The sequence below is a fragment of the Schistosoma mansoni genome, chromosome 3 (genome assembly GCF_000237925.1).
Source record: "Schistosoma mansoni strain Puerto Rico chromosome 3, complete genome".
Classification (NCBI taxonomy): Eukaryota; Metazoa; Platyhelminthes; class Trematoda; order Strigeidida; family Schistosomatidae; genus Schistosoma; species Schistosoma mansoni.
In genome coordinates, this window is record NC_031497.1 from 6,075,056 (window position 1) to 6,147,144 (window position 72,089).

General features: G+C 34.4%; 3 protein-coding genes and 1 non-coding gene across 4 annotated transcripts; all 4 read right to left on the minus strand.

The window, feature by feature from the left end:
• Nucleotides 1-3,182: 3,182 nt before the first annotated feature.
• On the minus strand, nt 3,183-27,601 carry Smp_169230 (tyrosine kinase; the record flags this gene model as incomplete). Its single annotated transcript, XM_018799022.1, has 14 exons — nt 3,183-3,191; nt 4,034-5,051; nt 6,629-7,179; nt 8,087-8,286; nt 9,805-10,220; nt 13,686-13,732; nt 14,160-14,635; nt 18,825-18,914; nt 20,144-20,310; nt 21,688-21,861; nt 23,224-23,401; nt 24,541-24,628; nt 27,241-27,317; nt 27,508-27,601. 14 exons carry the CDS (start codon nt 27,599-27,601, stop codon nt 3,183-3,185), a joined length of 3,585 nt encoding a protein of 1,194 aa, XP_018650853.1.
• Nucleotides 27,602-29,533: 1,932 nt separating this feature from the next.
• On the minus strand, nt 29,534-29,845 carry Smp_186990 (hypothetical protein; the record flags this gene model as incomplete). Its single annotated transcript, XM_018799023.1, has 1 exon — nt 29,534-29,845. One exon carries the CDS (start codon nt 29,843-29,845, stop codon nt 29,534-29,536), a length of 312 nt encoding a protein of 103 aa, XP_018650854.1.
• Nucleotides 29,846-30,284: 439 nt separating this feature from the next.
• Nucleotides 30,285-43,150, minus strand: Smp_169240 (putative proto-oncogene tyrosine-protein kinase abl1; the record flags this gene model as incomplete). The annotated part of the gene is made up of 4 exons (XM_018799024.1): nt 43,042-43,150; nt 42,868-43,008; nt 37,440-38,122; nt 30,285-30,365 (listed from the first exon to the last, which is right to left on the minus strand). The coding sequence occupies exons 1-4, from the start codon at nt 43,106-43,108 to the stop codon at nt 30,285-30,287; spliced, it is 972 nt and encodes a 323-aa protein (XP_018650855.1). The 5' UTR covers nt 43,109-43,150.
• A 15,532-nt stretch (nt 43,151-58,682) lies between these two features.
• Smp_tRNA_01913_Pseudo_TTG.1.1 lies at nt 58,683-58,753 on the minus strand. Its single transcript has one exon. It is a non-coding gene (tRNA).
• Nucleotides 58,754-72,089: the final 13,336 nt, after the last annotated feature.

Below are 72,089 nucleotides of genomic sequence, written 5' to 3' on the forward strand. Positions count from 1 at the left end.
GATAGTGTCTAAATCAAACTTAGCTTTTTGTCAGACTATTGCTCCGACTTGAGTACTGATATACCCTGCTTCCAGTTAAGAGAAGGAAGTGACTTCACTAGTCCTAAATCTATGTTTTACCTAGTAATCTTTGATTCATTTAATCTAAAATCAACCCTAAATCGATATCATGCATGCGGCTAATAATATTATGCGAACAAAGACGATAAAAACAAGAAATCCTACTTTTAGATTGGTCAATCCAGGCACGGTTTTTTCGATTCTAACGTTATGTTTAAGTAGTTGACGTGTTCTAACTGGAATAAAACCCATATACCTTTGAGTCATTACAGAATAAAAATAAATCAATCCCACATAGCTTAATCAGTAAATTCTTACTGTCAACAGTTTCTTGGCCTAAATCTTACTATTGAAGATACAAAGAGCAGAGCCTACTACAAATAATTTGCACATGCCTAAACTCAGTAATAACTTTCTATAATGATTAGGATGAGGCTTATGATGATACCATGGTCGTTGCAAAATCTAAAAGTTCAGGCGTAAAATCCTCTTGGTTGGTCACTTAAGATGTGAAAATAAAACAAAACAGCTGGCTGATTGTCTTATTAGGTCATTTCTTGATATCACTTTGAAGAAAAATAACCTAATCGTTCAACTAGGTTTTAATGTACAATTTAAACTGTGTTCAATACATTTCAAAACACGTCAAAAAGGGATACAGAAAACGGATCAGCATATTATAAAAATGGTTCCTATTACGAGTTGGGAAGAAAGACTGACTGTTTTCCAATCTCTACCTATGTGGTAAATAATTTATTAAGTAATATCCACATTGTCAATTGGTTATGGATCCTATTCTCTGAAGTTAATTCAGTTGGAATTTAGTGTAAAGGAAAATTATGAGCTAGTTACATCTCAATTCTATCTGTGATTATTCGACCTTACAAGGACTTTAGCCCAGGTTTGGACGAATAGATTCACATTAATTAGGTGTTGGGTGGAGAAAAGACATTAATAATCAAAATTATATTTGTAAAATCCATATAGATCCTAAATGTGGCCATATATATATATATATAAAATGCCGATCCACACTACGATGATTGTTGTATCCCGATTGAAACATACTCCGTCCGGAGCCTCATTACAGTTGATGTTGGTCCCAACACCGAATAAAGGAGGGTTGTGGATAAAATTAACAACCTCATCTCGTAAAAACGAAGACCATTGAGAAGGCTTAATGATACCTGACCAACGAAATTCCAGCCATAAAATCTTCAAGCATAATAATAATAATTGAGAACGTCGTTGTGTGTTTCTTCAATAAAAACCACCGATGATAGATAAATTACAGCGACTAGTTTTAGAAGTTAGCTTGAACACTCGTTACAATATATGTGAACAGCTATAAAAACCTACATTTCAGTGAATACTCTCTATACGAATATCTCCCACATATGCAAAATATTTTAGATAACTATGTAACAAAACACACAATCTAAAGTTATTTATGTATATGTAGCTACTAACGGTACTACTAATATATTCCAGTCAGTCACAACGTAAAACTTCGTACGTACGTACATCAGTTCGATTCGCCATACCACATTAGCACAGAGATCCAGTTGTTGATTCAAATCCCATAGCGGTAAAAGTAGTAAGAGTATAACCAGTAGTCGGAAGGATTAGGGTTTGAAGATGTTATTCAAGGAGTATAATCCAGTGAAATAAATTTGGAAAGAGAAAAAAGATAGAGACATGAAGAATTCAGAAGATTAGAATTTGGGAGAACACAAAGAGTGGATGCACCTTCGCCATTGCAAACGATTTTCAGCCACATCATTCAAGGTCTCTAACCATCGATTGCTATCATCTCGTGGATCCCAACCAGGAAGTCTACACCTACCAACATGGCTCAGTCCACTTGTCAGTCACTTCATGGATTTGTGCCACGTTTTGGTCTGGCCGCCCCCAGCTACCTTCCAACCTACTCCTACACTATAAAACATTGCACGTCGAGGCAGTCGGTGGTTGGACATACGTAACACGTGTCCCATTCATCTCAACTGATGAAGTTTCACTACTTCATCAATCGATTTGCCATCCTTACCTAGTACCCGTTTCCTAACAACTGCATTACTTACCCGGTGGTCCCATGATATACGAGCAATGCTTCGAAGACACCTATGATCGAATACTAGCAGCCTACGAATATCTTTTACTCTTATCGGCCATGTTTCACAGACATAAAGTAGTAGTGTTATCATAATCAACTGTACTGAACAAGTACTGGAAACAAATATTGAATGTACACATTTTAAAGATGTAGAAAATTAGAAAGAAATATCGAAACGTATAGACATTTACTTTTCACATCTATGAATGATATAAAAAAGACTAGGAATTACTAAAGATTTTATTTACTAACAGTATACGATACACACTTATCACTCGGTAATAATTGAAGACGTAAAAAAAAAACGTATTTCCCACTATCTAACAATACTCCTTCAATGACATTCTTCAATTCATCCAACAATCAATACATCGGTTATTAGTTCTATCTCAATATATGAAAGGAGAAAAAACTATTGATAAATACAATGGCAATAGGAAGAAAAATGTTTTAAATACTTCAAGTAAGAACTCAAAAAGAAAAAATAATAATTTTATCATTATTACTATCATCAGTTACCAATGGCAATCGATATTATGTCTGTTCATTATGTATATATAATGATATACATGGGGAACTTTGGAAAAAAAAAACTTTTATTTACTTGTCATTATTGTGTCAAAATTGTTGTTTACGAGTAAAATTTAAAACAAACACTTTTTTGTTGTTATTTAAATGAATGTTATTTTGACAGAAAAAAATAAATTAAATTTTATTTTTAGAATGCAAAAACGTAACACAGAACTCATTATCACACTAAATAGGTCACCCATCAGAATGCACAATTAATTCGTGTGTATACAAGTCAAAAAATTATCATTGTTTTATTAGTATTTATGTATACAAAGGTAAACAAGAGAATGTCAAAAGCAAGATTCAACAATCACTATTATTATTATTATTATTACACATAAAGTGGGAAGAATACAGACTATGTGTCTCCTTGTTTGTGTGTATGTATACTCAATATATACTCACCATAGAAATTGGTTGCCTGACTTAGTTTTTAATAATTCTGATGAAACAACAAACAGAAAAAAATTGGTTGATAAAAAGCAGTTGTGGTAGTATTATTTTTATGGATAATTAAGATAGTGTAAATCACATATTCCAATGGAAAATAAAAGGCGAGAAATCGCCAGAGAGAAATCGAACAGAGAGGAAAACACGAAATGTGTAAAAGGATTTAAATTTAAAACTGAAAAAAAAACATCAACATGCAAAATGGATTTTATACAGATATGATAACATTATATGACTTGTACAGTAGTAAACAATAGGGTAAATAGAGATGGTTGAAATTATGTAAAATTAGTTTCTGTCATGAGACGACCAGATCAATCGATCGCCTAATCATATATATATATATAGTTGTTATAAGCAACCATGAAAATGACAGAAAAGTGAACATTCGAAAGACATTGGTGTAATTTGAATGAGGTGAAAATTTAAAATATGCTAACGTCTCAGTTGAACAAAACAACAAGTATATGTGTAAATGATGTGATGGCTATTTCTGAATCTCAGTCATTTTACTTATTAATGTTGATCAATTTAGAAAGAAATCAAAACAATGAACTTTTAAACAATAAGAATCTTGTAAACCATTATTAATAATATCAATAATTGCAACAGAATGAAACATATACAAAAAGATGTGCGCATACGCAGTGAGTCAAGAAAAGAGAGAAACAAACATAAAATAGTCGAATTCAAAGGTTAAACTTTGCCAAATACATGAGTGGTAGTAGTAGTAGTAGTAGTATTATCAGTAGTACTAAACGATCGATCATTATGTAAATGAGTTTGATTAGTAACAGATGTTGTAGAACCAGTGGTGAGGGTGATAGTACTTACTGCATTGGTTACTTTTGACTTATTTAAAAGTTGTACGATATGTTCATGGATTTCTTTTAAACACGAATGACAAGAATTACAATGTACACTAAAGGCAGGTTTATCAACTTCCATAGTCTTTAAATGCAAAGATAAATTTGTAGTTTGCTTACCTAAATTATCACATAAAATTAGGATAGTTTTAGTAAGATCTGGATTAATACTTATATGTTCCACAATATAGGCTTCTAATTCAATACGAAAAGAATCTAAACAGTTCGATAGTTCAATGAACGATGCATTCGGGATCTCATATTCCATTTCACAATAACTACATAGATCTTTAGTCCAATTGACTAATTCAATAGTTCGTTCAAGAAGATTTGTAATTGATTCCTGTGAAGTAGAATTGGGTTGTAAATTTTGTGAATTCGAATTATTAATATTTGGTAAATAGTAAGAGTCTGGCGCCTGGTAAACATCATCTCCTTCACCACCACCTGACAGGTCTGCATCGGGTTTAATTGACATTGAATTATCTTGAGAATTGTTCGGAGAGTCAGACGCGATGGATAAAGTCTCATCCTCCAATGACCTTGGCACCTCTTCCGTATTCGATTCCTCTTCTGATCGATCATCCAGTGGTAAATGACGTCGCCCTACTCCTGGATAGTCCAGGTGTCCAGCATTACCACTAACAGCACGTTCTGTATCTACTTTAATACGTCGGCGTGGCTGAGAAATCTTTGAATAAGAGGTATTAGAATGCAGATCTTTAATATCACTATTATTGCTATTACTGTTATTATGATTCAAAGAAGATTCATCAACAGCTATGTTATTCTGTTCAGATGAAGCTTTCAATTGAGATAAATTTTGATTGTTAGATGAAAAACAGTTGGTTGGTTGGTCCATATTTGTTCCAGTTTCACTATCTGTTATTGCTTTTGAATGGAAGTATTGCTTACTACGTAGTACAGGAGAAATCGGCTGAGAAATATTTGACTTTGAAATTTCCCCAGTTGAAGTTACATCCGAACTACAAAAATAAACAGAATGAAATCAAAGAAATAAGAAATTCGCGAGGAATTCATCAATTAAGATAAAACTCTAAGACATTAATTAACGATTATTCATTGAGAAAAAAAACTACCGTTTTAGGTGAAGGGAGTTGTTCCACAGCAGAAAATTTCGAGCAATTTTTTTAAACGTAACTGATTTACCGAATACAGGTTTATGTGTTCGGTTATGAAACATACTATTCATAGGCGGCCAGTGATTCCCAAGCCGTAGTAAATATAGCAGGGTTCAGACATGCAACCAATGGATGGAAAACTGAATGTGTTAACTGATAACACCAACCGCTCTATTTCGATAGATACTATCAATGGATCTAATAGAGTTGACTCTAACCCCGCTTAAACGACAAACTCAATACAAATTTGAGCTGTCTTCAAAGTTAGTTACGACTAGAAAGTACATTATCCTAATATATATTAATGTTAGAACCATTAGGTTGAACAATCGATAAACTGAACACACCATTCAGCATACGTCAACTTTCAAATGGTACAGAGTGTTTTGGTACATTGACAAAATATTCCTTCCACTATATAAAAATTAAGAGTGTTAAATCAATCAAATAAACGCTATTAATTTAAAACAACCTGTCACAGTCTAAAGTACAAAATAATAAGACTATGAACATCTTGCCAATTGAAATTATTCGACAGGGAAAGAAAAGTGTTTTGGCCAGGTGGACAGCAAAAAACCAAATATTACACAATATTACCATAGAAAAATTATAAAAACAATCAGTTTACTGATCAAGCACAAACAAATAAAAAGCAACCAATAACCAGTACTTCCAGCATAATGTCATACATAGTTTATCAGTATTGTTCAACGACTATATAAACAACAAGAAAATAGTATTGAACCTATTACATTAAGATACCTAGAAAATAGTCCGAAAAAACTTAATTCTTCATAGTTGGTACAGCGCCGGAAGTTTTAAATTAAAACTATCTAATCTGGAAGTAGTTCTTAATAGTGAATACAACAAAACGCAGTTGACTAGCACTGAATATATATATATATATATATATATATGCTGGTAACCAGCCTATTCAAGCATGATTGTAAAATCATGAGCAAGATAAAGAAATTTAAGGCTACTCAATAATAAAATTATCACAAATTTACTTTACACTAGAAGTGAATGGATATGTAAAATGGTAACGAAAGAATTTGAGAGAGAAAAATACCCTACTTAGCAGTGGATAATTAAATGACAACAAAGTAATATGAAAGTAGGCAAGTGAAAATATTACTCAATTTTTTCTTATTATAAAAAATCTATCAAATCTGTTGTCAAGTGTCACAAATATAAAAATCAAAGTCATGAGTAGTATATGATCATCAATTTTTGTTCGTGTGTATGTATGTATGTATATATGTGTAAATCAAATTCACCATAAACTTGAACACATGTTATAACAACAAGAATATTTTAGAATTTCAAATAAATATCACATGACTAAATACAAAAGATAAATTCCCTGCCTATAGAAGAATAGAATACATGAAACTTACTTATAATTTAAAATAGCTTACCTTAATTGAATTGAAGCATTATTGGTAGTAGAGGTAGGAGGTAACGACGGTGGATTGCAGCATTCCATTATTGATGAATGAGGTGGGGGAGGCACCGGTGGTGGTGGTGGGGGATAATGTAAAACGTTTGATGGATGATTAAATGTTTTATCATTTACATCAAGTATATCAGTTGGTAAATGTAATTCATTTGGTTGTGATTGGTGATAAGTAAATGTTGGTGGTTCGTTACAACGATGATGACGACCACAACCGGTATCTAATTCACCCAAACTTTTTAAATAACTTCCAATCCTATCATGAGGTGGTATTGTAGAGAATTGTTCCATTAGTGGATTAACATTAAATTGAGTAGATGAGGCAGAAGAAATATGAGTAGTTGTGGTATTGATAGTAGTAGTTGTTATTCTTGTTGTAGAAGTATTAGTAGTTTGAAATAAGTATGGATAGGAATGTGGATGGTGAATAACAGAATTTGAAGTAGGAGTTATTATTTGTGCATGGTGGAAATGTTGAGAATGATCATCAATTGGCATGGACACTTCAAACGGCTGAAGTAATAAAAGAGAGGAATAAGAAATAACAAAATATAACAGTAAGTATACATCATATCTATACAAGTAAGAGTATAGAGCATAACAATGACCTGGAAAGAGGGAGTTTTGGAGTACAGTAGCGCGACACGCATGCACGTATTCAAAGAAACTTGTGAATGTAAATGTTACACATAAAAAGAAAAAATCTCAGATTCATAATTTTCGAATAGTACCTCCAAATGAGTAAAGTAGATTGATTTTTATCTACTTGAAGTAATTTTCAATAAAGAGTAGATTGAATATATGTGAAAAATGAAGTAAATATTAACATATCATTAGGTTTATTGATGAATATATAATTTAATTATTTTAAAAGTTAGCTAGAAACTAAACACTTTGAGACTTATGATCTGGTTCCTGTAATTCATCACCTGCTTCGGTTTAGGCACCCGGGCAGTATCCCATCCCTTACACAAATCAAATAATTTGTGAGGCGTATATATATATTTGGTGCTTCCTTCTACTAATGTTTAGGTGTTTAGATGGAAATCAATCGGTCACCCGAAGATGTATGAAAACCAGGATCAAATGCATGAAACTCTCACGACTAGGCAGACAATTCGACTAAAAAACCTAGATCCTACGAAGAGATAAGAATTATTTAATTTTTTTTTAGAATATTGTAAAATATTAAACAAAAATCTTAACAAACAGAACTTTTCGTGTGTGCACTTGTTTGAACTAAAGCAAAGGCAAGCTTTCATAGGATACTAGATAAGAAAATAAGGTGATACATTTTATTTCAACTCAAAGTTAACATGATGTTTATAAACTAATGTTTGCTTTGTTGTTTATTTTTGATTGCGTTGAGATGTATTGACAAAAAGAAAATGAGAAACTAAAACAAAGAAATATTACTCACCACATTAAAATGCCAATCAACTTGACTAGGTGCACTTGATAATATCGAATTCATAGTAGCAATTACACCAACACCGGCAGCATTACTCATTATCCCACCACCGCATGCTCGACTTTCTGCAGGTGATTCATTTGAAATAATCGACTCACCAACGCCGCTTTCATCTGGTGTATCAGTGTCTTGACTACGTGTTGTACCATCTACGTAAAATGGTGAAAAAATTAGTAGATTATTAAATTCATTTAACAACAACACGGTACTCATTATATGGTGAGAAATTATGGATATAATCTACTTATTAAACATAGATCTCTATGATCAGTTTTCTCTACTATACATTGTATGTATATAAAAATAAAAACACCAAAATCAGAGCGGGCAGAATGGAGTTAGAACCTGTAACCACGAGACCACTGCTCTGACATATGAAGATAAAACTAATGACAACGTATATAGTAGCCATTATATGTATATATATATATATGATTTCAACACAAATAAAAATCCTTTTCTATTTTCTATTTAAGTGGGACTTTTTAAAGAAAATTACCGATATGAAAAAATTAATTTAATCAAATGTATGTTAATACACTTTATTGAGATATTATTATTGCTTAAATAAACTGATATGCTCATTTCATTAATGTATAACTGCTGTTAATTACATCTAATGCTCTAAATGTAACTGCGACGATAATAATAATAAGTCAACGAATCAAAATGAATTTAACTTGATATCTACTAGCATTACTTAATAAACGATCAGATTATAAATAAAGGTGATATGTAGTTTTGTTTAACTTTCACTAAGTTAATGGTATGATAATAATGTCGATTAAAATGTAAAAAGAATTTGTTAAAATAAATCAAATAACAGAACCAGTTGAGAAATTCTTCCGTCTTTAACCATATAGTTTGTGGGCTTAATTTTATGAGCACTTTGAATATAGTTGCTACCTTCAACCTATAAGCTGACATGTCTATCAGCCAAACTAAGTAGAACTATAATAGGTGAAGCATAAGTCAATTGATGTTCTGTTGTGTTAGACAGGTAAGTTGTATTACGGCAAGGTCAAAAGTTGCCAGATTTAGGTCCAATGGTGAAGTTATGAAGTCGAGTGTATTGATAGATCGTGTGACCATCAAGCGGCATCTACAGCTATGATGACTTTATGTACATGAAAGGAGGGGTCAGAAAAATATAGCCTTCTAACACCGATAAGATTTGAAAAGTATGGAGATAACATTTCAAAAAAAGCTACTCACAAACATCTTAATAAGACTATTATACTTGTAGGAAATCTTTGACAGGTCCTTCAAAAAGAAGAAACATCTTTTCAGGATGTAGACAAACGAGAATATGCTCAGTAAAACAAGGTGAAGGAGTAAAAACCACATCATAGTTTAGCGATCAATATATAATTTTCAAGATTACAGGCATACTCAATCAGAGGAACAAGTTACTATTTTCGAATTAGAGCAAATAAAATAAAACAGCTTGGAAACTGTATAATCTACATATTAGTGTGTAATTTTATGCAAAAAAACAAAGACAGGAGAGTTGAACGATGAAGTACGTATACATATAAAATAAACAAGACCAATAAATTGCAAAAGTGTGAATAACAGAATCAAATTCAACATACAATAAAGTATACAAAAACACTAAGTTGGTGTTTTTTACACTGTAAATGAAAAAGGTTTGAAATAACACTTACTTTGTTGCGAACTAGTTTGAGTATTACAGCCAGAAGTAACATTACGATGAATAGAACGATTCGTCCGAATAGCCGATCGATCATTCACTACTTTTGTTGAATTAGCAACATTTAAGTTAGGAATTTTAGAAACTATGGAAGCTGGATTATTATTGGAAAATTGAGAAAGATTTGAAATACCACAATTTTGAGTAATATTTGATGACGTAATGTGTGAATTCGGTTGATAAGATGGATTATTACTCATCGGGATAAAGTAACATAATTTTTCACCGAAAGGTAAAAATCCATTATCAGATAACGAAGCCGGTGAATACTGGGTTTGTGTTAAATAATTTGATGAAAATGGTGTTCGACATTGAATCAAATTAGAAAATCCATTCTGACTAGATTCATGTATGGATGTCATTTGTGGGCTGCATGATGAAATGACAGAATTTGGTAAAAATTTAATCTGACCCAAACTGCTGGTGGGTAACAGCATGTGATCTGTATTTGTTAGATAGAAAATGTTAAAAAGATTTTTTTTAAAAAAGGAACTTCTTTTAGTTATCAAACGGAGATTAACTTACATGATTAGAGAAACATTTCAAAATGAGATAATAATGAATAATTGCACTTCCAGAAAAAATAAAACAAAACAATGACTAATAGCGATGAAATAGTGGAAATTAAGCAATTGATTGTGGAGAGAAGGCTGTAAAATATATAAATGTAAACAACTAGAATTTATATGGATTTCCTATCAAAGTGACACGGAAATTTCTTACTGATCACATGACAAAAAGATCATATCATATTAGAGAAAAGATTAAATTATCAGAAGGGGTTTTTTGTGGAGATTTAGTATTTTCATAGTTGAAAGCGTGAGTCAATTGAAGCTAGATCACCAGGGAAAACCTGGAAGCACTGGACGGCCAGCTCAGTGGTCTATCGGTTAAGTGCTCTGGCGCGAGACTGGTAGGTCCTGGGTTCGAATCTCGCGAGGAGAGGTCGTGGATGCGCACTGCTGATGAGTCCCACTACAGGACGAATATAGACCATTGAGTTCTGATTTAGTGATCGAAATTAATTGTGCTTCCCAAGAAACCTCAAGACTCTGGATCAATTTTTTGACAGAACGATATGCGCATACAGCTGGAAAATGTCAAAACTGAAGTGAAAATAAATCCAGTACTATCTGTTTTTCAATGGTTGATCCATTAGGAAAATGTTTATTAAATAAAATGATTTTGCGCAAACTACTTATGCAAATAATACTCATTTGATTGTTCATTCAATTAACGAAAGAAGACCAAAGAATTACGATACACAAGTATGAGTCACCATATTTAAGTGACCAATAGACCATGTGTTCAATATATATATATATATATATATATATATATATATAAATGATCAGCCAATTTGTACGTACAATTCACCATGAAAGTATTATTGTACTAGTCCCGCTAACATGACTCACTTTACCTGTACTTAATACTTGGAAATGCTATTGTACACAACGTGAAATATATACAATATTCACTACTTTGATGGATGTACAAAATACAGAAACACAGATTCATACAATATAATATAACTTTCTTACAGACTTAGAAACCAGAAAAACGATGGAATAAATACACAAATGTGAGTATGTGTCCATGTGAATGACTCCAAGGAGACAGAAGAGAAACTGTGACTGGTAAGTGAATGACAAAGTAGTTTGTGAAGAATGGTAACTAAAAACTGAATAAACTCAGCAAAGATATATATACACACACATTAACAGCCATTAATTACTTCAAGACAATGGACGTAAAAATAACTACTGTTGAAGGAAAAAGTGCAAGCATTTTTAAACAGTCGAAGTAATACCGAGTTGATTTACATTATATATATATGAGATTACGAGGAAAACCAAAAGAATAAAAAAGATAATGACAGATGAAAGAAACAAAAGGTGTAGAAAATAAATAAAAGAAGTGAAAGGAATCACATAACAGTAGCCGCGGGAATAAATAAGGCTAAAGACTTTTAGAATTACACAGAATGAATAAATTCGAACCAGTGTTACAAGATTGTGTCATACTACGATATAAAGTCCTATATTTGTTCTGACAAGGCTCAAACGAACAAAAAGTAATTCTATTATACTACTAAAAATCACGTAATTCATTGATCAAAGACAAGGTATTAAGCAACAGTTTTATGGTATGAAGGCTAATGATAATGTCTGGTTGCATAGGCGGAAGTAGTCGGGGCAGAATTCAAAAATACAGCATACTAGTTGTAAAAAAGTGCTTTAACTACTAGTGAGCCACAGAGTTCAATGAATGGTATGGATGATCACACCCTACAAAAGATCAAACTAATAACCTTTAAGCTTTAGAATGACCTCGTTAAAAATCGCAATTATTCATTCACCACTTGTAAATGTTGTTTGACTATGTTGAATTAGTATACAGTGGTACATTAACCGAGAGATGTGATTATCTCAAGTTTCATTTAAACTAGCTGTAGTCAACTGATTCGAATTCCGCATCTACACAAATCAGAAAAATGTTTGGGAGTCAAACATATCCTCCTTTGATGGTAATGTCGTTCCGAAGAAAAAAGGTGCCATCAATGAACTAAAACTTCGCCTTGTTTTTCTAACTTCAAGTGAATAAACACTATTTGACCGAAGGATTCCTAATGGCTTTTGTAGAAAAAAAGAGACATCTGTCATCAATTTTTCTCTGTTTGCAATCATCAGGTGGCAAACGGCGTAAATTATTTAATATCGCAAACTAAATTCAAGTATAAAGTCATTGCAGAAAAAACCCCTGCTAAATACAAGTTACTTTACACCAAGTTACTGTCAATGATTACTATTACAATATACATACAAACTACTACAAATCAACTGAATTAATTGTAAGTGTATTTATACTGTCGTATAGTTGATATTTGATCAATTTCTGTTATTCTAGTGTATTAGGGAATATGTCATTTAAAACGACGGATAAGAGGTTTGTGTAGCAGAGTGAAAATCAACACTAGAATATCGGTATACATAGATAACGAATCTGGAATAATAAGAGATGTCTCTCTGGGATCTAAATGCTACCCATAAACAAACGATACCAGAAATTTTAGTGTTTTTATTTCACTGCATATACACCTTTTTCTAACTAAATATGATTGAAATATATAATGAACTAGAAAACTACACCTAGATGGTAGTTTATTGTTGCGTATTCCAATCATGTAAGTTGTCGAACGAACTCAAATATGATGTCAGCAGAATTTCTGATAGAAATTAACGAGATGAGATTATATGCCATGATATGGTAGATAAGAATGTCATCAGCTGAGGAAACATACTGAAGGATGACATGCAGTAACCACATACAACCCATGTTGATTAGCAGGTTCTGTTTCCTATATCAGAATTGTCTATATACCACATCAGTTATATACATTGTTTACACTTACGCTCGTTAACAACTAGGAGTTGGACGCTAAACTGTTCAAACTATTACTATTATTATTATTGTCAGTAGAACGTTGAACTCGCTAGTTTAATAGTAATTAATGCCGAAGTAGTGTAAAGTAAAACTTTTAGGGTTAGGGGTAGCTTGTGATGAGAAAATTATTGCTCTGATCACAGAGTGTATTTGTTATTCTGAGAATGTACAGGATATCGCACAGATTCCATAGAACAACTGACACAATTAACAGAAGATAAAGTGAAGTAAGGAAGATAAAATAAAGATATTACAAAGTACCAAGAATTTAATTCATAAATTACCTGGCTAAAATAATGTTGATATATTAAAAATATGTTTTATGAGTAACATAAATAAGTGTGAATAAAGCCATTTTCATTGAATACGTTATCATAGTAAACGCACTCTAAACTAATAACAGGTTTTCGAAGACGATAATTCTCTTGTTTAAACTTAAGGTAGTCAAAACGGTAAAAAAAATAATTTATCGTTCACTACCATCTTTGGAGTGAATAGCATAATTAATAATTAACTTGGTGGGTTCTCCATGCCCAACTCTTAATTCATATTTCTGGCAACTAGATCAGTTGACAAAAAAGACAACACTCAAGCAACACTACTAGAAGAGATGACTTTTTATTACAATCATTAATATTAAAATATAGAAATGAATAGAAAACAAAAATTGAATCAAAATAATAGACACTTACCTGGATTTGTCTCCGAATTACTTTCATATTGAACTGCATGATTATTTGAACTAGCCGGGCGTTTATTTTCATCATCATCATCACTATTATCAATATCATCATTGTTATTGTCAAGCGAAACAGCAGCTAAATTATCAGTAATAAGGTCAAAACGATCACTGCCACCAACCCCACCGCCAGACGATGAAGGATAAGGAAGAACTGAATGTTTATCTTTGGACAAACGATTCTGATCAATAAATATAGTCTTTTCTTTTTTCATACAATTATGAATATTGTTATTAAGTGAAGCAATATTATTTTCAACATGATGATGTATTGAGTGATTAGCAACAGAATTCATTATAACATAAGAAGATACTGGATTCGGTCGACTTGATTCAGTTGCATTACAGGTGAAATCTATATTCGAAGTGGAATGAATAGCATTATTATGTCTAGAAATGATGTGATCCGAATTCACAATTTCTGTTGGTATAACACTACTTGGTAAAGACTCCTTGAAGACCATATTAAATTGATTTACTGAATTGCCTTGTAAATCATGTGGTTGTATTTCTGTGAATCTGTTTGAACTGACAAGTGGTTGTTGTTGTTGTTGTGGGATAAAATTAGCAGGTTGTTTTCCCAATTCCAAAGCAACTTCTATTAGGGGAGTAAAATTTGAACAATTAGTGATTTGATAATTAAAAATTGCATATATATACATATGTATATACCTAGGAACAAAACATTAATTTACGTTGACAAATAGCATGTGCATAAGTTAGGTTAATAATAACAATAATAATTATCATTATCATTACATACGGTTAAGTTACTGATAATAAGAGAGATTAGTAGTAAATAAGGTGATGTGTGTAAATATCGTCAAGTATGGAGTAACACAAATAAACACATACTAAACGATATTATTCTATTATATGCCTATACAAGATTGAACGGAGAAATTTTCTTCTTATTAAAAAAGAAAACTATCAAACTTTGTAGTTTTGTAACTATCAGATATAATCAACAACAGATGACAATAAATGAAGAGCCACAAGCATTTGGTTTTTAGAACACAGCTCAACAATGTTATATCAAATGGTTAAATAAAATTAAATAGATAACATCATGAACTCGGAGTCGAGTTTGTAACATATACGTAAGAAGTATTGCCGGAAAGAACCACATGGGTTGAAGCAAATCAATAATCATGTAAAGTACATGAGATGTCATACAATCTGGTTGATTAAGGGTATACTGATGAAGAACAGAGAATAAAACTTGAAAGCTACTGTTTATTTCGGAACACATCATAAAACAACATCAAATATTACAGTATACTAGTCACATGAAAAGCTGTTAGCAGTGATGGATATACATGAGAATATATGTATGAATAAAATTTATTGAAATATTTCGAAATCTAACTAGTGGTCTATATCATTTATCCTATGAAAAATTAAACTTTTTAAAACATAAAATCAAATTTAACTCTCCACATACGTGAAATAGCCAAGGAGTAGAATAATATGACAAATGGATTAGTAAAACTAGTAATCTTCCATAGACGGAGAGAATGGAACAACTTATAAGAATATGTACAATAACTTAGATATTTAAATTTAGATATTGAAAATTCAGTTTGAACGAAGAAATAGTTCTTTCCAATTAAACTCTCATCAAGCCTCAATACAAATTAATTGGTTGTGAGTAAATTAACATAGTAATGATAATAATACTCAGGAAATAGAATTCAAATGGATTGGTCATTAAGACTGATTACACAACAATAAAGATGTAAACAATGTAATTCATTACTCGGATTGATTACATAAGGACGGAGAAAAATGACAGAATAGCTAATGTAAACATGTATTTAGAATTGTATGGTGTGTTGATTCTTGAGAATAATTGTTTATCAATAATAATGAAAAATGTGAGAGATATATTTCAAATCAGTTTGGTGGTGAGCACAAGGAGAGATAGGCTGTACACACACTTTTTCTTGATGGAAAGATTAGGTTTATTAAGGTGGATTCCTATGGTTTACGCTGTGTCGGAAACCGAGATGAAATTGCAACAGCAGAACAAAAGCGTTTGTTCTTAAAACGACATTTCAAAGATATGCCAGTAAAAAAGAACAGTTAATGTATTAGATTAATTTCTTCTTTCTATATGGGATCAACATTAATTTTATGGAATAAGGTTAAAGCGATGGTTTCCACCTTTTTTGTTATAACGAGACGATTATTATAAAAATTATAACTGATGTAACTTCTTTTCAAATTATTGTTATTTTATACATTCTTATTGTATGATTATTATGTAACTATATTACTATATTGATATATTCTATTTAATGTAAGCTTCCATTGAACCTATTAACTACTACTGTACTGCTTATTAGTCCTATTCTGTTGCCGATCAATTATTCACAGCTGGCCCGATACACAGTCACTATTTGTTTGTGCATTTTTAATTGTTATTTTTCATTTTATGGTCCGATTCAGCCCAGTATCTTTGTATATAAACCCATATATTTTTGAAGTATAATAATAAGAGCTGTTAGTTGACTTTTCGGACTCAAGGTAGGACGTAGAGAAAAACTTACAAATAGCCGATCGGCAGGAGCTTATCTGCGTCTGCCCAAGGTCAACGGTACTAGTCAGGTGTGTGATTGATCAAGTCTCGGATATTTCGTTATAGAAGAAATAGTGGACGTGAAACAAACGAAATCAGAATTAGAATTCTGATTGGTGACTTCAGCATGTGATATTGGTTAGCGTCTCAAGATACAACACCTTTTGTGTGTATTTCCTAATTCAACGAGTCCTGTGAAACCAGTTACATTGAGCGTATAATCAGTCAAGCCCATCACCGTATTTCGGAAGATCATAGTTCATAAATCAACAAACAATAATGAACACAATAAGAAGCTCTGCCTTTATACATCTGGTCGACACTAGTCATCAAGTCGATATAAATGTAGCATGAAAAATAATATGTCGAATTCCATAAAATTTCCATACTTTCAGATGTCGTATCCTACACTCAGAGAAAGCTATAGGAATTCACCTTAATAAACCTAATCTTTCCATCAAGAAAAAGTGTGTGTACAGCCTATCTCTCCTTGTGCTCACCACCAAACTGATTTGAAATATATCTCTCACATTTTTCATTATTATTGATAAACAATTATTCTCAAGAATCAACACACCATACAATTCTAAATACATGTTTACATTAGCTATTCTGTCATTTTTCTCCGTCCTTATGTAATCAATCCGAGTAATGAATTACATTGTTTACATCTTTATTGTTGTGTAATCAGTCTTAATGACCAATCCATTTGAATTCTATTTCCTGAGTATTATTATCATTACTATGTTAATTTACTCACAACCAATTAATTTGTATTGAGGCTTGATGAGAGAAATATTTCTTCGTTTAAGTTGTTCTTTTTAAATGAACAGTAAATTAAACATGTTAAATACGATAATTACACTGCACCAAAAATTTAAACTGATAAGAAACATTTAACTAGACACAATAAAATACCAGTGAAATAAAATTAACACCTAACAGTCATATAATATGCATCGGATAATTATTAAGATTATTATTATCATTATTATTATTCATAAGTGGAACTACTTACGGGAATCGATTGAACAGTGAATTGAATAAGGAAAAGTATATTGTTTCATTAATTATCACAATGTAGTAGAACAGTGTGACAGGTTAAATGAAAAAAGAAAACTTAATGCACTTTAAACTGAGTGAAAATGGACTCATGGGTGTACATGGTAATGCTTATTTCACGGCATAGTATGTCAAGGACAATACTAAATTCAATGTCGTTAAATATGAACATCACAGATAACAATAACTAACATACTGTAGGTTAAGAAACAATTTTTTTCCAAATACATTGTTAGAAACTTGTCAACAACTATACTTACAATGATTCATTACACAACGAATGAACTAGGAGAGAAACAGAGCATTCAATGATTATGTTTAGCTTTAGATGTATTTAGTCAATCGACATATCGAGTACCTACGTTGATAAATTAATTACTGCTGCTCATTTATCCAATATAGGTCTGCGTAATCAGTTTTCGAATAGATTGTTGGTATTTCAGGGTTAATTACAATGCCCAAATCCAAATAGGCGAAGTGGAATTCGAACTTGCAGACTCATGGTTGACGAAGACACAAAATCACTGTTTGAGCATATTTTTAGGAATTCCATAGAATTTAATACCTTTGAAAATAACAATGTCACTAATAACAATAGGTCCAATCAATAAACAACTTTCTAAAATAGTTCTCGCCTAACCAAATTAGGATGAACAGAACATTTGGTTAACACGCATGCATCAACGCTTAGATAATAACAAAGCTTTTAAGGCAGGAATATATGAAATCTCATACCTATTATGCTAAACTAAAAAATTCAACTCAATGATAGTGTGATGATTGATTACAAACCTAATGAAGACAAAATAAATCACAACACTGCCCAAACATCGAATGTTGAAATAGGGGCAGAACTAGGTAACGTAAGTGAATGATTATATAATTCGAACTTTGAAGAACTGCTGAAAAAAATTTGGCGATGTAGTACTCAATACATCATGAAAACTCCTTTAGAAGTTCATAAATTTACGAACTTCGCGTAGATCTAACTTCGGCCTCATTCATGATTGATTAATACACACAAAGCATGAAATTGTACGTGTATATAAGGCTGTAAATATAATAAGTGGATAAGAAAATCGAATTAGTTATTAAAATCAAAGAGCTATCACATTAGACTGGTTAGGTAGGGATTCAAGCTTACCAGCTTCTATGTTCATAGTTGTATACATTTGTTCCAGTTCCGCATGGATTTCACTGAATGAAGGACGTAAATTAGGATCCCAAGACCAGCCTGAACCAGACAGAATAAAAGAAAAGATCAAGTTTATATACCAGAAATATATCAGATACTGTATTTAAACAACATCTCAGTAAGACGAAATTAATTGATGCGATCCTATCGACTTTAGCTACCTTAATGTTACAGTAGGGTGAAGAAAGAAAGAAAGAATAAATTGGAATCAGTCGACCAAGTCATAATGTTCTCTCTGTGGAAGGATATTACATTTACATTCAAGTTATAAAAAGTAATTGTGAAACAGTTATGAAAACGTTTTATTACGCCGATATGGAAGTGGAGCATGATAGATTGATAAGCATTTTTTGAAGCACAAATCATCTTATTGAAATGTTATTCAAATGATGGAGAAAATACTACACTCATCAGATAACTCATTAATTTATATCAGTAATTGAATGGCAAAAACACAAGGAGTCCAATCTCACCAATATAAAATATAGTTTTGATATTTACTGAAGATATATGAAAAATGAAGTTTAAAAAAGTGAATGTCATTTTATCAGGAAAGACATTGCGATCTTAAAAAGATTAGTAGCAAACTTTTTTCCATACGAATGAACAAGAAAAACATGCAAGTTCAAATTAGTCGAAAACATCTAAAACAGAGATAATCACGGGAAAATTTGAGAAATTTAGAAACCGAAGATCTTGACTTCAATCACCAGTGGGGTCATGAATGCACATTGCTAAGCATTCCTACACTAAGAAGAAGTAGTTGTTCCGTACTCTCAAGTTTTCAATGGTTGTCTAACTTAGATTGGTTCGTGACCTCAATAACATTCGAAACGACTAGTCAACAGGATTTACAATACTGTATAGAATTATATATATATATATATATATATATATATATATATATATCAGGCTGAGAAATAATCTGAGAATACATATTTAGCACTATAATAATAGTTATTACGATGTTTTATACATCAATTTTAACAATGAAAATTTATTTTTTTTAAATAATCAGTAAATATCAACTACCAAAGGACATCATCATTAGTGAGCTATAGAAAAACACAACAACAGAGAAAACAAGCTGATATACACTAAGCTGCCAAAAAAAAGGAAATTGTGTCGGTTCGGTGGATATGGAGTTTTTTAAAAGAAAAACAGATTGAAATTCCACAAACTCGGAACAAAGTTAGTTGGAGTACTGGTGGTATAGGTAGTGATAATATTAGTAGTGAATATAAAAGATGAAAAGTAAAACTACTTACATCTTAACATTATAGAATAAACTGCTTCTGGGCATCCATGTGGCCGTTCCATTCTGTAGCCTTTCTCTAAAAGATGATAAACATCATGCAATTCAACTCCAGGATAAGGTGAAAGACCATAGGTGGCTAGTTCCCATAGGACTACACCAAAAGCCCATACATCCGACCTACAAAAATGTACAGAAAACGACAAAGGAAATATAATCATTTACAAAAAATATATATTGATAGGTATCAATGACACTTATAAACTGATTCACTTATTAGTAAGCCTTCTGTATGTTTACTCCTACACTGGCTGGCTAGGACTGAAAGTTGGAGTAGACGGTGACATGGTATACATTATATATATATCCCAACTAACCCAGTTGACGAAGGTCTATTATCAATTCTCAACAACTGACATGTTATCTCTATGTAATATTAAAGGATAGAGTACACCATAATTTATTATATTTCAACTAAATACATCAATAAATCTAACTCCTAATCCTGTACTAATATTACATAAACGAATGAGAATAGTATTCCAAGACTATTTTGGAAAACACTGATGAAAATAATTTCAGTGGAATAGTTTACATTCAGTGTCAGGTGGTTGAAGATGATCAGCAAAAACGCATGCTTGACAGAGTTGAGTTTCTTTAAGTTGTAGTGAAAAGTAGTGATTTATCAAGTTAACCAATTGGTAACTCATAGATAACGTTGAAAAGGGAAAACACATACCACATAACAAGCTGATTGATAACAGAAATTTAGAGGACTAGATATCAACTTATTGGTCTAAACATAAAATGGTTGTAGCGAAACTTAAAAGTGCTGAATTCGGTGCCGTGTTAGGCTGAGGATATGCATCATTGTGGAGTCCCAAACTTGTACGATACAAGCATTTTTTGCTTCCTAGTTCCCACCGTTTCTCCATCTGATGTTTTAGTTAATGATAAAAGACATCTCTTTAAATATTAAAGAATAAAGTACAGACTTAAGTTGATATTTAAAACCCTTGAGCCGGTTACAAGCTTATAACATAGAAACCGCCATACTATGTTGATGCTTATGAAGTCGAGGAAAATTATAAAACGTAAATTACGCTACATTGTCAAACTTATGATTACAACAAAAGAAATAATGGAATAATGCATTCGATCGATGTATTTGAAAAAACTAATAATAACAATAATGGGGTCAATAGATATCACATTAGAATGAGGTAATAGCTGATTAAAACAATAAAGATAACAGATTTTATCAAGCAGAGTTCACCAGTGAGTGGCTTTAATCCTGTGTTTAAAATTACCAACCTACAATTGTAAAAATTGTTAAGATGCATTCTTTATACAATAAATTTAGTTAAATGAGTTAAACTATATTATGCATTCAACGAAAATGAAAAACTAATCCCATAAACTTTACTAATATGGATTCAGCGATGACCAGCATGGCTATTTACAAATCGCTAAAAGAAACACGTCATGCATCAAATTTAATAAAAACAAACATTAAACAAGTTTCTTCTTTTAAAAAAAATGACAAAAACAACCTACTTTGACGAGAACAAATAGTAAGAAAGACCTTCAGGAGCAGTCCATTTAATAGGGAATTTAGCACCATTACGAGCAGTATAAGTATCTTGTCGTTGCATGTAACGTGCTAAACCAAAATCTGCAACTTTGATCAAATGTTGATCACCTACTAAACAATTTCTAGCAGCTAAATCCCTAAGAAAAAAAAAGTAAAATAAAATAATAGATAAAATCTTTCACAAAAACATTATTTAGTTTACAAAAGTTTTAAAGAGAATTTACATTAAAAATTGAATAACTACCGATAAAATATACATTGAAAATAGATTCACATTATTGAATTAATAACCATACAATTACCTATACCTAATAAACCACAATTTTTAAAGTTAATCAACAAAGGAAAAACATTTCCAATATTATAAATACTAAGAATCTTAATTAAAATCAGAACAATTAAATACCAGTGGAGTTCAACCACGTCTGTTGTGAGATAGGAACTCACTGAAGACAATTGGTGAAAGGTTGCTCAACTTCGTGGATTGGTTGAAGTCAAACAATAATACCATCGGATGCCGGCTCAGTGGTCTAGAGGTTAAGTGCTCTGGCGCGAGACTGGTAGGTCCTGGGTTCGAACCTCGCGAGGCGAGATCGCGGATGCGCACTGCTGAGGAGTCCCACAATAGGACGAAGCGGTCGTCCAGTGCTGCCAGGTTTTCCTTGGTGGTCTAGCTTCAATTGACTCATGCTTTCAACTATGAAAATTAAATACTTGTCATAATTTTCCTACTTTATAATTCGTATGTTTGATTGTTATTTACTAATATCTTTATAATGTACGTAATATTATCCTTTAAAATCTGTTTTGTGTTATCACTACTGCATTACTAATACTGTAAGTCTATGAATAAAATCTTTTGGATGAAAGAGTTTTGTAATATACAGCATTAAAAATATGTCCTAATTTTATTGTCATTTTCAGTTATCTGAAGCACTTTTCCTACTGGTGCTGAATTACAACGTAGTGTAAATGTTATGATGGATGGCGTCCAAAACATGATACTGATACACGACGTGCTATACACTAACCCCTCCCCAAATCGACTACTTGAGCGAGAACACAAGAGTGGAGGGAAAAGTACATTGGGATACCGAATGAAATGCACAAATATATATATATATATACTACTCTAACACTTAGGAAATTGATATATTTTATAGTCAATGAAATGTACTTGTCCAGTAGATCACTTTTGATTACCATCGATCGACCTCATTTGGCTACTACTGATTAGTTCACTATATCAGTAAATATTGAGTAAATATTGATTAATCTAAGTATTTTTCAATCATGTGATTCCCGGAATGATTTAATAATTTGGGTTCAATGACTAACCCAATGATATTAACTAAATTTCAATGTTTACAATATTTATTAGGATTAACGTCAAAAACTAACATTTACACCATATAACATCAATAAGTTTTACATTAAATTAATTTTAATTCTACTGATAAGTAAAATAACATGATGCAGACAATGGTAATATTACCTACCTGTGGATAAAATTATTAGCTTCTAAATACGCCATACCAGAGGCGATTTGAACAGCCATGTAAAGTAGAGTAAGCGGGGTGAGTTCACCTGGACTACGTGTACGTAAATAATTCAATAAATTCCCATTTGGCATATATTCCGTAATTAAGTAAAGGGGCGGTTCTCGAGTACATACGCCTAAATTGAGAAGTGAAAACAAGCAAAATAAAAGAACGATAGAAAATATACGTATTTTTAATTTTTTTTATTTATTAAGATAATCGTTAAAGAAAATTAAACTTAAGGGATAATGAACTGAATATCTGTCCTCCAGTATAATTGCATTAGTATTATACCGTCGGCAGTTCATGTTTAGGTCCCTGAAATAGAATCCAGTTCAAGAATTCATACAAAAAAGCAGAAACATTAAGTTATATTTTCAATATCAAGATCTGGTGAAATTATGATGAGATCATGATGATCAATAACCAGAAAAATAAATTTCCATTTATTATTTAGGAAGCACATTGTACATTTTGAAAGAAAAACTCCAGAAAAACCTAATAATAGCAGTCATTATGCGCTCACTAAGTTCAAAGGCTGATTCCCAGAGTTCTAGTGAGAAGCTGTGACTGATCAGTGGAGTTCAATTGTGTCGAGTGTGAAACGATGGATGGTAGGTAATAGATGATGGCTGCATACTGTATTCACATCGACACAGCGAAACATGGAATTATTTAATTGAAAATCAAAGGTTTCGAACTGATAATATCAATGACAGTTAAAAAAACACAGAGTATACCAGTCCAAAAGAACAAACTAGTGTCAAAACGTATGATTTATCAAAAGTCGACAAATGAGTGAATCTGTGCCACTGTAATCAATCTTGACCCATTGTTATTTAAAGCCTTTCAGTAAACTTTTTAGTAAACTTCAATCAGAAATTTTGCAAGTAAAATTAATTAGAAGTCTATGAGAAAGATTCTAACGAAATATTGTGATATACAAATTAAAACAGAATAGTTTAACATATCCATGGAACATGTTATCTTGCGAAAAATTAAGTCTTCTGTATTCTCATTATTAAGCTCGTAAAATAAATTGTTTGATCCAATATTTTCCATAAAGAATTATAAAAGAACAAAAACGGATAAAGCAAGTGTCCTCTCTTTTAAAGATTTGGGGGGGGACACAATCGACGAATACGAGTGTTAATCGAAAAACATAATGGTAAACAAATCGAAATTACTGAAACCTATTCTACTTGATTAAATACATTTTGTGAACAAAACCATAAATAAATATCAAAAAGTGAATAGAAACACCACAGGACATACCCAATAATTGAACTAAATTTCTATTACGTAACTTCTTCATAATAGCAGCTTCTTTGAGAAAATCATTCACATTCAGATTAACATCTTGCTATAAAAAGAATTTTTAATCAAAGCAAAAAAAGATCATACAAGCTGTGAATAGGGGAAATGTGTTTCACACCAATTGTTTGTAAGTTTAGCAAAAGAAAAATGCACAGAATCCATTATCTACGGTTCGCTTTATCAAAATTTTTCTCAGAAAAAAAACATTAAAATATACCTATCTACACGAAGAATTATTAGGAAATCGTGCTAACAAATAAGAATGAAGTAAGCTTGGATTATAATGTGAACGAGTGTAATGAATGACTCCTAATGATAATATGTATTAAAGCAATGAATAAATGATGATTAATAATGCTAATTTAAATTTATCCATAAGGATGGAATAAGTAGTACAAGGTTGCCAAGTATTGCATATAACTGTATGTGAAAAAACCTATAATATGAAATGATTTAGATAATCCACATTATAACCAAATAGGTGATCCATTCCAAACTCGAATTGATCTGCTATGAATTAAAAAAATTACATACTATTATAAGCTACCACTAAGTAGATATTATTTAAATTTTTCAATAAACTAACACGTAATGTTCATCTACATCCACCTTTGCTCAATAAGTCGTGACAGTAACTTTTCTTCAGAAAAACCTGCCACAGAGAGCCGTACAAATATTAATTTAATATTAATGATTGATAACAATAATATTAATAATAACAGTATGATAAATATATGGTAAATAACTGTGAATAATAATGCAAGTCTAAATGAATAATGATAGCTTAATTATCTACATATGATATCAATGGTTTCGGCCTTAAAAGTTACCCTTTCAGTACACTGAAGACTACTTAATCAGTATTAATAATTGTAAAATAAGTAGCTTTACGATGAATCTGCAATAACTTTTAATCTCTACATTGCAAATTCAAACGTCGATTCATTTAAGTTGAACCTAGTAACTGGATACTATCACTAGTAAATTACATACAAACCAATATGCATGCACAAAGTGTAGCTCAGAATCGAGCAGAACAACCTATATACAACGTTACACTATGATTCACTAAAACGACAATGTAAACAGATTATTATTTTCGCATACACTTAGTCTACTTCATTATCTTGAGGAGAACAAGAACAAAGAATTGAACAGAATAACGTGAATTCATTCTATTTCGTTAGTTTCTCACTAACTGATACTTACAACCTATAATATTTTAAAATCAAAATTACCATAAAATTTTCATACTCATTACAGTAAAATTGGATATGTATCATTATGATGGGAGTAATGAAATCGAAGTCATATAAAGAGTGTTGTAAATAAATACAATAAGTGAGAGGAAATCTTAAATTATCAGACATAGTAACAAGAAATCATTGAACTAAAATATATACATAATAACTGATTGCGTAATGAAATAGTTGGATACAATTTAATAGTAATTAAGAATTAAACATGAATTGAGATTAGTCAGTCAAGAGATAAAATTCAAAATTCGAAAGAAATAATTATATTATCCTCACTGACAAGTATTTTTAAAGTTAAGCACCAACGAAATGCAACAGATAAGAGAATAAATACATTTGTGTGTTTTAAAAATTACAATTAACTTTGATTGTTTTCTCCCATAATTTGTTTTCCTAACTAACTTTAAAAGTATTGCATATCATTTAATCAATCCATTAAAACATGAAATACCTTTATTACATCATCATCTAACATAAAACAAACTGAAAAAAAAACCTGGATTCATCTTTTGTTTTGTTTTAGTTAAAATAAAGAAAGCTAAGTACATTTAGTTAACAACTAATCAATTAATGATTGTTGAACAAACCACATTATTACCCAGTATACAATTATCAGTACTAACAATCTCAAAAATAGTTCATAAATACAAATACACACAATATATATATTATATTTTAAATAGTATTTTGAAAACTACCGAATAAAATTTTCTATCTACATATACTTGGTCTCATTTCATATGATAGTATACTACTACTTATAAACGAACTGTAAGCTTGACAAATACAAAATTTGTCTTCCAGATCCAAAGTTTTTCATGTTTGTCTAACTGTCTGACTATTATGAAATTCAAACATGATAGTTGACACACTAATATTGTCAATGAATTATCAGATTTGATCCTGAATTATTGGACTTCGAAACAAAACCCCACACAACCCAATGATATTTAGGAGGCCAGGTATTATGGTATGTAGAAATACATTAGCTCAAATATCTATTATTATTATCATTATTATTAGGATAAACAATCAATCGCATCACAAAAACTATCTTTGTGCACAACAAATGCAAGTGTGTATGTGTGCATACGTGATCAACTCCAAATCGCAGTTTTTGTATGATGCCTAGTGCTACTAACTGAGTAACAAACCAAAAGTGATTCAGTGATCCTATGGCAACTCCGTTTGAATTTCAACTGCATACTTGAAGGTAACAGCCCCACCTAGCTTCGATTTCGGCAGCTAGTTAACATCACTAGATACCATAGTGTAAACTTTGTAATTGAAAGCCGACCAAATGAGGTCATATACTTGGTTACTACACGCATGAAATAGTACGGAAACAAATAAGATAAAAATGAAAATCACAAGAAAAGTCGAAAACAGAGAATTGATTTACTTTCAGTGTTTTTACTGCAACAACAGAATTGAAACGTTTCCAAACAGCTTCATATACATCACCATATTGACCACAGCCTAAACATAGTAACAAAAACAACAAAAAATAATTTAAGGCTTATATTATATATATATATATATATATATATATATATTGGGCACGGGATAACAGACTTGTGGATGATAAATATCAAAATAACTGCTTAAGCAGACCAATGATGAACAAAGTATTGTACCTTAAAAAAGTTTCTGAATAACAATTTCTTACTAGCTAACCAGTAGTGCTGAAACTGATTGTTACCCTTTGGTAAAGTAAGAAGAATAAGCTTTGCAAAAACTACAATGAGTTCGTTGTACCTCATTGTTTTCTGTGCATTTACTAACAGACGGAGAACTGGAAAATGTTATCAGCATGGAAGTTATGGAGATAGGTAAATACTGTTGAGATCAGGAGCTGATCAAAGTTGAATAATCATTGAAAACCTGGAAGCTCTGGACAGCTGTTTTATCCTGATATAGGACTTCTCATCAGTGAACATCCACGACTGGAGATCGAACCAAGCACCATCGGTTTCGTAGTAAGGAACCAACCTCTAGACTGGTGATTCTGGATCCAATAGTTGGCAAGTCTAACTTTAATCAATCCACAATATTGTGCAATCACCTTTCATTATCTTTCGTAGGTACCATCCACGCATCCCAAATGGCTGAACTTCACTGATCATGGCTCCACAATATAACTCCGGAAATTTCGCCTCGAAGCTAGTAACTAGTGAAGACATTATATTAAACGAAACACATTTCTACGTTGTGTCATGAAAATACATGGAAATTTTAAGATGATAGTTAATTTAGCCGTAACGCAAAGCGGTCGATCATTATAGTTCGTAATATATCATAATTATGAGAACAGAATAATATGATGGTCGTTTAGCAATAAGTAGATAGATAGATATGTCTCTACTTAACACAAACTTTTAGAAGTGAAATTTACTAGGTCACGTGAAACATTAGGTACTTGCTTGAGAATATTGCACGCATATTTGCATTCTTTGTTGAAAATTTCCAAATACTACTTTCGTTTACACTATCCACTCAGAAAAATAACTTTCTGTTCGTCATACCTTTTGTTAACTTACATTTTGTATGTTCTTAAGAAATGTGATTAACTCCCATAAAACGCGGTGATTTAATTATCTGTAAGGGATAACCACTTATGAAGACTGATTCTTAAATGTTTATGGCCTATTAATTAAACCGACGTTTAGATACCAGGTAGCTATTTCGAATATTAGTTTAGCTATCTCAGTGTTGGTAACTGGCTATTATCACTAGCTGTTACACGGAAATTTTTTACTCCAAGTTGAGCACATAACATTTATTCAGTAGATAAATAAAAAATAATTATAAATAACTAAGACAGTAAAGTATGTTAACATAAAACAGATGGAATTTGGTTAGCAGTGCAATCTGATACTAATCACATCTCAGTCAAAAATAGCAACAACGGCATAATGAAAACCGTCTAAAATTGAAAGTATGTTAGTATATTGAGGCTATCCAGTCAAAATACCAGTGGATCAAGACAAATTGTCAATTTATAATAAATAGGTATATTTAACTAATGTATATGCCAAATTTGAACACTAGATACTCTAAGAGTAGCTCACTTATCATCATTATATACAATTATTTCTGATCCTATGTCAATGAACTATTCAATAGAAATGGAATGAAAAATCTGGGAATACCAATGAACAGGAAAATAACTCACTTTCTTTTAATTGAATAAAGTAACCCAGTCGGTTTTTACATGAGTTATATAGAAAGAACATAGCTCAGTTACTGATCTTTATTATAGTAGTTTTGCGAATAAATAAATTTTACATTATCTATGATAATACAATAATGTTCGTGAAATCTTTATACCACTGGTTATAAAAAGAATAGATTAACTGCTATGAGTAAATAAAACAGTTATAAGTCAAAATGAAAGGATATTAAGTGAAAGAATAAAACTTAAAACACATCAAAGACCAAAACGAAAGATACTTTGATGAGGCTTATATTAAACAATGTTATTATTTAAGCTAGTCACATCAGATTGCTTGACTCGTCGATTAGAAATCGAACAAAATTATTTTTTATTGTGAACTGAGAACTCGATTTCGTCCCGTCATCCCTTGGTAAATTCGTCTCCTCATCAATATACTAATTAACCAGAACAGAAAACATACAAATGTCTAAAGTAACAATACTGGATATCAACTGACCTAACTAATACATTAAAAAGCCTATAAAAGATAACAACCTGTTCTCTTACCCAATTTTTGACGCATTATAATTTCGGACCTATCAATTTCCCATCCATCAAATTCCATACTTCCGATAGAATCACTACAAGCACTTAATCTTTCTGAATTGTTTATATGACTTGGATGAAATGGTCTAGGCACATGTGATACGGGATTTATATGAGTTAAAGGGAAGTTAGATATTTCAGCATTTGATTGGTGAACAATGGGATTGACTTCAAATTGATTTGGACCGGGTATTCTTGAACTGGGTAATGTTTGAGGGACAGATGAATAGCAAGATTGTTGCATAGGTTGGTTTAAAAATTGCGGTTTCGGTACTGAATAAAGAAGTGGACAAACCAAACCATCAGCAGAACGAGAATGGTGCTCAATTAGTTGAACAACGGTCGGGAATCGATGAGCTTCTGTTATATAGAACTAAAATTAAAAGAAATGTTTTAAAAATACTTGGCGGTATGAATCTGGATGGTGTTAAAAACTGTTTTGATTATTACTGACTAATGAGCTCAATCGTTAGATGCTGTTCTTAATAATGTCTCTCATATATCAAGATTTCAAAAAACTCGAAATTTTTTACATTACGATTTTATTGAATCCCAAGAATGTTAGATGAATTAAGGATATAAGTTTAAAGGATGTTACATTGGAAAATCCCTCCTCTGAAATACATAATCAACAAGAGTTAGCAACTTTAGGGATTTTATTAACTTGAGGAGTGATTTTTTTTTCACCATGAAATATAATCAATTGATAAAATAGTCGCAAAGAAAACAACAGTAGAATACTGCTCTATTCTGGAAAAAAACACCTTGTTAATAGTACATAAAAAATTAATTATACTCACATGTATATTTTAACAAGTGTGACTCTCAAAGATAAACAACTCACTAGTAAGGAAAAGTAATTAATAATGAAATATAAACAAAATATAACCCGAATAACATAAGAAGCAGGTGACACCGTTTCGAAATACCGGGTTTCGGTGGTTTTATTTATTTGTTTATTTATTTATTTGAACACATAAATATTGGTACAAGGGGGCACTAGATATATATGCGCCACACAAAAAATTGTCATTTCATTTAATTGTGTGAGGGCTATGATACTGCCCGGGTGCCCAGACCGAAGAAGGTGGTTTTCTTAAGGGGCCACACCCGGAGCCTTTGACCTAAAGGCCTGATCCACAAGGCAGTGGAGCATCGTGAGGAGATGCAGTCCCATGGTAGCCGGTGACCGACGATTGATTCATACGCCATTTGTTCCCTCAGGATACTGGAGCCCATGTGCACCATTGGTTTGGAATCAGGGTTTTCCAACTCCCCTAGGTGGACTTTCCGTGTCCACCAACCCGGTTAAAGCGCCGGACATTCGCTTTTCGTCCTCTCAACTTCGTAAACAACAGTAGTGCCACGAGAAGGCAGTGAGTAGGACTTCCCTTGCAGAGGCTATACATGCGTGGCCATGTGAGAGCATTTCGAGAGGGAGAGCGGGCTTTAGACATGTCTGACGATTGTCATCCCAGAAAATCCCATATCAAACACTATTTTCCCCTCTCCTTATTTATATAGTACATGCTTATTTTGGTGCCCATTCTTTTTAGAAATAATATAATCGAGAGCTGTAAAGCCGCATCTAGTAGGCCTAAACTTACAACATATCCATAAAATAAATAAATAATATTAATTAATATAATGAAGTCTTACAGTAAATGGTCATTACTGTCAAACTAAAATAACTTATAAATATCAGACCATTTAAACAACTTCAAGTAAAACAAGGTCGGTATTATCGATATCTAATGAAGGAAACTGTGCAAAAAGCAGGAAAAAACAGAAGTGTAAAACATGTCATAAACTTATTGATATATTATTTTTCAATAAAAATATAAACTACTTAGAGAAAAAAAGAAGCAATGGATTTCTTGAAAGACAAAAGGCCTAATGACTAATACAAACTGTAACATGCAATGTCGCAATATGTCTAATATCGATTAAAATCAGTTAGCAATGAACACACACCTAAGTTAGAATATTTTAATCACGAGAAAAACGGTATTTCATTCACATAAAAGTATGACAAATAATTGCCAGTCAAAAGATTTGTGTGTACAGGCATCAAAAGAAATAATTTCAGGTCAGAAATGAAAAACTCGAACAACAGTTGTCGACAATACAAAATGTAACCTTGTAAGTTTTTTAACATTGATTTACAATAACTTTAAAAACCAATCTTTTAAATATAAAAATACAGAGTTTTAATACATTCATATTTAAGATGTACACAGTCACTAGAGACATATACAGAAAACAACAACTAATTCACATGTACTGTTAGTCATTTAAAAACAGCTGTCAGAAATACAGTCTTTTTAAGTTTTGGTAAGCTTCCAAAAACGATAAAAATGTGTATTCTTGTACTCTATTTACTTTAAAAACCTATCATATAAACATTTATTGGATAAATCGATTGTGTAGCGTGAGGGTGGGTTTATTAAGACACATACACAGTCATATATTATTAGTAATGAATTGATATTAACGAAACTACAGTAGCTCACGTAAATAGAATTGAACTAACTGGGAGAATTCTAAAAAAGATTTACCTTGAGGTTCTTTAATGTAAAATAAGACAAATGCTACTGACCAATGCTCACTGGTTTACATTGTTTTTCTAGACGATGGTAATTTTTTAATCACAATTATTTTAAACTGTATATTCATTCTATTTCATTAACTTATGTTTATTTTACTAAAATCATGAACCGATCTAAGTTGGACCACCATTGAAAACATAGATGAATTGGACAGCCGTTTCGCACAATGTCGTAAAATGTTTGAAGTTGGACAATAACACTGTTGGATGCCGGTTCATTGGTCTAAAGGCTAAGTGTTCGCTTGCGAGACCGAAGGTATTGGGTTTAATCCCCGTGTGCGGTATCATGGATGTGGCCTACTGATAAGTCCCATACTAGGGCGAAATAGTCGTCCAATGCTTCCACGTTTTCTATGACGATCTAACTTAGATCGGTTCATGACTTCAGTAAAATTCAACAATCTCCACAACCCTATGCTCACAATTACACTATTTTTGTTTACAATCAAATAATTTTTTTTGACTAACGCAATTTGGGTACGATCCAACTTATAAGAATACAAATAATAGAAAAAACTTCGTCTCAATAATATACATTATAAATATGAATTCAAGCATCCCTTAAATCATATCAAGTGATATATTTTTGGTTGGATTAAAAATGAGTATTTACTCCTTGTTAAACGCTAGGAGATTGTTATGTCTTGTAGGTTGAACGCTTTATTCAGTTCTTACGCTATTCGGATAACCCCCAGACTAGCACTACTCAGCAACTCGAAGACCAGAGAGAAGACACGAGTAACAGAGAAAACCTTTACTGCAAGGATCAGTTTTGTACAGAAAATCGTAGGTATTTATAGATGTTCGCTTAAGTTAAATCAACATCCTAATTCAGCCAATCCAATTAACGACATATATTGCTACTGACCAATGGTAGCGTGCCACGTTGGAACTCCAGAATGTTCTGTCGAACTCTGATTGGTTGGGACTCTTTTTGAGCCTCTGGAGGCTCTGTTGGAGTTCGCTGGAAGCCGACTTAACAGAGATAATTCAACTAAACGATAAACTGACACATTTCCGGTTAGAGTCTACGTATACAGTAAAGATGGATATCAACAGTTGGTGAAATACTATACAATGACAGTTCAAACCATATGAATAACAATGCTTATTTTAAACTAATTCAAAACTTTATCTGAACATTTCTGAAAGAAACGGGATACAATATGACTAACAGCACCCAGTAAGCAAATCGGATTGACTTAATAACATGTCAGATGTGATTGCAAAAACATGATAAAAAGATATAATTTAATTAGTTTGAACTTTTAATTTTCACTTGACAAGGTAATTTTTAATCCATGATAGATAACTTGTTAAGAAACCCTTTTTGGAGAACACAAAAAACTTGGCACAAAAAAATAGGACTGAATACTAATTATATATACACAATTATCCAACAGCCTTTGAACGCCAACCTTTTTGAAAGATATAGATGTATAGATATGGACGTGTTTGTTTGTGAACAACAGTCAGAGAAAACTGTAAGTCCACGAATATATGTCTAATAGATACACATGATTAACTGCTACCTATCATTTGAAAATATACAGTTCTTAAAGTATGTGAATATAAATAGGATAGTAAACTTCAGGATAGAACTAGATATACACACATTTACTTGTACTATATATATATATATATATATATATATATATATATATATTCAGGAATCGATATTACGTAACTTTGAATGGTCGATCACTGTGTAAATGTGACACAAGTATTTCGTCTAAAATAAGCAAATTATAAATTTCCCAGTAGTTTTTTTCATGTCTGGCGAAAATATAAGTTATGCTGGAAAAAGAGACAACTCTGAACTATAATTTGATAAAAATCAAATGAGAAAAGATGTAGTATAATTGATATTATACGGATCATTCTGACCTACTATACATTTACGGAGAATTCCTTGTATATATACATATATATAACAAGTATAATTAATAGCGACAGCAAGATGATACCATTAATTAGGTAGAACAGTATAGCATAATTTTTACCCTAGGATATGCAACAGAATTTCATTAAGGTCATCTAACCATTTAGAATTTTATCATACCACTGTTTTTGTCTTAAATCTTATATAATAACGAGGAAACCTGACGAATAATTCATTTTTCCAAGTTTTATAAATGATCTATATCAATAGCTTTACTTACACTAGAATCTAATTGTCTACATAAACAAAGTAGAATATCAAAAAAATGCAGAAAAATTTGAAGCACAACAATCCCCACTTTAGCAATTATTTGTGAAGTGAAATAATAAAAAAATCTTTTGTATATTTTGCAGTTCATTTCTAGAGAGGCTGCACGATCGTGAATTTTTACAACATCTAAATATACATATCTCTTGCATGTTAAGGCTTCACGGTACGTTTATAGAAAGCCCAATACTTGGTACTAGAGTGCACACTGTATAGTGTTTATGGACAAATCGAAAAAGATCTTAAGTACAACTGAATACAAGTGAAATATAATACACAACTAAAACTAAAATTATGTATATTAATAGTATATAATAAGTAACCCATTTATTTACCAACTACAGATTTACGTAGTCGCTGTTGTATCAGACTATATGTATGAAAATTAATTATGTTCCCAGGTTGCACAAACGAAGTGGGTGGAGCGAGTTTCAAACGAAAGTTGAAAGTCAAGTGCTTTTCCACTAAGCTACTAACCATACCAATCGGTGAGGATATTTATATTTCTATCTATAATTCGGAATCACCAATTTGTACCTACACGTATGAAGATTTATACCAGTTCTCACAACAGATTTAAAAATCACGAAAACCAATAAGATGATTACTTAGAATTGAAAACTGCTGTACAACTATCCACATTAAGATATGTTTTAGTTTTCGACAAAACAGTGTGATAGGAAACCCTGTTAATTGATTCAAGAGACATAAACTAACATAAACACATATATATCGTAAATTAAATCCTACACAAATCAACTGAAGACGCTTTGATTTACTCAAGACTATCATCTGGTAGGTCCAAACATTGGGTAGTGCCCCAAGTTCACGGATAGGAAATAAAGCTCAAAACCGAATACACGAACTGATGTAAAATTTTTAAGTCATACTGCAATCTGTGATAATTATGGTTAGCATTATAAATGCAATCACCAACTTAGATCTGCAGCAATTATGATGTACCTAGAATTTAGGTTTCTCTACTACAATGAAATAAAACTTAAAAATAACATCCAGTGTTGTAAACTGGATTTTAATAACAAAGTAGACAAACTAAAAATTTCAGATAAACGGAGATCATGAAAATTTGGAAAGATTACTATGACCTATGAGCATAAGTTATCTTGTGCTTCCAGTACATGAAAAAGTAACCAACCTTGTTACATACATATCTGAGAGCTTACTTATACACTTAACTTGACATAACTGGTATGTGTTTATCAGCACCTTTGGAGCCAGGTTCACCCTATATGCTGAAACCTCATTTATCAGTCAAACAAGTTATTTAACTTGAAAAGAAGTTGATCGCTTGATAACTACTGATGTAGCCAGTGAAAATTATACTAAGATACAAAAGGCGATATTATTATTGGTTATAGTGAAATTTCGGGGTGTACTAGACATTAATAACAGAAAAATTTGAAACAGCTAAATGATCATATTTATGAAATCTCTGATGGTGACCGAAGCGTGATTAAGCTAAAGGAAGATAAGACTGATTATTTCAAATCAAAGCATTAGTTTATGATATCACTGACTGTCGGTCTGGAGTATGCAAAAAGTTATAATCTTGATTTTAGTCTCATGGATCATATAAATCAACAATTAAATACCTTATGTAGAACAGCTTAAAGCAGACCAAAGTAAAGCAGGTGTATTTTCATTTTGTTTTGTATATCTTCAACATAATGTTTTTCTTTATTGCTTGCAATGATGCATGTTCGCTTGGAGCATTTTAACATCATTCTACTTCTGGTTACTTAGCTTTTACGGTGAATAACAAATTAGTACGTAAAGATGGGTTAACTTTTACCAACTTACATCATTTGTGGCCTAGGTGAGATGTCTGTCTGCCAACCAGATGGCGAGAAGACTATACAGCAGTTCACCCCATATTACTTTATAACCACGAAATATTCTCTTTGAAAGTAAAAGATACGCACTGACTACAAGTTTTGGATCATAGATGCCTTCCAACCATTGCCCGCGTTCCATGTAAAGACCGAGTGAGCAATGTTGATCTTAGGCATAAGGTGCTAAGCAAAGATGGCAAACGAGTTGATGCGGTTATTAATCTTCATCGACTGAGGTAGTCAGGATATATTACACATAAATAGTTACCAGGTGATGCTGCCTGGTATAGGAGTAGGTTGGAAGAAAGCAAAGAGCGACAAAAACAATACATGATATCAGTCCATGAAGTCATTGGCCGTTGGTGTGAGACATCTCGGTAGACGTAGACTCCTGCTTGGGGTCCGCAAAACAACCATGATCAGCCGTTGGAGATGCGTGATATAAATTAACATCAATCACAATACCGCAAATGCATTCACTCATTACCTTGCTCTAAACCTTGAGTCCCAGTGTTCCCTCATATATGCCTCTTTACTGTCTTTTTGAACCAGATTCTCAATGTTTAGTCCTTTTTATTGCTACTATACTACTTCGGCTCCTTCACTATACATCTTGTTAATTCCATCTCATCACACTGACGTGGTATGGTAACCTGGGCTAACTCACACCTGCGCCATGTTCCATATTGATTATGACTGACTGGGTCTTTAAGTATTGGCAAGTTGAATTATTGAGCATTACGACAGTTCATCACTTTGTAGAGCAAAATTAATGTAGCTGTTGATTACTTAACTTAGCTTTGAATATGAATAAGTTCAGAATTAAATACTTTTGCATATTGATACTAATTAAAACAGGTATTACGTTGGAACACTACAGAGTTGAACTATTTAATGGGACTTAACGGAGTAAACATGAATTGTGTGGAGAAATCCGAAAAATACCTCTTAGAAAAACCTAGTTAGAGTTAACCATGTATCTTTCAGAAACCAGAGCAACAACATAAATATTTATTTCCTTACGATGACAATTATCTGTTTGAAATTTATTATACTTATTGACACGTTGAGATTGTCTTGTTAGTAAGCAAAATAAAAACCTTTGGTCAGTCAATCTGATCATTTTAAGATTAAAACATAAAAACGGAAAAAAACATAACGAACATACTAGTCCTCTGCTGTCCTGGCTAATACGATAATGATAGACTCTTCCTAAGTGGCGCACAGTTACAGAAAGTTGACCAGGTGCAGACTCTGATGCTCTAACCAGAAAAGAACCTGTGATACCACTTCGAAGGAGATGTTCTCCAGCTTGTCTTGAGACAGCACCATGATACCATGAATACGGAAGAAGACTTGGTTCTAAAAGACTTAGAGGCGATGAATCCATCATTACATGATGAACAGGGCCCTTATTTGATACGTTTTGTACCCGTGACTGCATATTGTCATTTGCAATAATCGATTGTGAATTGGATAAACAAGGGGCATTAACTGAGCAATTCGGCTTTTCTGAACCTTCACAACCAATTAACTGTTGTGGATAAGACTGTTTTGAAGGAGCAGAACTTTGGAAGACATTTGCAGTAGCTAAGTAACTTGTTGGTACCCATCCACGTCTGTAATTATTGAACAAATAGTTACAAGAAGTATTTACACTGTTCCCAGTTTCCATGGTGGGCCCATGACTATGCTTTACAGTAGCTCCACCTTTGCACTGAGAAGGATGACTTTCTGATCCGGAAGTAGAACTACCCGGTCCAGGTTTGGGGAGAGGTGGTAAAACAAGAGAAGCTTCCACCTCGGACCAGTCTCCAGCTGGACTATAGCTTAGAAGGCGTACCAATTCACCTGAAAAGCAACAGAATTTATAAATAACAATAAGCATTTGTGAGATGCAGAATCAATTAAGTAAAACAAACACAGTACCATCTATAATGACTCCCCAGACCAATATAATAACGAGTAGATGGGTATTTTTATTATTTATTTATTTATTTAAACACATGCATATTGGTACAAAAGGGCACCAGATACATATGCGCCACACAAAATAATGAAAGTAGGAAGAGAAGGGATGAAAAGATAAGGCGGACTGAAATGTACAACCAGAAGACTCTTTCAGTTAAGAAAGTTAGAACCACTCTTTATGTAGAAAGTAAAAGGTTACAGCAGGTTCGCCACTGGCTTCTATTCTGAGCCATATCTGATAACGTCTCTAGCCACTGTGTTGCGCCATCTCTCGGACCCCAGCCAGGGAGTCGTGAAGGACCAACAGAAGCTAGCCCTTTGCAGCTTTCTTTCATGCCACGACACCATGTCATACACTGACCTCCTCTCCGCTTTTTCCAATCAGTCCCAGAGTCGGCAAATAATGCACGACGTGGAAGTTTCTGGGACGACATTCGTAAAACATGTCCAAGCCACCGAAGTCGGTGTTTCAAGATGGTGACACCAATTGAATTATCGTCTCTGCGCCCGAACACACGATGCCGAACCTCTGCATTACTAACATGGTGTTGCCACTGTATGTCAGCAATCCTTCGGAGACAACGATGATCGAACACAGAGAGTCGTCTGACATCCTCAACTCGGAGAGGCCAGGTTTCACAAGCATACAGCAAAACTGCTCTCACCGACGCGTTGTAGACCCGACCTTTTACAGCCAGACTAACATCACGAAGGCGCCAAAGATGGTCTAGATTGGCATAAGCCGCTCTGGCTTTCATTATACGTGCATCAATCTCATCACTCATGCCACCACCAGCACTTATATAGCTACCTAGATACATGAACTTCTCAACTACTTCAATCTGCTCACCATCTAGGGTGAGTACAGGATGAGAATCCTGCCAGTCTTGTAGGAGTACTTTGCACTTGGAGGGTGCAAAGCACATGCCGTACCTGCGGACACTGATTGCCAACTGATTAAGTGCGGATTGCATGCCTTGGGCATTATCGCACAGTAAGACAATATCATCCGCATACTCAAGGTCGAGAAGTCGTTCTCCAGGCAACATATCCACACCGCCATTACTTACATCCATCAGAGCTGTTTCCAGGATGTCGTCGATGGCAAAGTTGAAGAGGAATGGTGAGATTGGGCAACCCTGCCTAACCCCACTGCTCGAATGGAACAAGGGAGAAAGGTGGTTGTATGCCCTCACTCTGCCTGAGGTGTTCGTATACAGGGCCTTTAAGATGTTAATGAACTTCTCAGGCACACCCTTCTTCAATAGACAATCCCAGAGGACAGTCCTGTCCAACGAATCGAAGGCAGCCCTGATATCAAGAAACACTACGATTGTTGGCCTGTGATAGGTATGACGGTGTTCTAACATTTGGCGGAGGGTGAAGATGTGATCAATGCATCCTCGACCAGAACGAAAACCAGCCTGCTCCTCGTGAGTCAATCGTTCTCGGGTTTTAAACAACCTACGAAGAATGACAGAAGCCAATAGTTTGGACGCAATCGGAAGTAGACTTACCCCCCGATAGTTGTTACAGGAACAACGTGAACCCTTTTTAAGGATAGGGACGACTATTGACTCATTCCATGATGTTGGAACACTTTCTTGCTCCCAAACCTTTGCAAACAACACCGTCAGTTCCTTAGCCAGAAAGTCACCACCATCTTTAAAAAGAGCCGGAGGTAAGTCATCTGGGCCCGGTGATTTGTAGCGCCTCAAGAGTTGGAGTTCCTTGCGAACTTCCGCCTCGTTTGGTGGATCAGTCGTCACCGGCCATGGGGGGCAGGACAAACTGGTTGATGTTGCCTGAGCAGCAGGCCAGTTGAACTGCCCTTCGAAAAATTAGTGTAGTGCGTCATTTCATGTCATTTGTGTGTGGGCAGTGAAAAAACTTATCAAAATAAACTCCCACCGTCAAATCAACATGAGATATTTTAGAATACAGTTAAACAGGTGTTTAATAAAATTCGAATTTATGATATATGCATCACATAACAAGACAGTATAAGTAATGTTCATACTTTACACAGTCCAGTATGAGAAAATCAACAAGAGGAACGACAGAAACTTGCACTTCGAGATGTAGCTCAACTAGCACTAACTGACTAAATTTTTATTGATATGTATAAGCTATGAGACAGTCTAGTACCCACTACTTACTAATGTGGCGCATATATATCTGGTGCCTCCTTGTACCAATGTTTATGTTCAAATAAATAAATATCTGGAGGGAAATTACGACAAAGCTCTGTTCAACAACTTTGACCGGTAGGATTTTGACGTCTGATTCGGAAATTCCGAGGGATAGTACGTGAAGTTTATGAGCTTGCAAAACAAGCGGTAACTAGAAGTATGCGAAAACTGAACACAAGGTTTGAACTTAACTAACTAAACAAAAATAAATTAGAGCCAAGAACGACTGGATTTTACCAATACACGGCAAAATAACCACTCGTGGAATTTAGGCGTGATAGCAACTACTGAGTGCCTAAATGGGGAAACCGTTCATAATGGTGTATCAAACATGATATACTCTGTATTTTTGGACAGTGAGGTTGAAATACTGAAGATTAAAAACTTTAAGTTTTCCTGAAGTCGTTTGACATATTTAACACGATCATCTGAGATTGGTTTTGAGATTGTGAATAATCAAGAGATATTTGCTAATTGACTGAGTGCAGTGAAGCTTAGCAATAAATAAGTGGACTATTTTTTCTACGTCATTAACCACTCAAAACTGGGAGAAAATGGAACAATATTTAATATGACCTACGCTTTGCGAGAACTGAAAGTGGATAAATGACAGTCATAAAACGGTCAGATACGGCAATTATTTCCGATACGAAGTATATCACGATCAAGAACAACGTAATATTATTCATTCTACGTAAAAGTGATGACAGAGGCAAAAGGTTATTTTGCCTGAGAACCACACAATTTGAACATGTGGTAAAACTAGTAAAGATTAAGCATCAGAAACGTTTTAAGACCCTATACAATGAGATTTCAGCATTCCGACTCTTATACACAATGCTTGACAAGGTTAGCGGGCTTCCGTTACCAACCACACCTGAAGTAATATCCACTAGGATTTCTGACCAAACTTAATCATCTTTTATTCGGTCCCTTTTGTTATGATGCCCTTTAACAACTCTTACAGAAAAACATTTCTTTTTCAGGTTACTTCTGGCACTTGTGAAAATAGTCTTAACATGTACACATTTTATTCTCATCATAGTTACACACTGTCTCACTTTGCATATTTACTTGATGCACTGATTCTTTCATTTGATTATTCCAGCACTATTTATTTATTTATTTGAACACATAAATATTGGTACAAGGAAGCACCAGATACATATGCGCCACACAAATCTCATTCGATTTGTGTGAGGGCTGTGAAACTGCCCAGGTTCCCAAACTGAAGAAGGTGGTTTTCTTAAGGGGCCACACCCGAAGACTTTGACCTAAAGGCCTGATCCACAAGGCAGTGGAGCATCGTGAGGAGATGCAGTCCCATGGTAGCCGGTGACCGACGATTGATTCATACGCCATTTGTTCCCTCAGGATACTGGAGCCCATGTGCACCATTGGTTTGGAATCAGGGTTTTCCAACTCACCTAGGTGGACTTTCCGTGCAAACCATATTCCAGCACTACATGCACATATTTTTTAACAAACTACACATAGACGTTCATGACCCTGTTTCAATTATTATCGGTGATTTTATGTGCCGTAATTCTGCAAACTACAATGATTCGAGAGTTTTGGATCTTTCTATTTGTCAGGCAAGAAATCGTAGAAAAAACGCACTTGTTTAAATTGTTTGCTTAATTTATGGTGATAGAGATACTCAGTTCGTCACTAAGCAAAGATCAATTAGTTATAAGTCCTAAGAATGTTTAGACGCTATAGAAACATCTTACACCAAGATCCAAATCAACTACACGAAATAAAATTTCGTCTTGCTTTGTTGAGTTTTACGGAATTAGAGGAATATATTACCACTTTTCAAAGTGCGCCCAATAAAAAGGCAATATAGTTTACCTAAATTTCAGTGCGCGACACTTACAGTACATGTGTCTCCTAAGACTCAATAAATTATGACAGTAGACGGTTTAGGGGTTAGGCACGGAACTCTAAATGAAGACCAACAGGAAAGCATGTACGTCAGCCACTGCATACTAGTCCGCATGGTTGACTAGCATTTAAGTATTATTAAGGATGATAAGATGAAAGATACTTCAGCTTAAAGTTTAGTGGTTCGTCCGAAATCATTACGGTATGAACATAAAGGTGAAAACCTCGTGTACATTGAAGCAGTGAATACAGATACCCTCCATGTCCTGTAACTTAGTGGGTGATAGTGTTGTATTTTCTAAATTTCTATGATTATAAAGCTAAAGGCTATTGTGCTGCTTATTTGTGAACATATGACCATAACATGGCAAGGTAATTGAAGTCAAGATAAGTGTCCGAAATCCAGTCCCAATCAGGGCACACCATGAAGTAACTAATTTTCGGCGGTTTTTCCGAACTACTGCTGCTTTTTCCTCACCTAACGCAGAAGAAAGATACACTGAACTATATACCAAGTGGAATAATTTTATCACACTGAGAACTGACCTCGCTTTATGCTGATTTGAGAACTCATTGATTCAGAGAAGTCGTATAATACGACCATAATTCCTCCTCGGCCCAACACGAGGGAATCACTAGAGCTTTGCACGTCCATTTTTGTGTAGGAACGAATATCAGATAGTTTATCTGTCATTCTGTAAGATCAAGATGAAGATTTACCGTCAACTTTGTTAAGGTCGGCCGGTTTAGGGTTTTTGCTCAGGTCAGAAGTATCAACCCTGCTCATGAGATTTGGTTCATCTTTTGGCACTGTCAGTTTACTATTATATCCTCCCATCAGAAATCCAACTCCACTTCATCGGAAGCTCACAAGCTTTCATCAATATTAAAATACCGCCCCTGGAGCATTATATACATATTTGGCGCTCAGTCTTGCACACTACCCTATCATATTGAATACAACAGGTTTATCTTCTTTATCACCAGGGTATCCTAGACTGCATTTACTTATTTAAAGGTTACACAGTTAAATCATAAGGCGAAGATAGTTTCCTGATCCTACCTGATGAAATATTGGAGTGAAAAGCAAACTTTGTTCATTAATTTTGTCTGATTGTTTATTGGTGACATTTTGAATTGCTCACTAGCATATGATTACCAAAAAAATATTGCACAAGAACTTCAACAGTAGCTGTTATAAGCCAACTAGTTATTTTGCTTTGACATCTCAACTTTAGGGAGCAATTTTATTTTTCCTGTGTTCAGTGCAGTGAATATAAATACTTAGTCACAGTAGTCCTAAAAGGTTTCAGATTCGGGCTTATACCTCTTTATTGAGGGCGGAACGTCAAAGGAATAGGTGAGCTTTATTCTCGTAGGCTTACCTTCTCATGAATGAATCTGCTGCAGTAACTAAGTCCCCCTGAAAAATGTGCCCTGGACGTTGAAAGGCATTCATAAAAGATAGCAACTGAGATTTTAACAGTTTGGACTGAAGGCGAATAAATGAGTGTGATATTGTATCTCATGCGCACCGCAGATTTGATGTGGCCCTACTTAAGCATGATGTCTATGTTGTAAGGTGATATTGCAACAATAACCTGATCTTATGGTAGCAGGCTGATACTCCCAATAAAGTACGTTGTCTATGAAATACTCCTTCACATTCCACAAATATAATAATGATAATTTATTACCAAATAACAGTTTGTTACATGAGGCATGCCGGTTTACAGGCAAGATCAAATTGTTACAGAAGTTACAGTTTTCACCGTAGAAAATTACTCAGCTTAGTTAAATTTTATAAGATATGAATGTAAATGCATTTCGTAAGAAACATGTTGTCAATATCACAATTGGCACACTTAATGAAGGTAGCATTGTATTATACAGCTGATGGTCGAGAATAGATACATGCGAAGTTGGGGGCTTTTAGAAGCTTCAACCTTATATAACTCCGGAATATCTGAGGCTCTAATAAAGGTGTAGGACGAAGTCACCCGTGCCATATCTGTTTTCGGTGGAGTATCTGCAGGAGGCTGAAAAAGGTGCAAGAAAAAAGAAGGACGAAAAGCAGAGCACACAATATTCATGGAGGAATAGTTAAGGTAGAAACATTTAGTTTAATTGTCTGTCACTGAAGTAATTATTAAGCAAGAGCATACTAATGTGTTAAAAAAATAAGTGTGAACAAGGTATGGGTAGATAAGGAACTGTATAAATGAAGGTAGTTCAGAAAGAAGTATGGAATTATGTGTAATTATAAAGCAAAGTGCTGGACACAGTATTCTGATACAAATGGCTGTCTCCCTTCTTTTTCGAAGCTACTTGAACCCTCTTATTGTTTTTAGATTTTATAGGGTATGGAGTAAGCTTCATTTTTAGTGAATTGTCTAGTTTGCTTGTATTAGGAATACTCGGTAGGAAGTGAAACCAATTCAGCATTCTAAAAATGATTTAAAGAGGTATTTTTTATAAATAAGTTCGCATCACTACCGTTGGTTCGTGACATCCCACTTGACACAAGGAGCCGTAATTTAACATGTTCCTCCCTACAGACACGGGTGGTTTGAAGCTATCTCCCCACCATCATGTTTGCTGGTCAGTAATGCCACCCTCCCTCCTTTTATTGTGTTAGGCTCTCTTACGTTTGTGGTCAGTATGAATATTGCTTTAATCAAGGACCATAGCTGGAATACACTGTCTCTACAAGTTCCATGTTACAAGCAAATCAGATGGTTAAAGTATTTGTATTATGGGTTAGATATCCATTTAATATATCGTACCGTTATGAAGATAACTGATGGCAAAAGTTATAAGAGACATATCAGAATATATGTGGTTAAGAGATGGTAGGGACTAATAGCAAACCAGAGGATATGAAAGAGTAGATTGTAAAATTTTCAGGGTTAGAAAAACAAAACAGTGGGCGACTCACAAGAATTTAAGACATTTGAGCTTCTTTTGATCGGCCTAAGTTGGTCAGCATCCATAAGATAAAAGGAAATGATACTTAGGAAGAATAATGTGGTTTTAACGATTAGAGAGATTCGGAATCTGAATGTGAGGGTTAGGAACAGAAAACTATGATTAATAATCAATAAATAGTGGGAGAGGATGAAGCATATGTTCCGTAGTTTGGTTATATTCATACTAATAACAATGGGGTTCGTTATATTCTTGTTCCGTCTAGATATTAGGTGGTCCGTAATAAAGTGCCTCATTGGTGGGCGGGAGTCCAAAGAATGGTTGATGAAGCTCTTTAGAGTCCGGTAACAGGGTTATTAGCCTTTTAAATTTGGTAAAGGTGTCACAGTTACGGACAGGTATTGGCATATCTAATACGACGATACTTAAACAACCTTTATATATATTCCACCCGTTTTTGTTCGTGGCCAGAATAATTGGGATGAAACTTTACATAATTATATCACGTGATGAAAAGCGTAACATTCTCTTCAAGAAAAACCTTCACAAGTTTTTTACGTCGCTAGTAGGTTATGATTAATCGCTTGGGTAATGAGTGCCTGTCAACTGAATGAATAGATTCAGTCACCACGTGAGATAGACATATTTCAACATCAAGAAGTTCAACGGTTTGTGAACGAACTTCGACTCGCGAAGGGAAAATACTTGGATCATAGCACTAAGTTCCTGTTATTTTACCATCGTGAACCAAACTAGAAGTCTAGAAGCGGACTACATAAACAGATGAATAGGGTTCTGTGTACGGAGTAGTGTTTTAAGTCTGTTTTGTACAGAACTTCAACGTTTACTGGTAAAGCCCCCGTTTACTTCTTTGGGGAAAGCAGTAGTTAGCTGACTTTCGTTATTGTTGATGGATAGGCTCTACGACTGCTTAATTATCCGAGGATAAATTCTGCCAAATAACTTATTCGAAATTACAACACAGCAAACATCAGTACTCTGTCTAGTGTATAAAAATAATATCCATTCTTTGTAGTAATTGTAAGCTAAGTAATATCAATATCATATTTTTTACATGTACGATCAGGACACTAGTTTACCCTGTAATTAGATATCCTGTGCTTTCAACTACGTAACCACTTGATAGGAATGTCTCAATTCATCTGCTTCTTTTAATTATCTTAAGTAGCATTACCTTCGACAAATATGGATGTCCTCTGAAACACCCCACGGCTCATATTACCAAACTGATCTTTTCTTTCATCAGTTCGGTCATTCTCATTTCCAGTAAGCCACTTTATTAAGCACTCCTAAAGTTATGGCTGTAAACGTATAGATGAACAAGAGTTATGGAACATCCAAAATCGAATTTCTCACTGCACATATAGTCATCAACTAGGGCCATGCGCTGATGACGGGATGTGTATCATTTCCAGTACCTTCGCTAGTCACTTTAAGTCTTGTCTCGTTATATGTCCTGCTCTTGCCATTTCGTTCTGTCACAGCTTTACGCGCTTAAGCTTATCGAACCTCCTCTAATTACCTAAAGTTCATAATAACGGTGCTTAACATATTTCTGTCTGTTTATATGTTTTGCACTTTTGATGTTAAGATTTGCTTTTCATGTTTTTTGGTGGTAAATATCTCAACAGCTATCGCAAGTTACTTTTCAGGTATTTAGATCAATGTCTGACCCCTAAGGTAATAACCGTAATATGTATTCTGAATCATAACCGTGATTGGTTCGGGTTGAGGTTTAGAAACTAACCTCAACCTTCTTTTGCAAATGGTCCCTGAATATCTACGAAACGGTTCCTCCACCACACAAATTGTTTATTTGCTGTAATAAAGAGTTGGATCGATAATACCCCAGTCCTCTAATTACGGTTGTACATAATTAGGATGTAAGGTATAGGGAGTGTTCAGAACGAAAATTACCTGTATTGCGCTCAAGAACGTATCGTTTCTAGCTTGAATCTGAATAACCCTCAAACTTGAATTAAGAAAGTTATTTTGAACAGTAAGTTCGCCATAATCAAGAACCAATTTTTATTAGGGCGATTAGTGGACAGTCAAGCCATTACAAAATCTAAGTCGTTATCAAGCAATGTCACGACCGAAATACCAATATTCAATTTGAACGCAGAACCAACGAACTAAAGCTTATTTCAATAGGCCAAGCTGAATTCTTCTGTCTGTAAGTAACTCGTATTAGATTATATCAACATACAAGCTCTGTGTACAATTTGAGCTGTTCAAATTTACAAAAGACCTCAAACAGTACAGAGTGTGCAATACAGTCAAGGGTTTCTCAAACATAAACTAACGTGCTAGACAACAAAAGGAATGGTCAATAAACAACAATTCGATAGCTGAGGATCAATAAAAATATTTCTAACAAGATGGGACCAGATATCTGTCCTCAGGGATTCAGACAACCTTTCCAAGCAGACAGTCAAATGATATGGAACGTGTTATTGTGTGCATCGTTGAATCGACATTTCGTAGATGAATGCTGCAGGTTTGCTATGTTGTTGGTCTCCGCGTATTTTGAATAGTTTTAGCATATGCTTTATGGCAAATAATAGTGCTCTTTTTAAGAGTTAATTCTGTACTTGTGAGATTGTTAAGTCAGCCTTAATCTTGTCTTTTAAGTCAGTCAAACATGTCATGAATAAAGTTTCACTGTGAAACCAGTTCACGCTGACGTACTTTTAGTTTTTGAACTGAATTTTTTCTCCGTGTTTAACAAGCGTTAAATATTATTGATCTCATGAGTTAGTGTTAATGTCTAAAGATTTTCCACTGACACACTAACTAATATATTCCCTCACAACGCCAGTAATATCTTTGACAAAATAACACTTCCAGGATACTGGAGACCGAGATTTATAAAGATCTGTGTATACCGATCCATACAAGAAGACGTTTTTGCAGCCATGTCACCCGATCTCATAATCTTCATGACTTTTTAGTGGCATTGGACCCTAATCACACAACTTTTGAAGCCGAACATACAATTACTGAAAAGAAATATATTCAACAACTGACACAAAAGGAAAGTTAACTATGGAGAACGCGGAAACATCAATTCAACTCATCGGATGGCATGGCTCAGCTTTGGAGGCGTAGTCATTCTCGTGTAAGTTATCTCTTTTATTCATATCAAATATATTTTTATATCTCTAACCTAGATGTGTTCTCCATCATATATTGGTGATGGTTACGATAGGACGAATCAGAGTAGACAATTATGTGACTTCCACGTAAGATCTTATGCATTAGGTAGTCAAATCATGGAAAATCTATAATTTTAGGATTAGGTTTATTATTAGATCAGTACTAATAACGAAGCAGGCCATACTTCTACAACTTCCCTTTGGTTACAACTACAAAAATGTTTGTCAGTGTAGATATGATACATACAATGAAGGCAGACACACAAGAAGAATGTTCTACCAAACCTAATGACCATACGTCACATATCGAAATCCTCCGAAATAGACCTTAACTTCCTGAATCGAAAGGAAAAGATATGTTTATCTGGGAGAAACAGGTATACAGAGGTCTAAAATTCATCACATAACTGTTCAGAGAACACTTTTGGGCCTCGTGAATGAAATAAAAACCACTATATGAATCAAAGCCTACCCCAACACTTTCTTGTGAAATCGCTGATGTTGACTCAAATGAACAGAATATTTCTAGGGCAAATAACACAGCGAAATACGCCCACGCTAAAGGACCAAATGGTACCCGATCTAGCACGCTAAAAAGTGAAGGCGGTGATTTGTATGTTATACTTCCTGAACTACCTGAAATATCTACAGAGTGTTTACCACATTTAAAAATACATATCATTTCCAAACTTAAATCGGGACCTGAAGCAATTATTTGAAATTAACAGCCCATAAAAATGACCTCAGTAGTATCTACAGGGATTAAAAATATTCAGGGCGGCGTAGTTCAACACCTACTTACTAATGATCCCATTCCGACCTCCCAGCATTCTTCTGAGATTCAGGTCGTGTGACACATTCCTAGTAGACCACCTGGATGATATAACTTCATGACAAGACATAGGGCTCTTTGTACCAGTTCTGCGCGCAGACTTTTGATAAGTTTCCATACGACAAGATTTTCGCCAAACTAGAGCTCTTCAGAACCTACAACTCACCATATTCTTGATTTCCTTAATTCCTAACAGAAAGCAAACAAATGGCAAAACACAACGACTCTCTTTCATCAACAAAACCAATAACCATTAAACTGCAGGGTTTCCTGCAATTTCTGGAGGGCTTACCATATCTGTTGTATCACCATTATCAGTCAAGATTACATGCCTTTCGTGGTCTACAGACTGATCATTTTTGTGTTGAGCTTCTTCAAGGAGTTTTGGAGAGTCTAGCATTACGACGAATATTAAGATTACGAGTGAGAGTATGGCGAAGGTTCGTAAGGTCATTTCGTGTTGTTTTAGGCTCTTTTTTAACAGGATAAACCTAGGCGCTATAGGTCTTGGTGACACCCAGAATCTGGTCGGCACATGTAGCTAGTTCGTCCAAGGAGCTATTTTGAAGCTAAACAAGAACTACCTGCGCCTGTTGGGGACACTTCGACAAGAGGAGCTGTCTAGACAGACAGCCGTCAGGAGTCTGTTGACCAGTGAGCCCTCGCATATGTAGTAACACCTCTGTTGCTTAGACATGTTGAAACTCAATGGTGTGAAAGAGCTTATCTAACCTTTGTCGGTCGATTAGGTCTCCTCGTTTGGGAATAGCCTTCTTTGAGGGGTCGTAAGGTTAAGAAATATCACCAGTAAACACACTAGGTGTGAAGTACCTGTTAAGATGGCACAGTAATGTCTTCATTACTACGAGGCGTTGTGCATGTGTACCTGTCACATCATGCTCGTAGAAGTCAGCTTTCGAGTAGCGGAACTAGGTTTCTATATTGTCAGGCCAGAATGGCATGAGTTGAAAGGTGAGAGGCGCAAGTTTTAACCTTGCATAGCTTATGTGTCCGTTCCGTTGTGCCGAAGATAATATATGCAAATAGGCGAGAAAAAATATCAGCAAACGTAAAAACAATATCACAATGCGCAAAAACGAAAACTAAAAATGATATATTATGTTTCAACAAGGAACAGACTCACAGTTTATTATTTAGTGTACCAAATCACGTCGGGCTCGCCACTGGGGATGCCACAGGTATTCGAAGTTTGGCAATGCCTTTACACGTAACACTTTTATAATCAAAGTACATCAACCCAGTCAAATCAAACGTCGGAAAGGAAGGAGTTCGAAGATATTCGGAAAGTCATCAATGTTGAGAAGAGTCTGATCTAAGCTAACCAGTATTTTCAAGGGATGCATAGCACGGCGTACCCATTCGTGATCTGGTATAGATGCGTGACCGAGCGCCTTCAGCTAAGGTGCGTCCAGTAAAACCAGTGAGGTCGGGATCAATGTCGTGGACTTGCAAGACTATTTATTTTGGGGATTTATCAACCACTACAAATCAAATATTTTTATAGTTTGTGGTCTCTCATTTCTAACCTTTTGCCCAGTTGTGATCTATGACCCTGTCTAGGGGGCATACGCACTACTAACTGTAAAACACCAAATACCAAGGCGTTCGTAGGTTTTTACAGTGCGATATAGTTTATCATGGAACAGGCCGCTAATACCTATTTGTAAATTTGTCTTTATCATCATATTCAAAAGACTACTAACCATGATCTAGACTCTAAAGAGCTTCACCAACTATTCAGCGAACTCTCGTTTTGACCCTGAAGCACCTTCTTAGACAGCTCAGTGATCACGAACATAGCGAACTCCCATCGTCATTCAAATATGTATGACCAAATGATAAAACACATGGTTTCCATTCTCTCACTATTCACTACTAGTCAACTCTATTTGCTCCTACCCCTCACACTTAGCTTAGGAGTTTGTCTAATGTTTAAACCAACGTAATATTTTCCATGAAATTCTACGACCTTTTTTAACTTTTATCTCAAGTAGATAGATAACTCACTAAACCTATGGGTGCTGGTCAAACTTGCCTGATCATAACAAGTTCATAATATCCTAAATTACTGTAGGTCCCTTCTAGTTCGTGTTCCACCGGCTTAAAAAATTTTACTAGCATATAAATGTTTTGTCTTCCTACTTATTTATCCTCTTACTCATCAACTTTTCAAAGCTAAACTCTTCCGTCATATTATTTGGTCAGTTATCTGTACTTATCATTTGTAAACCACATATCATCTGACCAGTATCTTTTAGTTTACACCACAAGCTAACTTCATAGCAGTGTGATTTACGAAATAGATATCCAATCAATAATATAGAAACCTTAGCTGCCTAATTCGGTTGTAACATGGACCTAGCAGAGAAAGTGTATCCCAACAAGGTATGCAACATAAGATTAAACAAATATTCATACATACCACAAATGTAAGACAGCCTAACAACATGAATAGAGGGAGGGCGATATTACTGATTAGCAAACAAGGCGATGTGGAAATGACCCTGATTAAACTATTTCTGTGGGGCGGAACATCCTGTTAAATTACTGTTCCTTATGGTCTAGCAGGATGTAACGGACTGATGATATTGATGTTAATTTCCTATGCCAAGTAGAGCTATGACTCATGTTTGTAACCATTAATTGGCTTTACATCCTATCAACAAGTCCCATTACAAGCAAAAATGGACAATTCATTAGACAAAGCTCCACTCATGACCCTGTAGAAATTATAGCAATAATAAACGAGTTATAAGAATTATCATGAAAACAGCCATTTGTGTATCGAAATAATGTGGTTTCCTTTCTACATTTCAAACTTATACATAGTCTCAAACTTCAAGCTCTTTCGAATCACTTTCATTTGTACAGCTCTCCGTTCATTTTTCACCAAAATTTTGGCTTGTTTTATTTGACCTATCGAAACACACTCGCTTAAAATTTGACCTTATCAAAGGAGTTAAGCCTAAGTGGCCATATCTTAATTATTCCATCACAAATGACCAAACTTCACTAGTCATGAACATTGTTCCGCTTCTCACTCTTCCATTTTTCCGTCTTTTTCAACAACCTTGGGGTACACCAAGGTTATTTATCTGGAAACATTAACAATAAGCACAAAATGAAACGTTTAAGTTGACGCTTTCAACTGATTGGTTGTGAATTCACCACATTAGTTTTTGTTATAAATAGTTCTGGACCTTACCTGCACTTATTATCGACCACCAAATGTTTGTCGCGACGTAACCCTCATAAAGTGTGATTATTCTTACATTGAACAATAAAGCCTACTAACATTCATAGTTCAACGGACGAAACTTTATCCCCCTGTTTTGTGACCAATGTGTCTTATAACATATCAACCCGACTGAGTAACTTATCACTGTAAATCCTGTTGCTTTTATAACAAATTGATCTTGTCTGTAAACTGGCATGCCCCATGTAAAATTTTGTTAGTTGAGAATACAGTATTAATATACGTGTCTGTTGCTGTTTGCATATTTCTCAAACTTTTCACATATATCTTGTAAGTTGCACTATGTTTACAGAACATTGTATAGTGTGTATATCATATAACTCAAGCCTCTTCGTACATGCGAAATAGCGCAGTCCATTATGCAAAGTGAAAAAAACGGATATTATCCACGTACAATCATTAGAATTAAAAACATTCAACATTTTTAGCTAAAATGTTTCAATCAGTGGTTAAGCCAAAGTGAAAATGAATCACACTTCATTGTTCCAAGCGAAAGGAAAAGTAGGTGTGAAATAAAGACAACCATAGCAAAGTAGCAGGCTTCTCATATATGTATTTACTCAAGTAAAGTGATTAGGAGTCAGCTGATAACATTCTATGTGCATTTAAACGACATATATAGACCAGAAAGCATGATGGTGAGGAGATAACTTAAATTGATTTCACTTCCTATCAAGTGATCATATTACAAGCAAAACAGGACAATTGCGCTTAAAAGAGGTTCACTTATGATTCTACAAAAGTTGTAGGAATAAAAATGAGTTATAATAATGTTGACGAGAAAAGCCAGTTGTTCTTCGAACACTATTTTCCAAAAAAATTTCAGAAGTACAAAATGCTAAACTTTCAGCTCTTTTGAATCACATCCATTTGCACAGTCTTTTATTCATTCAACGTCATACTTTCGTTTGTTTTCTTTAACCTGATGTTATAAATCTGATTAGAAATTAACCTAATGAAAGAGAATGAGTCTTAGTAGTCATACCTTAAGTATTTCATTACAACTGACCAAGCTTCACTAGCCATGAACACTGTTCGTCCTGCTTCTTACCCTTCCCTTTTCCCCTCTTTTTTCAGCACCCTCGCGGTGCACCAGTGAAAGCATTTATGGAACATATGATTTCGTCCAGCCCCGTCACTAATACCTCTGAAATTTGTCTAGGATCACTACCAGGAAGCACAAAATAGTATGTTAAAATTGATGTCATTGGCTGACTGCTCTGGACTTTAATTTCTCGACCGCCAGTTGTTTGTCGCAAAGTAACCCCCCACAAAGTGCGCCAACTCTCATATTGAAAATTACAGTCTATCAACATTGATATTTTAGTGTATGAAGATTTGTCCTCTGTTTATATAACCATTATATCTTACAACATATAAACCTTATTGTGAAACTTATAAAAGCAAAGCCCGTGACATTTGTAACAATTTGATCTTGCCTATGAACTGGCGTGCTTCATGTAACATATTATCTGAGAATTTATATATTATTATTTATCAGCCTCCTTACTTATTATTTACATTAAATTATTTATTGCTATACTGAATGATGAGATGTTTGTATTAGAATTATTAGTCACGCAAATCGTTTGCTACATGTTCTGTGTGATAAAAATGCAGTGAATAGCTGATACATTTATTGTGCAATTAAATATTTAACATTGTGTTTCAATCTGTTATAATAACACAAGAAAATTTCGAGTTCCTTAATTCAAATTCCAGTTCTTGCTTTTGTTTTGTTGAAGTTTCAAACTTGCTGGGACAAACAGTAATTTATCACATGCACCTTATTGACATACCAATGATTTCATCTTATCGCCCACTGGTAATTGATATATTTCTACACTTTCTCAATTCCGTTCAACATTTGTCTGCCACGATACTTTTCTAAGTGTTTATACTTTGTCTGGAAACTCATGATTTATACTAAAGTCATTTAAAGCATTGCATCGATACCATACCCACAGTCCATAGTTTGAAACCACAATTTGTAATCCATAATTTTTAACATATTACCTATATAAATAGTGTTTATCAGTAGAATATGAAACAAAAAACATCATGTAGGACATAACATTTTGTATAAAAGTTACCTTAAAAAAGCCTAACATGAATTTAGGAAGGAGGTCGGAGTTACTGACTAGCAAGCGCATTGGTTGTGAGGGCAAAAACTTCAATTTTTGTATCCCGAAGAGAATTGTGAATGGTAACTTTTGAGGACTATTTATGGACCAATGTAATATGTATATTTCCTATTGTATAATTGTTAAGTAACTAACCTAATCGTATTCGTGTTCCTCTTATCATTAGCTTTATTTTGACCTTTGAACTATTATTATACGATTCTTGTGTTATCCCCAGTCTATTAATTACTGTTCCCCACATTCACAGCTACTTTTGGCTGAATCTTGTACAAATGTTATTTTCTATTTTATGGTACAATGTGGTCAGTTTGATTGGTGTATGAACTCAGTATGTTTGAAATATAATGGTTCACACCCCAGGGGCTGAGATTGGTGTTCTGGACTTAACTGGCTGGCTAGGCAGAAAGCAGGACTGACAAGTAATCAAGACTTCTCACACGGCTTTTGTGTATCATTGGACGATCAATAAATTCACAGTTCTCTGATTGGCGGTCTTATAACGTTCATATATTAACAGGGCACGTACGCACTCACACTATATAACATCAATTCACCCATATATGTGGGGTATAACACTTAGTTTCCCTTAGGCCCTTTGTAGTTAAGGTTGGAACAACCAATCAGGGATACCGAGGTTGTTCTCCTACAGCTACTACTGAAGCTCATTTTTCCAATTTTATGCTGGATTCGCCATTCCACTTAGATAACCCATTACAATCTAACTCAGACTCATAAATTAAGACCCGGTGGCTGGCATTAGATAAAAGATGAGAATATCAAAGAGAATATTGGGTAGTAAAAGATGTATTTACCAGCGTTTCTAAACACCTTACTCTCTTTCGTTACACTTTTGCTCCTAATGGATTATAACTTCAACGTTCTCTTAATCACTCAAACCTATTCAACCTTGTTACACATCACAATTCACAGTTCATAATCATTGTATTCTCTTATCTGAAGACGTTTTAACTACAATTCATTTTAGTAATAGAAGCTGGTATGAGTTTTATCGACTAAATTATCATACATTTGACAGCACGAAATAAAAACTAGTTTGGGATTAAAACAACAGCTTTCGCGTTCCAAAGACCTCGAGCGGCTCGCCTCATGGCAGTCAATTCATATTTGAAGTCCCCCCATGTTAGTGACTTGCAGTACTACCTTGTTAACGCTTGTCAAAAACGTTATATATATATATATATATATATATATATATATATATATATATGTACGCTCTAAAACAGCTACGTAAAGACAGAAAAAATTGCTATTGTGAGAGCTGACAAGGGAAACACCACTGTTGTTGTGAATAATTGTGATTATGAAAGAAAAGTCAATGAACATCTCTACACTAGACCGTATGAAAAAAGCCAAAGAAATAACAAATGTAGAGCAACTTTGAATAAGTTGACAGCCGAAATGCTACAGACTTTAAAATCCAAACTAAGACCATCTCTATGGCTTTCTCTATATCCAAAAAGCAACAAACCATGTAGATTTTATGAACTACCAAAAATACATAAAACAGATGTCCCAATAAGACCTGTGGTTGATTATACAAATTCACCAACCTACAATCTTTCCAGATACCTAGCTAATATTCTTAAACCATATGAAAGCGTAATCAAATATGGAATAAAAAATTCTAATGAGTTCAAAGACATTATCACTGATATTCACATAGAAGATGAAATAATGACAAGTTTTGATGTATGCTAATTATTCACTAATGTTCCAGTTAGGAAGGCTTTAGATATTATATATAATCTCTTAGATTCTGACAATGAACTTAAACAACGCTGTTCTCTAGTTACTTCGGATATTATTAAAGCGTTAGATCTATGTTTACATTCAACTGCTTTTAGTTTTCGAGAAGATTTATACAGACAAACAGAAGGTGTAGCTATGGGATCACCAGTTTCATCAATTGTCGCTAACCTATTCATGCATTCATTGGAAACTAGTGCAATATCAATGTGTTCTCATCCACCAAAAGTTTGGTTAAGATACGTTGATGACACTTTTGTCATTATAAAACGGGATCGTTTAGACGAACTTTTTAAACATGTCAACAACATTGATGAAAAAATCAAGTTCACCAAGGAGTTGGTATCTCCTGAACACAAATTACCTTTTCTAGACTGTTTGGTTGAAAGGAAATGTAATGATTAGTATTAGTATTTTCCGAAAGCCGACATATTCAGGGATATTTCTAGATTTTAAGTCAGCTCATCCACATTCGACCGAAGTGACAGTGACCAAAAATATAATCACAAGAGCTCAAAAACTTGTCACTGAACTAAATGATATAGAAATAAAAATGAATTTAATTACATCCACTCTAATGATGAACAATTATCCGAAGGATTTTATAGAAAGAATAATTAAGAACGAAAGAAAAAACGGCATTATTAATTTTTAAAAAAAGATTAAAGAAAAAGAAATGGGTTAACACAGTGGTGATCATATATCGTAAAGGAATTTCAAAAGAGATCAAGAGAATCTTAAATATTCAAAATATAAGAGTATTTTTTCGAACAAACATTACTCTAAGATCAAAACTAGTAAGAATCAAAGATCCTATACACGAAGAAAAACAACAGAATTGTGTCTATGAAATCAGATGTAGTGACTGTAATGCAACGTATGTAGGTGAAACATCAAGGTAACTGAATGTGAGGGTGAAGAGACACAAACAATGCTTAAAGAACATTTCTGAGTTCTCAGATGATGTAAGGAAACTTGAGAACAAGTCGGAGATAGCATTACACTCGATAGAATCGGGTCATACAATCGATTTTAATGGCACAAGAATCCTTCAAAAAGCTTTTAATTCTTACAATGAGAGACAAACAGCTAAAGCCCTATACATATGGGCTAATCCAAACAGTATTAATAGGAGAGATGGGATACAATTAGCTGTGAAATGGCAGCTAATCATTAATAAGTAAAAACATGAACTCCTTTCCGTTTTATCTATCACGTATTATCTAAGTGACAACAATTACATTCATCAATGATTCTAATCAGTTATCTTATCGGAATTTGTTAAACAATTAATTGGAACATTAAAATAACACGTATATTCAGCTTCAAACTACATTCTTCCTCTTTGAATTCATTCTTGAATTTTGTTTATTTATCTTCACTTTATACATGCTATGACATATATGATTCATCTCATATATTAAAAATTGTATGTTTTCCTCAAAACTCACCGACAGGAGTCAATATATGGTGAATGAAATTTCTCCTCTCACCACCTATCTTAACACACTTATCATTTCACATCACAAGTCTCTTACACATTAATACATATACCTAGTTTAAACATTTTTAACGTTGATTGAATGGCCTATTCAGTTTACAATGAACCGAAGAACCATGTACCTATTTATATTCGATAATGTTGACGTTTGATTATAATTCCTTGAAAAAGCTTAGACCAGATTGCCAGGCGAAACGTCGGATTTACTTCAAATTCATTCGCTGAGATTTTACAAATATTATTACTCCTATATAGGGCGAATATTGTTTTAGAATTAACGTAAAAAAATTGTGATTGGTGGATAAACAAGACATAGCCATACAAGGCCAAAGAAAGTTGGTGTGGTGGTGAGTGTTTCACCTTACATTGGTGTGTTCGTTTATCGATCTCACATTACACCTTCATCTTCAGTGTTCTACAAATAGAAGGAACATTTAACTATCAATGTAGTAACCACAATGCCAAATTTTCCATATTATTGGTAAACAGACAAATTCTTAGTGTGACAATGATCATTGAACCTGTGTATGCACACTTCCAAAGCCTGTAGTGCAACGTGAAATTTACACAACACACGAAAGGCAATGTAAAAATATTTACTAAATTAAAAATAACCATATCGGTAAATAATTCTGGAACTAAAGATGGATAGTGGCTAGCAGTGGAATCCAGGACGCGCGTTTCGTCCTGTTTGGGACCCGTCAGCTGGATGTACCTGCATCTCAGAGTTGTTGTTCACCCTGGGACTCGAACCCAGTACCCTCGCTTCAAACGCCATCGCGTTATCCACTCGGCCACTAAGTCCTGCTTGTGATTCAAGGCTATATCGAGGCAATACGCACAGTATGCACATATGCCAATTAGAGACTGACCAGTTGCAGTCCTAACACATCGATGGGAAGATTCAAACAAACAATACTAAGTGAATTTAATTCTGGAACTAGTTTAAAAAATTTGTGTAATAAACAATGATTTAAAGATGAAACTTTTACAAATATAATAATCATAATACATTTAAACTCTATTAAGCTTACATTTTCTTCGGATCACCACCCATGTTCACTTATTTTATCTCTTGTGCCGTGCAAGAAAGACTGACTTGCTACACCTATTTCTTGCGCCATTTAGGTTTCCGAACGGGTTTCACCTTTGAATCGTGAACACAGAAAACCTAGCGAGAATTGTTGACCGTGATCTTGACTAACTACAAAATTTACTGTAGAACCGGGAGTCAACCATACCCATTTTGATTTAATTTGATGTAAGGCATAAATAATAGCCAGTTCAGGCCTCAACATGTAAGCTAAAAACGCACTTTTGGACTTCTGAAGATCATCACAAGTGATCTCGGACAATTCCACCAACTAAACTTTTATAACCAGCTGTCACAACTTGCGAACTGACCACGGGTTTATTGTATTTCCAAGCGCCTTCCAGAGTATGGTCTATATATAGGCCGATATAAGTCTTTACAATTAGGACTGAAGGTTGAAGCAGCGAACTGTGGAGTTGACTGATTTGACATCAGTTCCCAGAGTAGAAACTATGATAACGAACAAAAAGTCCAAATGTCGCGTTTGTGGCCGGTGACACAAAGGGTCACCCGTTTCTTCTCGACAATGCACAGGCAAGAACTTTGTCAAATAGTATGGTGAGCGGCATTTCTTCATATATCGCTTTACTACTGTTCTACATGACTTATTAATGTGAAAACACATAGGATTGTCGGTAACACACAATCACATATGTCCTGAAAAGTGCTATTTGTGTGATCACACTATAGCCTACTTCAAGGGCTGAAAAATGAAGAAAGATATCTAATATTCATCCCTCTAAAGAACCACTAATCAAGTAACTTCATCATGAACTATTAACCCAATATATCAGTAGAAACTAATCCAAGTATAGAAACCATCAAACCGATCATCCTACTACGGATTATAGTTATATCAGAAACTACATCGAGATTACTGAAGTCCTTTGTAATAGCTGTTGCCCCCAAACCAGAAAAATCACTTCAATCAATTGTATGCAAACCAAAGGACGAAACGACAGAAGCACCGAACACAATTTACAAAATGAACTTACAATTGCAGAATATTCTATATCAGACAAAGTGGACTCCCTTATCTGCTACAAGAGATGGTTTAAATATGATGTAAAAACTTCTGAAGCTGTTTTAACTACGGCAATGTATACAAATATATATATATATATATCACCTCCTTTCGATTGAGTTGTTCAACTTTTTAAAAGATTGATAAATATTATGTTCTGTATAAAACAGAATAATATAAATAGGTTTATTTTCTGCTATCATACAGTGCGAGACAGAGGACGGAAGGAAGGAAGGTGCGTATAATAGGAAAGAATTGATTATTGAATACAAGTGAATGAGAGTTGTGAGTGGTCGGAGAGACAGTTCAGCCAGCAAGAATACAACCAGAATAGATTATTTCAGTTAGGGATGTTCTCGCTTTTATGAGGAAAGTAAACCGGATTACAACAGGATTGCTACTGACTTCAACTCTGACCCGTGTCCAATAACATCTCAAGCCAGTGTTGCAGTCTCCAGGACACGAACCATGTAGTCGTGAAGGACCGACGAATACTAGTCACGTACGGCTCTTCTTCGTACTGCGACATCAAGTCACAAACTGACCATCGGCTATTCTCGGCCAGTTTCAACTCCGAGAAATATAATATAGAGTGGAATTCTGTGGGACAACATTTTTTAACACATGTTCAAGCCATCGAAGCCTGCACTCCGATATGGCGATACCGACTGAATCACCATCACTGTGCTCTGAGTACGCGTTGCCGAAATTCCACATAACCAACTTGACGTTGTCAGTAAGTATCAGCGATCCTTAAGAAATAACGATGATCGAATACGGAGACGCGCTTAGTATCCTCAACTCAGAGTCTAGTTTTCAATTAATCGTACTAGCTTCTCCTTTCGTCGCGTTCATACACAAACTAGATAACATCGTTTTGTCTGCATGAACGGGTCAGATCTTCATTCGTTTCTCTTGCTCTCATTATACGATGTTATTTCCACACCAAAGTTTGAAAAGTGTTCTAAAGGTTACAGCTGCATACCACCTTTACTTACATCAATGAGAGCTATATTCACAACGTCATCAGTAATAAATTTGATTGGTAATCGTCAGATTGGCAATCATACCAATAGAACTCCACAAACTTCATTCCAGGAAATCTCACACGTAGAGCTTGGCTCAAAGCCAGTGTGTAATTATTCGTACTCAGTTGATGAATTAATTGTGATAAACGCAAATATATATATATATCACTTCCTTTCGATTGAGTTGTTCAACTTTTTAAAAGATTGATAAATATTATGTTCTGTATAAAACAGAATAATATAAATAGGTTTATTTCCTGCTATCTGGATTGTCTACGTATCCTGTAAACACGTGGGTTTGATTAAAAATATACCGATGTTCTTTCAGCACAAATGAATAACTGATTCAAAACAATTATTTTTGGTTGGAAAAAATTAGTAGCTCTAGTTACGTTGTATGACATAGATAATTCCCTTTTTTTGAATTTCAAATTAAGTAAACATTGGCTAGGATTTTAATAGTAATATAATGATGTATTTATAATATTTCAATGAGAAGAAATTCAAAATGGTGACGTTATGTGACTTAGTGTAATCGAATTTTTTTGGAGTAAATAACTAACCGAATCAAATTAACAAAGTTTGGATAGTATAAAGAAACAAAGCAGAATATTCAGTTCAATCAAAATCAACTGAACGTTTTAGAACAGATCATGAAGATTGTGTACTCATAGAGAACTGGATAATAAAAGCACCAGTGACACTGGCTGCAATCAGGTACTGCAATATATACGGATGATTGGAGAGAGTACAGATGTTTACACAGACTTGGTTATATGCATCGTGTCGTTATCCACAAACGGCATATTGTGAACCAAACAAGTGCAGTGCACAAAAACAATATTGAAGCTCTGTGATCGAGGCTGAAATAGTTCTTGCGACCTTATCGTGGATCCAGAGGCCTACTATTGTGGAGCCAATATAGATGATTCCCTCTACTGTATGTATCACGATTTTAGAATCTCTGAACCTCTTTCTAACCTTGGCAAGTTTATGAACCATGCAAAAGAAGTGTGTCCACTTTAATTCTCTGGTTTTTAATGGTATATTTTCACTCTGTACTAACTGTTCTGTGATTGGCTAATATTTCTCAAGGTCACACAAAACTCGTTTAGAGATCGTCGATAAATTACAGTCTCGCCAAGGGATCAATAATCAATCATGTTCACGTGTCCATCAACTCTTCCTCGTTTAACTGTGGATGCTAGGTGTTGTTTGCACAACGTCTTTGGCGATGCAAAACTTTGAGAGTTCCGCAGACGCATACTGAAGAACATTTCAGATTTCAATACCTCTGGGGATTCAAAACAGCTGAATACCTGACAAATTTTAAATTTAGTTAACGTAAATATTTCAAGCTTGTAGTTCACAAATTTAAATGATCGGTGTCTACGCAATTTGAGGGCGAATTCTTAGAATTCAAGCGGGTCAAAAACCGTTTAGGAGATAATATTCTCTTTCCATCATAAGGCTTTTGACATGTTGCCTTGGCCATCAAAAGTTGGTTTCATGAGTGCCGTAATCTTTACATGTAAGGTACAAACATACAACCATCCCCCGAAACAAGTCAAGCGTCGTAACATCTGTATGTCTGGGTATAGTTTTTATGACATTTTTCTGTCTGAATTTGGTCAATGACCATTCTTATCAAATATACATCTATAGTATATTACAAATTCTTTGGAGAATTAACAAATTTGTTTTTGTAGCTGGAAACCAGCTTAAGATATTTTTGTAACCACAAGGTGCAGGTGACTCATTAGTTTCTGAGCAATGGAACTAACAGCTATAATATCATCCAGATGAACTGCTTTATCTATCAGGTTGGATATCATAATATCCAGTATATTCTGGAGAATCTTGTGCACTTCCTTTTTTCTGAAAGGTAATCGGTTACATTAATAGAGTACACTGTGAGTATTAATAGTTAGAAACCCCATTTAATCTTAGTCAAATTTATCTGTGGCCTCATATGGAGCTTCACATCTTGTCGTTAGCAAACTTTGTCCTCACAATTGTGCAAAATCCCAGTTTGTTCTGTAATAAATTTATACGTTTCTGGGAAAATTTGCTATTTTTATTTTAGTTACATGAATAATAGGCAGGTCCCTAAGACTCCTTCAGTTCGTCACAGTGCATATTTCGCTCACTGGTACATCCGATTGGATAAAATGTCTCGCAGCATTTTTAGGGCTCCTTTGGGCTTTTTAGGAAGAGATCTTCGGGATCTCCTGAACGATTCTGACTTTGATGTTGGCTGTCAGTTGTTTTAAGTTTCATACGCTCTTCACTTGTAAGAAGACTGCCGTTACATTGCCAAACCTTCCTCTTTCATGTGAATCAGAGCCTCCTTCTTTATCGTTGATGCTATCCAGGTACGCAAAACTTTCCACCTCCCCCAGAGCTTCTCCATTAAGTACGACTGGGTTGGTGTTTTTCTGGTGTATCCTAGGACCTCACTTTCTCCCCTCTGTATGTTGAGGCCTACTGATGCAGAAGATTCTACTACGATGGCTGTCTTCACCTTCATTTTCTCATGTGTGTGGGATAGAAGTGCCAGGTCACCTATAAATTCCAAATCGTCTAGCTGCATGCAAGCCGTTCATTGTATCCCCTGGCTCACCTCAGATGTGGAGGTCTTCATAATTCGGTCAACTATCAGAAGAAAGATGAAGGGGTGTGAGTAAGCAGTCTTTTCCGATACCAGTCTCCATATGGAATTCATCTATCAGCTGTCCTTTATGCACGACTTTGCAGTATAGTCCCTCTCATGAATTCCGGATGGTGGTGACGATCTTCTCAATACACCATAGTGTCGAGGAAGGTTCCATAATGCTCTCCTATCCATGCTGTCAAACACTTCCTCATAATCAAGGAAGTTGATATATAGTGACGAGTTTCATCCAAATGATTGTTCAACGATGATCCATAGTGTCTCGATTTGGTATGTGCACAACCAATCCCTACAGAACTCAGCTTGTTGATCTCAAGGCTGGGCGTCTACTGAATCTTTTATCTATTTCAACAACGCTCCTGTGAAAGCCTTTTCTGACACTGATAGTACAGTGATGCCTCTGTTGTTCCCACATTTGCTCAGATCTCCTTTCTTTGGTACCTTGACGAGATATCACTTTTTCTAGTCTGTCGTCACATGTTCTTCCTCTCACATTTTTTGAATAGCACGTGAAGTGGTATGAATTTAAAAAACAGAAGGCCGTATGCCAATTCGTTATGATTTTATGTCCGGCTTTTTATCACGTGAATTACCCACCAATCGAAATACGACTTTTCTAATCTTAACACTGTGCCAAATCAATGACGTTCGACCAGTATGAGTAGTCTAGCGTCCTTATTGGTCCCTTGTCCAGAACACCGATTGCAGCTTCTGCTATGCGAATCATTCATTTCAAGCACACTCGGTTTATATACCAGACAGACAGACCGCAGTACACCATAAAATAGAAAATAATATTTGTACAAGATCAAGCCAAATGTGGCTGTGAACGTGGGATACAATAATCAATAAACTGAATATAATTTAGGAACAGTAAATCGTATAATAATAATAATAATTTATAGGTCAAAATGAAGCTTATAATAAGATGAATATATATACACATATATATATAAAATCTAATCATTCAATAGTTAAACAATAAGAATATATATAGAATAATCGTCCATTAATATGTTCCGGAAGTTACCCGTACTTATTTCTTCACTAGCATATAACATGGAGAGTGTCTGCAGTTGCTTCTTTGTCTGATTTCAGTGCCTCAGCTGGTATATTGTCAGGCCCTGCTGCCTTTGCACTCTTGATTTGTCTGATAGTTATACCGATTTCTCTGACTGTTGGTGGAGTGACATCTAGATGAAGGTATGAGTGTATGTCTTCGATGTCCGATGTGCCTAGTGTGACTGGTCTATTCAAGAGTTCTTTAAAATGCTCTACCCACCTATTCCTCTCCTCTTGAGGCACAGTGATTGGCTTTCCTTCCTTGTTTTTGACTGGTCACTCTGGTTTACTATATTTCCTTGCTAGTTTCTCCGTCGTGTCACATATTTCCTTCTCTTGAGGCTTTTTCCACTGTCACTGCTAACCGACCACCCACAGAAATTATAATCCGGAGAGTGGGTAGTCGGGTGATGAAGATTCTTAATTGAATGACCAGTCAGTGAACAACACATATGCTGGTGAATAAAGTATAAAGAATCAGGTGATTCCAATTTTAATTCTGATTGTTTTCTAACTAAGGTAAATTCTGTGGATTATTCCGAACTTCAGGTAGATATTTCCATTTTTAATTCTGGTGATTTTCCTGTTAATAATAACTCTTAGGCAACTATGAATTAAAAACACAAGGTTCAGAGAAGGGATCTCTTTTCAAAGAATTTATTATCCAAATGTACAATCGTATATATATATATATATATATATATATATATATATATATATATATATGGATTTTTTTGAAGTACTAGTTCCGTGAGGAAATGTGAACAAAGAATAACCAAGATGAAGTAATAGAAAGATTATGATAGTAGATTACGTAATACAAATAATAACAATAGACTTAATAAGTTCGTGAGGAATTATAACGTGAATGTAGTAAGGTGATTAAAATGTTTTGGCTACAATAACTAAAGGTCATAGAGGTTTTTAAAAAATGAAGTAATGCCATCATCAATTATGAATAAAATAATGAGAATATGAGATATAAGTAAAGGGGGAATGCAATAATAATAGTATTAAGGCTAAGGTAGAGATAACTATAGGACGTACTTCTTCTGTACGCATAGCTGGATACGAAGAGATCTGGTCGGATTTGGACGAATCGTTTATACAACCTTAAAATCAAAATGTGGATCATTAAAATGATTACATTTAATGAGATATTCAAGTACAGAACTCTTAACTGCATTCTTCTCATCCTTGTAGAACCACACTTGGATGTATTCCCGTATCCGAGTTGAAAGCGTGAGCTGGCTATGGCCAATATACCTTGCTCCACAAGAGCAGGTGAACTAGTAGATGCACATTCTCATATATTTATATATGTACGATTGTACAGCTTGATGTTAAATTCGTTGAAAAGAGATCCCTTCGCTGAACTTTGTGTTTTCAGTGTTTAAATGGGAATTATTTGTCAATTATGAATTTCATACAGATAAAAAAAAACGAAAGTCAGTGTGTTGAACAGTTGAGATCTGACAGAATTCCGAGAAGCTAAAGCTACATCACAGACACATATATCAACAATCAGCGTGTAGTGGGTGTAGTAAAGAAACTAATGCATGTACTTTCAGTCAAATATGTTTTAATCTGTTATAATAATGCAAGACAATTTTATACTTCGTGCTTCAAATTTCAGTCCTTGTTTGTGCTTTGTTGAAGCGTTTAACTTACTGAGACAAACAGTATTTCGTTAGATTATTCCAAATTCACAGATCCCTATACCACCAACAGCTAAAAGTGTACTTGCCACTACATAACGGGATTTGATTTTAGGTCTGTTGGATCAGTGAAACGTCACTGAGCGATGGAGACACCATACGTCGGGCTGAACAACTCCTTCGGTAGACGACGGATCACTGTTTCTCAGACAGTCTGTCGAACGTCGTCAGTGTATAATTGTCCGGATTTAATAAAAGAAGCTGACAAATGCTATACAACGTTTCCCAGTTGACTTACTTTACAAACAGAATGGTTTGAACTAAATGAACTATCCAGCGACCAGTTTAAATGCCTATTATTCATTTCTGGATCATGCTATCTCGTCGATGCTGACTTTCGTGTGTGGTTTTTACCTCGTATGATACAAGAGAATGAAATTACACTTCAGACTGTTTCAGTATTATTTCAAAAAGTCCCTATAGGTCCAATTCGAAGAAAGAACTGATTTGCTGGATTGTGCTCGTTCTTGTGTTTCAAATACGTGTGAAGATACGACCAGTATTGTAGTTTGACAACTATTAACCAGTAACACCTTCTATATTCGAATCGTCCCCACTTAGTTAAAATCAGAAGTCAGATGCGAAGAGGTTGGAAAGATATATTTGATGCGTCATCAATATATCGAGAAGCGGTTGCTCTAATCTGGCTAGTGAACGTAGGAGATGTTTCCCGCTCTGAATCGTAACGTGATCTGGTGCGGATGCATGACCGAACGCCTTCAGCTAAACAAGTCCACTTAAAACAATGTGGTCAGCATCCAATGTCGAACACTTAAAAAGCTATTGATTTTGGGGAATTATTTACAGCTACACGTGACATGAATGTGGTCGATTCTTGATCGCTTAAGTCTGTCGAGCGGAAGGAGAGTATGTTTCTCAGGATATTCAAGATTCTTTAACAAACTAGGGGCTTCTCAAATAACAGCAATAATTAAATGAATAATCACAGAATAAATGCTTCGTATTCAACGACAAGGCTTATTACATTTTATGAAACAAATGAAAATAAACAAGTTATATTTGATGAATATATTCAACAGCATTTATCTTCGACATGTCAAAGCACTCACGCTGGAAGAATAGAGACGATGGTTCATGTTATCATTTCCAAGCACAGGCCAAATAAATTAGGACTAAGCTTTGCTGCAGCCAAAAAATAGTACGTAGCTCTTTATTTGGTCAATAGTCAACATGCTATCTAGGTCTGTAAATTCTTCATAATGATTAACTTGCAAACGACGGAACTTCCTCAAGCTTCGTTGAATCAGAGACAACTAGCGCTTCAAGAAATGAAGGTGTTATATCCGACGGAGACCAAATAAATGACAACTGACAGTGTGGTGTGAGCTACTGATATCAACATAAGTAGTATATATGGTGAGTAAGGAATAGAATATCTGACAGCAGAAGATTGAGAAGATCAAGAAGAGAAGAACAGAAATAAAAAGCAATTTGTGTGAAAATCCAGGAACAATGAAGCCTGAGGCAATTGAAGAACATTTTGCAAATAGTGTATCATAGCATGGTTTTTGTATTTTACCAAGTAACGTTGTAATTTGTGCTAAATACATAGTTGGTTGTCCTCACCTGTGTTCTCATTCACAACAACAGGATTAATTCAAGAACTAATATCAAGTAACTAGATTATTATTATATTACATTTCTTTTCTCATAGGCTTTCGTTTCACCCACTAACCACTGTTATTTGACTTACTACTGTTAACCTGTTGTCAGCTTATTATTCCCGACCTCCTCTACTCACAGCCACTTTCTAGATTGATCATGTACAGTTGTTACTTTTTTCATTTTATGGTGTGATGTCGTCAGGTGTCTGTATATAAACGACGTATGTTTGAATTGTAATGTTCGCATAGTGAGGGCTGATTACTGTGTTCTCAGCTCTACTGGCAGAGCAGGAAGTGAAGCTGCTATATCAACGACCAATAGGGATTTAGAGTTGACTAAAGAATACTAGTACTGGTTAGCACATCACTGGTTGGTCAAAGGACAAAGTAGTGGGAATCGATATTCTGATTGGTGGTTTTCCCACATGATATTGGTGAGCGGCCATAAGTTTCAACACTTTTCATCAATATTATAGGTTAATAAAAACGATACCTCGGTTACTCATGGAATAGTTGCTTATAATTAATTATCTGATCTAAAGAACGGTGACTACAAAAATTGAAAAGCAAAACTTAGCAGGACAGATTGGTATCAAAAGATAATGGTGTTTTTCATGTGGATGTTTAATTGCGTAAACTGTAACATATGCAATCTTAAGTAAATGTACGTGAATTGTATGTAACCAAAGCAATGAACTACCAGATTCAAAACAGTATGTAAGGAATAGATGAGAAAAGAATTCAATAACACTTTTACCGTGATTACTCAGTATAATAGTTTTAAGCGGCTCAAAATTACAACTATGTACAACACATTATTATTGTTCCTGATTTTATACGAAGGCTGACAAATAGGCGCATTTATATGGTCAAATATGACACAGATATTCAGAGTTTGACAACTCTTCTGTCCGCAGCACTTTTATATTCGAAAGATCCCTAGCCCAATCAAATCAGAAGTCAGGGACGAATAAGTTCGAAAATAATATTTGAAGGGTTGTCGATGTGTTGGGAAGCGTTTGATCTAAACTGGCTAGTAGTTTCAAGGGATGCGTAGCACAGCGTACATATTCATGATCTGGTGCAGATGCGTAACCGAGCGCCTTCAGCTAGGGTATGTCCAGTAAAGCTAGTGAGGTTATAGTGCCGTGCTTCGCTAATCGTTCACTTCGATAACCGTTATAATACAAATCTTAACGGTGCATAAAATCAGAAGGCAAAGGGAAGCGGCAGCTACAGTTTATTGTCAAATAACGCAGATCAGAAAGTTATACGCACATGAGCAAACATCAGCGAGCGAAGCATAAATGACAAGCATTGGAGATGGCGTGTAAGCCAACTCGCATCAATCATGCGTTAGTCAATATTTATAGTCAGATAAGAATAAGTTACAGAGATGTGATGAATAAGATGAAAAGTGTATACACACATACACTCATATAAAAATAGTCAGAGCTAATAAGTGAATAATTAACAAAGTCAAAACATGACTCATGAATTGGCTTGTCCGTTAGCTAGAATAAAGTATATGAGCTTAACATACCAACCGACACTACAAGGTCAGCACCAATGTCGAAGACTTAAAGAACTATTTATTTCGAGGATTTATTTGCCTCTATATAGTTATTCCAATATATAACTTATAAACTACAAGAAGGGATATGAGTTATAAAAAATAGAATTTGAAAAGCTTACAGTAGGTGAAATTGTGGAGATTTTAGGTTCAAAGAGATACCTTTGATTTTGTATCGTTTGGGCTAAATGGTTTGATTGAGGAACATTCATTAGTATTTCGGGCATCTTCAACACCTTCCTCATATAGAACTCAGTAAGTAGTTTTGCTGAAGTAATTTTTCTCATACAAACGTACAATCCTATAATTTTGATCTAGCTATTTTGTTGTATTTCTAAGCGTAATGCATGCACTATATGTCGTTAGAAATGAGTAGCAGACAGAGAAGTAGGGAGACAAGTTAATACACACAACTTTTATGAATATAAGGTGCACTGCTTCTCGGAGACTCAAGCATGTGATACAATTGTTATTTACATAATACACAGCCGCCTAGATTATATATACATAAATTTCCACCTGTATAGCAATGGTCTATGAGATTCTGATGAGAAAATTAGTTTTGAATTATAAAACACAGACCGAAAATAATCGTTGATATTCTTTGAGGCTTGATAGCGGATTGAAAAATTATTACTATAGTATAAGTAAACTCCGTCAAGAACAAACTAGTTAACAAGATCCTTCCTCAAAATAAATGTAGACGGAGAAACCGAACGCATTGATGATAAAAATAGTTGTCAAACGTTTAGGCCTAATGAATAACACAAATACCTGTCTCTCTACTTTTACGCTAAAAGGTTTCTTAAATGTCCTAAATTCACTGTTATTCCATGTAAGCTTTCATTTCCTCATATCTACTCAGTCGATTGTGAAGTCTCAACCCCACAAGTCATTCAAGGCCCCAATAACTCAGTGTTACCGTCCCAAACTCTAAAGCTGGGCGGCACAGGGTCGCATCCGCCAGATAGCATCAGTTCTCTCGAGATCGCATATGGATTCTACTGAAGAGTGCAAAATAGAATGAAGTCTAGACCAAGGACCACCTGTCAAGTACCTTTGACAGATCCATTTCTCATTGAATCTGTTAAAAGTGGCCATATCGAAGCGATCCATATAAGATGCACATATGCCAACAAAGACTGATCAGTGGCCGCGGAATATACAGTGTTTCCCATTGTTCTTAACTTATTCACAACCCATATTGAGTGGTGTAATTTTCCCAGTACTGCGCATCTGGCTCAATTATGCAGATGATGCGTTTGTCACTACTAAAAATACTTGGAAATTTCTCGAAACTAACAAACGCTCTCAAATCACATCAGATTCACTTTCGAAAAGGATGATAAACATAGTGAACTACCATTTTACGACTGTTTGGTTAAAAGGAACTCTGACGGAAATCTGAATTTAACTATATGCTGAAAACAGATACGTTCCTCGTGAAATCTCGACTCGTCCCAAGAAATACTTGAGCTACACAGAAAGACCTAATAATCCTGTACGGCGAAAATCTACAAATTAAATCGCTGATCGTAGTAAATGCTATGTCCAATAACCTCTAATTAAATTATAAATATATCCTAATAATTCAGCGTCTGTAACGGTTTTTCTACTAACCATTCGGAAAACTAAGAGGAAGTTCCAAATAAAGAACATCTTACAGTTAATTTCTAAGAGCTACAATTAATTCCTATAAAAACAATCAGTCGATTAAGAGTTCCAGTCAGCAACTAAATAAGACACAATAGGATGCTCAGTCGCTTTCACGTCGTAGCTCGAACGTTCGCGCAAAAATCCCCTTTCAAATACCATCACAGAGTCAAAACATCAAATAAACACCAACTACCTGTGGTGACGTGTTTACAGTCAGTTTTCATAGGTTATTTGAATCTATATGTACTGTGATGACACACATGAATTTGAAATGATAATATATTTTTGACGTAGCAGTTACATGCCATTTTCATATGCAAGATCAATAATTTACAACGTTGGTTTGAAGATGAGATACTATTAATGTAGGGTTATTGAATAAATGACAAAGTATCCGTGCAGATCTGTCAGAGTTGATAATTAGCTTCATGCAATAGAACTGTGCTACGAGTAAACAATCTTCATGATCTGTTCTAAAACGTTCAGTTGATTTTGATTGAACTGAATATTCTGCTTTGTTTCTTTATACTATCCAAACTTTGTTAATTTGATTCGGTTAGTTATTTACTCCAAAAAAATTCGATTACACTAAGTCACATAACGTCACCATTTTGAATTTCTTCTCATTGAAATATTATAAATACATCATTATATTACTATTAAAATCCTAGCCAATGTTTACTTAAT